Raw genomic sequence first — 70,040 nt, 5'->3', positions numbered from 1 at the left:
AATAGTCATGTTGTAAGTAAATAGGCATGTCAGGAAAAAGGCAGATTATTTCTGATACTATGCTAAAATGCTTTTCTTGATCGAGGCTGTGTTTAAAGCACCCTGCTGAAATAAATACATACTAGTGTGGATATAGCCTCGGGAAAGTTAACTGCATGTGTCCAGCAGTTAAACCTCTGCAATAAGATATATTTGTCTAGTCTGGATTCAGAATTTTAGAAGTTCTAAATGTGATCAGGGAATTCACTGTAATAAAATTCAGCTTTTATAAAAACAACAAAAAAACCTGACCTGACCTCATTTGCATTTCTTTTTTTTTTTTTAAACTGCCTACACAAACTAAACTGGAGAAGGTCTACAAGTGCACTTCCCTTCCCACATTTCTAAAAATCAGAAGGAAATATTATTAAAAGAACTTGAATTTGATCAAACTCATTTAGTGATTCGGCTCGGTAATCAACACTTGTGTAATGTAATTCTCAACATGCTAGAACAACATGTTTTATGCTTAAGCTGTCACGTTGCCTTGAATCCTCTACATCTGTGCACAATTGTGAATGTACTTGATAGAATTCATAATAACAAAAAAGGTGCTTTTCGATCCTTTTCTTCTTCACATCCTCTCTCTTCAAGCCCTTTGTGAGAATAACACTGAGGAGTTTGGACTCCAGAATGAATTAGTAGAAGACACAGATGAACAGATTCATCTAAATTCCACTTTGCTTTAGAGTTTCTAGGAGAACCCCCCGACACCCCCACCCTTAAACACACACATAGAGACACACACTTGCTCCATGCTCAAGTCCACTAACTGACCTCTTAGGGCAGACACTGTCTTCCCAACACATCAACCTCCCCACCTCTCCTCCCTAAAAAAAACCCCCCACCAATCCTGAACCCCTCCTTGAACCTCTCGCACCACCATCACCCCTCCGACCCTGAATGCTTTCCCTTCCCACACTTAAGTTCCTGTCGAGGCCCTGATAGACATACAGACACACCGGGTGACATCATGGTTGAGAGAGAAAGACAGACAGAAGAAGGGGACTGCCTGCCTGTCTGCCCCCAGCACCCACACAATACAGAAGGGCATCTGGCACTGGGTTGTGGTGGTGGGGTATGTTTTTTAAAGGGGGGGGGGGGGGGGGGGGGTCTGTCAGGACAAAGAATTTAGATCCCCTTCCCTGGAATACGATTATAGTTTGTAAATGGCGGCCGAGACGTAAACATGTGAGAAGAAAGGGGCTGCAGTGTGGTGGTCGGTATGAGAGTGAACACACTAAAAGAAAAATGCATTTTTAGCTATTCGAGGAGGACTTTGGGAATTTCATGAGCATGTAAGCCTGAACTGAGAGACAGAAAAAGAACAAAATCAACATGCAGGAATTTAAAAAAAAGTCACAAATCTTTGTAGTGTTGTAGTGTAGTGTTTTCTGTTAGAAAAAAACCCTATAAACCAGAGGATCACAAATGCGGTGGTGGCATCTGCACATGTGCGTTTGTGGACGCACTCGCACTTTGTTAATTTGCAAGATGAAACAATGGTTCCAGCGGGATAGAAAACAGTGTCATAATACTCTCTCCTGGCCCCCACCTCTGTCGCCGTCTGAGAGGCTGCCTACTTGCTGTGTGCATACAAGTGTGTGTCTGTCTGTGTGCATACATAAAATAAATGAGCTGTGCGTATGCATTGTGAGAGTCCGCAGGCCCAGTGTATATATTAAAAATGTGACTTGACCCTGGCAGGCTGAAGCAGGGTTTCTGCGTCGTACTGGGCGTGGGAAAAAGGGGAGACCTCTTTTCACAGCTGCTTCGGCCGTTGCATTGAACCAATGGAGGCCCCCCGCCACCCCCAGCCTGCCTCCGCCACTAATGCCCCCCCCTCCCCTTTCCTATTCACTCTGCCTTTCAGTGGACCCCTGTCCCTCCCTTCTGCGCTCTGTTCGTCACCCTGCTGCACCCCACCACCCTCGCCACCACCAATCTTTAATACAGCCACCATTCAGCCAGTGCACATTGAGATGCCAGAGGCCTCTCTGCTTTAAGGAGGTAAAGAATAACAAATACCAATGCAAAGTGAGTAACTTGTATGGTAATTTATATTTGCTGAATGTACTACACGCACCAAACTACACAGTAAATGTACATATATGTAAACTATATGAACTCTTTAACAGTTAATATCACACATAATTTTAACATGGACAGCTTTCTCCCAGAGGCTGATTCTACTTTTAAAGTTTTTTTGTTTTTAAACCCAATTCTGTTTTCCTGACACCCATATCCTCCTCTCTCTTTTCCTTTTTCAAGCCCCTCAGCACAGACTTTAATTTCAGTTAACATACTTTAACACAACTTTAAACCTTTGTGCCAACGCACACCCAGGCAAACACACATTTGGCCCCTTTCACCACCTCCCTCCATCCAGTGTATTCACTTGAAGAGATTTATTTCCTATCAAGCCGCATAATGCAGAGGGTATAATTTAAATCAACTTTTAAGAACAGCCAAGTAGCGCGGTTTCTGCATACAAATCTAGAAAGCCTGGGAAAAATATTCCCAGCAAACAGCCGGCTGTTAGGAGCAGATTGCCAACTTTAAGAAGCCACGGGTGGGAGGTAGGTGTTTGGTTTTGCCAATAAAGATAACCTATTACAGATAAACCTCACAATCAGTCTGTTTAAACACATAATGCAGGCTTCATTTGTTTCTAACACTCTCACTAATCTGACAGTATTAACCATGCAACGGCAGGCTCAGAGCAGAATCATAAAAAACACACACCCACATGCAATTTTGTAGAAACTTTAAAAGGTCACATAATGTGCAGAATAACTCCAACAGATTCTCAGGAGCAGTCCTATCATGCTGTCTAGCTACCCTGCTGTTACACCAGGCATGTTGAGGAAATGTTGAGAAGCAGCAAGGGGGCAGCGACAGGGGAGGAGGGAGGGAGGGAGGTTGTAGCCGAGAACCTGAAAGGACTCCATCTCCCTTGGCCAACATGCCATGACGGTGTGGAGCTACAGTCTGAATTGGTTTCTCTGGGGTGGCGGAGCTGGAGAGGTGATGGCAAGATGAGCCTGAATTGGGATGGAGGAGGGGGGTGGGAGGTTTGAGCAGGAGGAGATATGACATGCTGAGGTGTCTGTGTGTGCGTTTGTTTGTGTGCATGTGTGCGTGTGTGTGCGGGTGTGTGCGGGTGTGTGCGGGTGTGTGCGTGTGTGTGTGCATGTGTGTTTGCGTGTTCAAGAGAGAAACTAAGAGAAAGAGAAAGAAGGCACACCAGATCTGAGGTACTGTAAATGAGAGGATTACTGCTTCCCTCTCTTCAAGTCTTTCCATATACATGAGAGTGCTCAGCTGTGGAAGCAACACTGCAATGTGTGAAATCACACATGCTCCCACCGGCACTTGCTTATGGAACAATTGCAACTAATGCACAATGTGTATGGGAGTTTTGTGAGGGGAAAACACAGCATGAATGCACGCTGGTGCATGCTAGCTCTTAATTGCTGCTATGAATACAAAGAGGACGTGAAGAGTGTCACTTCTGGATTGATGCATTTCTGTGTCAAATTTAGCCTGTAGCTATGCCTCTACTTCTAAAGCTCATGTCCAGCCAAAGCTTGTTTGCATCGATTTATCTAGTTCGTGGATATGATATTGACTAAGTAGACCGGCAGCCCTCATCGAGTTGAAGCAAAGCAAAGGAGGTTTAAGAGGTGGTCTAACGCTATGGAGGAGGATAGCCACAGGCTGTGAAATCTCCTCTGATCTTCCCTTGTCTGATTCTCAAACGCAACCTCTTCTCTTGGGGGGCATGCTGATATAGAACTAAGCCAATGTCACAGAACGCTCATCTAACCCTGGAGGGAAATAAAAAAAAATCACTTCTTCTGTCTATCCCCAATGACGGCCCTCAATCTCTATGGAAGGGGCTTCATCTCCCTCTGCTTCCCTCTCCAGTACTGCCTCCATCACTCCGTCTACTTTGTTCTCTGCAGGAGGTTGAACATGCACGAGCTGAGCAGCGTTCTCACCCTTGATGGCCTGCTATAGCAACTGTTAGGATAGGGAAGGTAATCTTGTCATGTCACTCGACACTCAGGAGGAAGTGGGGAGGGAAGTGGGTGAGTCACCTACATCTGGTTTCAGCCTTCCATCATCTGCAACATTATAAAACACATAGCTTGCAAGGTTTTGCCAACTAGGTAGCAAAGTAACTGGCAACCGAAGCCAGAAATATCTGTCAATACAGTAGGATATATACTGTGATGAGCATCTAATAGAGGGGAAAAATACAAAACAGTGAACCACACATTTTCCTTTAAAATAACCAATAACTATGCAAGAAACTGGATGGGAACATTTTTAAAAATTCTACCAGTCGGGTGAAAAAGGGTTAGCTTTTATAATAATAATAATAATAATAATAATAATAATAATAATAATAATAATAATAATAATAATAATAATAATAATAATAATAATAATGAAGTAAAGAAAGAAGTATTTCTTTGTGGGAGCACAGGAAAATAAAGGGTGTTATAGAGACCAAAGAAGAGCCAACTAGAAAGAGGAGGACATAGAGGGAGAGAGATGAAAAGAGAGAATTAGTGAAGTGAGGGACTTAGCCACCCTGAAAGTCTTTCCACATGAGCACACCTTATGCACACAACAGGCTAAGGCCCCCCACCTATGTATGTTTAAAGGGATAAAGAGCGTGGACACATGAATTAAAATATAGATTATACAAGTGGCCACCCCTTCTTATCTGCCAAATCCGAAGAATCTAACAAATTGGATCAGGCACTATTAAGCAGAGGGCAAGAGATGAGTGAACAAAAAGGGTGTATGTGAAGAATGAGAAGAATGTAAAGCTCACCGCTTTTCTGTGAAGACATAAACTGTCATACTCTGAAGACTTAATTCAATGTACATTATAAATGTAAAGTTTTCAAGCAAACTAGTTCATCTGTTTATGTGGAATTAATTGAGGGTAGTTTAGAACTGTTTCAAGTTCAAGTGTGTTGACAAAAACAGATTATTAGCATAGCACTGTGTGTCTCACCTCTGCACTACAGTGATGAAGCCTCATCCTGACCCAGTCAGTGACCTTTGCTCCTCGGGGCAGGAGGCTGCTGTTTCCCTTCTGACCTTCTGCTGTCCTGTAGGTCCAGGCGCAGGCCTGCTGGTGAGGTCTGTGTATTTCTGTGTGACTGCCATCACTCTGCACTGCGCAGATTCCTGCAAAAACATAAAGCGTTAAGTTGAGAGAGGGCCCACTCCTGCAGCAGGTTATGGTCATAATCTACCTGAGCCCAGGTCACAATTTAATTTCACCACCATAAACCTTTTGCCCACGCTCTCACAGAAAATATTCGAGGATTGTTACACCAATAAAAAAGCCTTTAATTTGGACCTCCTAGTAGTATCACAGCATATTTTTTCCTAAGTTTTGATTCATAAATCGAATCAAGACTATCAAACTTCTATTTTAAATTGTCAGCTACAATTAGCGCTTTGGTTCTTAATACAGCAACACTTTATTTCAAAAAACAATATTTATACCTGAACTGGAGCAGGAATATAGCAAAGCTACAAGGAAAAAGCCACCTCATTTCTAATGAATTTCATTTATGTATTTAATATAAATTAATATAAAGAAAACCTCTATTTAATACTACAGTATTAAATGTTAAGAGTAATGCAGATTACTAATACAGCTTTACCTGTTTAGAATTACAAGAAAAATTTCTTATGTTTTTCTATTGCAGTTGCCTGTAACACCAATCTCTTCAACAAACACACACACACACACACACACACACACACACACACACACACACACACACACACACACACACACACACACACACACACACACAAACGATTACACAAAATACTCAAAGATTACATCCAGTAAAATCTGACATCCTTTGCGGGTTTAAAGCCTGCATGTCAGCCTTTCAATTTTTTTCCTCTTTCCCTTGCATGGGTCAGAGGCTGTTGCTAGGCTACCAAACCCAGAATTCACAAGTTCAGAGAAGAGGTTTATATAGGCCACTGCAATTCAAGGTAAAACGATAATAGAAAGCTGATAAAGCTGGAATATGGGTTCAGACAATGTTGAATCACATAGACCACAAACACTGATTTATTTCACACTCAAAGGCAAACGTATAATGTTAATCATAATATTAACTTTTTTTTTTCCAAATCTGAAGTTTAAAAATGTAAGCAATTTTTTAAGGGAAAACGTATTATAGTAACTTGAAATAATGCTCACAATTATTCAAGAAAAGGATGTTACCTTGGTAATAGGTCTGTACACTGAAAACAATGATGGACAATAAACAGCATGGCTGCTCTGTCCCAGAATTTTTGCCTGCCCTTATGAAACACACAGAGCTAAAACATAAAAATATTGTTGATAAATTGGAGGCTTACATTTCAGTGAGAAAGGCTATAGGCATGATAGATTTGGTTGGAAATGCATGCATTTGTGCATAAAAGAGAATTTTTTCCCCCTCTGTCTTACACAAAATACTCAGTCCTGTCTTTCTAGTCCTATTCTCTCTAGTCTCACCACAACTTTGTGCCATTTGTTAATGTTGCCATTATAATGCAGAATAAACCCAGGCATGTGAAACAATAAATGAGATTCAAATAGGCCTACAAATAGAGAAATCACAGAGACAATGGACAGTTTAATGCAGCCATGTGGCAGGTGCTTGTAGGCTAGACCTAGACTAGACTAGACTGGGCTCCATCTGGTGTTGAGGGCCTCCTCCTGATGGTGGAGAGGGCCCAGACAGACACATATTAATGTGGGAACACCGACGTCTAGCCTGCCTCTAAGTCACTCAGCAGACTGCATTTCAATCTCAAAGGCCTCTCCCCATATCCTCCATTTATTACCCCTCAGCAATGCATGAAATTCTACTACAGCTGGAAGGAAGCTGGGAGGCTGGTGCTGTTGTTATAGCACACAGATGACAGGGCGTGATGTATTATAAGTGCCTCAGCTTAATTATCGGTTAAATGAATAGAAGAGAGGAGAATTATAAAAAAAAGATTTCAGCACACATTGTCCACAAGTCGTAACTATTTTTCAAATACTGGGTTTATCAAATCACAATGCTGTGGCTTTGATTTCATTTGAAGGTCTTAATTCTTTATATAAAAATGTCTCACCTAGAAATAAGCTTGTACTGATTTCACATTGTGGATATCCTGACACCATGCAAACCTTGCATAATACCAGACTCTATTACACTAACTGAACAATAACTGCACAGCACACACTAATATTATCATAATTACAACTGCAGGGAGCTAATATTTCTAACCTTACGTGTGAATGGCACATATTTACTAATATGCACAGACAATACCGACTCGCACGTACAGCAGCATGACACCACAAAAGCACAGCTCACTGAGAAGGCACAGACATCTTCTAGCTAGGTCCACTGCTAGCACCTGCCCTGCTCTGTGACGCAGTATAAGCCAGGGCCTACCAACAGTAGCACCAGGCTCTGTTCTGCTACACACTCACACACTCTCCACGGTGCAGAGCCGCAAGCAGCCACAGATTTAGCAGCTATGGCACTGAATTGGCTTGTTTAAAATTCCATATGCTTCACACTACAGAGAACATCCTGTCACTCAGTGGCAGCTCCACTCTGACTCAGATTGAGTGGAGAATGAGCAGATAATGTGCACCCCAAAAAGCATTATGAAACAAGCCTGAAAACCAGTCTGGGTGACCCAGCTGACCCTGCCTTTCAGTGATGCTGCCTCCCAAAATCCCTCTGCTTGGCCTGCTACTCTACATCAGCAATCAAATCATGCTGTGATTTGTGAGAGGCCAGAGTGCTCAGTCATATCTACCTTTTAACAGAGAAAATACAACTTAGTGGCAATGTAGCATGCTTGTTTTTCTCACCATCAAAACCAGAATGTGCCTTTGTTTTAACTGCACAACGTTGTGCTTTCCTGGCCTCAGCACAAGCATGAGCTGTTGTTTTGAACTGTTTTCTGTGTCTGTGAAGTTTTAAAATGCTCCCGATAAGGACATCAATCATGCTAAATCCACGAATACAACATGATCCCTTTGACAAACATCTGTGTCTTCTTCCTCCACTTCATAACCTGTCACACATTACTTTGATGACCTGCTACACATCCTCCTCCTTACTCCTATAGGTATAATATATTAAGCACTCTTAATGTATCTGAAAGATGGATTATTGCCATCAGAATCAACAGAAGCACATAAAGGTGAGTGTACCTCTTAAACAGAGTACTTCTGCATGGTGTGACATGGCTCGATGACGCACCTGCATTTTGCGTTTTAAAGGTAAAATACAACAATGTGCATTAACAGATTGCTACCAATAAGAAGCTTTGATTCTTAATACAATTTTTCCAAATCCAATAGGCTACACAAACAGGCCAGCAGAGAGGGGACATGGGGGCTTCTGATAGAACACGTGACATTCAAGATCCCTCCAATCAGGTGCCTCTTCTAGCTACAGCTCGTGCTCATCTCACCTCATCTCCCCTGTTTATCGGCATCGAAATAACTACACGGTTAATGCAAAAAAACAAAAAACAAAACCTATCTAAAACACCAGTCTTAGCTACTGTAACAAGGCAAGCACGTTCCATTCAAAGAGAAAGCACCAAAGCATGAACACCACTGCCGAATCGCCCTCCTCCTCATCACTCTATGAATGGAGCCTGTCTCCGGTTGCTACTGTCACTCCACGCATCCTTCTCGAAAGAAATATAGCACCATGAATCCGTTTTTTGGAGGCCATGTTCCTCTCTGCACCGGTGCACGTCCAAGGAGATGGGATACGTTTCCCTGTGCGATGCACGGACGCTGCCGCGGGCTTCCAGTCCTCCGTGCAGGCTGCATCCATCCGCTCCGGCAGCACCCCCTTCTCGGTCCGGTTCCGGCTCGCTCTGCCGTGACGACTGCAGAATTAGTTTATACATTCGGTTCTCTAGCTTTATGATATTACATAAACTCATACAGCTAGATAACCAAAGAGAAAAACTAACCCACGTCTCTTAAAGGGGCCGCCGGAGGTGCTTGTGTTGTGGTCACATGGAGCCATTGCATTCCGCCTGCATGCATGCGCACGCCTCTCTCACTCTCTCCCCCTCTCTCTCTCGCTCCCTCTCTCTATATAATGTACACACCGAAATGCGCGCATGCACAAAGCAGGTTACAGTCAAGGTAATACCCTGTTTTATTAAGATCTTTACGGTATGGCTTGTTCAGAACAAGCCTAGCATCACCAGACAGCTCCAAACTGAAAAGGCATTAATACAGAAGCAGGACAAGTAATATTAAGAAAGGAACATGGAAGCCATAGTTTACATCCCCACAATCACCACATGTGCTTCAGAGGCAAAGCAGCAATGGCACCATACAACCTGTCTTATTTTCAACCGAGCCTATTCCTACCTCGTAGCAATCAAACTGCGGACTATTCATCATCTCCGTTCTTCAAAAACACTGCTGAACTTCCTCCTACTACAAGTCCTGAGGAGCATCTGCAGGGTGAAGTCACCCAGCTGCAGGAGGAGGATGATGATACATCCACCTGTCATCTATGGACAGGCGTAACAGGCGTAACAGGAAACCCGGCTCTATGCCCTAATATAGCATTAATGTCCAACTTTGGCTCCTACAGCGATAACACAACACATAAGAGACGATGCTACGTCCGCTTTTTTCCCAACAGAACTCACAAACAACCGGCTTATTGTTCTTTTAAATGCCAACTCACATCGACCCATTTCAGAGCATAGAGCACAGTTTCCTCGTTGAGTGAATTAATCCATGAATTGTTTGAAAGCAAGACAAACTTCCAAAGGCCTATATAACCTACAGCACAAGAGCTTCCAGCTAAATGTCAACAACATGATCTAGTGGAACAAGTCCCGCCTCACTTGATGTTACTGTGTGTTCTGGATTATAGCATGTTGTGACAGCAGGACGAACAAGCCTTTATAATCCTTTATAATCAGCCACACATGGCTATTATACTCGAACTTGCTACTTTTCCTCGTGATAAGCGCGTCGAGCTAGAATTTAGGGGGGGGGGGGGGGGGGGGGGGGAGGGGGAATGGATTCCAAATATAAAGGCAGGACGAAATAGTAAATCGACATCTTTAATAAGGCAATAAGCCAGTTTTGCGGTACAAATACTTATTATTTTAATAAATTAATGGTGCCCAAGTAAATCAAAGCAAATAAGGTAAATAATTTAAATTAATTGCATTATTTTTACTTTTATTTTAATTATCATAAAATTTTAGATTAGATAGGTCACGCTGAATTGAGAATAATACACAACATACTCACAGATTCTATTTGAAAGAGCAGGTTCCATAATCGGACGCTCACACCTTGCTCAGAGGCAGCAATATTAAAATCCACTAGGCAGAAATATTCTTCCAGTCTCAGATAGGGATTGAAGCCTCCTCCTTTGGCTATGTCCAGCTGTGATACCGCGTGTCGACCATGTGGGATACCGACACGCGCGAAGACAAAGCCCATTTTACACAGAACATCACGATGTGCACGTAAGAAATACACGAGAAATAATGTGGGATATCAAGCAAGCCGCAGCAAAGCCCGAGGAAGAGAAAGCGAGAGTGAGGAGAAGGCGCATAGCAGTGTCAGATATGGGGAGCAGGAGGCGGAGGGCCGCTCCGGGGCCTCGGGGTCAGACTGCCAAGGGATACGCGCGAAATTAGGTATGCTCACTGGCACGCACACATGGGTTAGCATCAGAGATATGGGGTGGATAAAACGGACACACGGAGTAATGAAAGTTCAAGACAGAGTAGACACAATGTTTTCCAGAACAGCTTCCATTAAGCTTATTCGCTATAATAAACAGATACCGCCTGTGGGAGTGGTTGTTGGACCTCAATATGAAGTCCGAAGACCCTGCCAAAATCTACTAGGAGGTGATTTCCCTCAACAATGTAAGGGCTAATTATTTTCCTTTTCTATTGTCAATCTACAGATCATGTACTGTGCTTTCCTCACATCGCTAATAACAACAGCATAGCAGAAGCCTATTCCAAAATAAAAAAAGATAACCAGAAATGGAGATAGCCATGCAACAGTGTGTAACACCACCACAGTCACATGAATGCATGAATCTGCATGGGCAGCATACACCTGTCCGTGTTTAGGGACATCCCTAAATATCCTGTGCGTAAAGACAGGAAGTCTGCTCGTATGAAGAAAGATATAACAGCCTGCAGTCTGTTTTTGGATAAAAGCCCGTTAAGTTAAGCAGTATAGCGTTATTTTTTAATTACAAATCATCTTATTTTTACAGCCCTGTTCCATTTTCTATGCGTTTATTTTGATTATAACTACTAGATTTCAGGAAATCAGCATTTAAGCTTTAGTTAATAATTTCAGTGAGGTGATTGTCTGGAGGTCAAATTAACAAAATGCAGAGAATGACTACAAAGCGTCAGTGTACGCAAAAACATAAATAGGAATACATTAGACGTAGGATTTCGTGCAATCTCAGTAAAAGCCTGTAATGTGTTAACTCGTCACTTTCAGCTAACGCTGCGTGTTTTAGATGGAGCTTCATAAAATTCACAACCGTTTATTCAAAAGTATATTCATAATAATCACCCCCTCCTCGCTCTCTCCTTATGTGTGTGTGTGTGTGTGTGTGTGTGTGTGTGTGTGTGTGTGTGTGTGTGTGTGTGTGTGTGTGCGCGCGCGCGCGCGCTTGGGTGGGTGTGTGGGTGGCTCCTACAGTAATTTTTTCTTTTGATGTACCTTTTTAGAAAGAGTTGCAGACAGTTATTGGACTTATATATATATATATATATATATATATATATATATATATATATATATATATATATATATATATATATATGTGTGTGTGTGTGTGTGTGTGTGTGTGTGTGTGTGTGTGTGTGTGTGTGTGTGTGTGTGCAAATAAAAATAAAAAAACTCCACAAATTCACATTTTTCTTTAACTACCAACGCACCGAATTTACGACACTAAAATATAAGGAAATAGTTTTTATCATGCTTTATTTTATTTTTTGTCTTTTTTTATTACTAAAAATGCTATAACTTTCAATTTTTCAATTAACTTAACAAGCCAATTATTCTTTATCTAAAAAAGTAATAACTGTTATTCTTTTGGAAATAAGTGAATTAAAAGCTTTCTGAGAATTGGATAAAATCGCATTATCTGCAGCGTAAGTCGTAACTATCATTGTGTGTGCGTCTGTGTCTCCTTTTTCTTTCTGTCTTTCTCTGTTAAAATAAAATGCTTGTACTGTGCGTTAATTCTGATTGACTCTCAGTTCTGCTTTCATCAGGCTCGAGTTGATGCATCTGAGCCCGCCCCCTGACTGCGTCACGTCCTGTCAGACATGAAGTACAGTAAAGGTGTTCAGGACAACCAATTGAACCTCTTACCTTCACTCAGAGTATTCTGTTCTATTTTCATGCCCCATCTTATCCTTATCACCTCTCCGTTTTAGCCTTTATACTATAAATAAAGTAAATAAAATAGACTAGAATAAAATACACTCTCAGGGGTGATTTGTTTATACCGTTTGCTAAAGTCACATATGACTTACGGTGTATGGATTCGGTGATATCAAGGGGTGAAATGATTGCTTCTTTCTGCTTTTTCCCTACTAAATAATAAAAAAAAAATAATAGCAAAAAGGTGAAAAACAAAAAAGTAAAAGTAAATTAAAAGAACAAAGCTGCAGAGTGTGTTTGAATTTTAATGTTTATCACGAAAAGTACAAAGACTGAACTTCACAAAGAAAAAGAGAAAAGGGGAGTCTCTGTCCATGGTGCTGAAACGAATGAAATTAATTGCCACTGTCGTTGTTATTTTTAAAGAAAAAGTAAAAATCTGAACTATTACGGGTTTGTAAGCAAATCTGAAAGCTCTGAGACTAAATAAAATTTAGGGAAGAATATTTTGAAATTAAAACTAAGTAAACATAGTTACAAACGTGGGGGGAAAACGACACTGAAATTCTAATCAAGAGGTTACACACCAACTTTTCAGTACTGAAATCTATTTTCTGAGAAGAATAAAATAATTTATGAATTGAATAATTATATGAATCTGCGAACAGACTTCAAGAACCAGAATCCCCTGCGTTTTAATGTGATTTAATTTAAATGTGTTGTTTTGACACGCAAACACAGCATAAATATGACCGCAATTTAACTCTAAAATTATACTTAAATGCCAGATTTACGCCCGAATTTTACGCATGAAGATGGCAGCTATAGTGTTGAGTTTAGTTTTTCTATGCAGCGAAACTGTGTGTACTGAATTTAAATGAAATGCCTTAATAAAACTTATCGCATAGAAATAAATAAAGCGGCAGTGTTGTAAGCCTGATTTTATATGATGCGGAAAAATTGTGTGTTTTAATGTTTTAAGTAGAGATGGCAGACAATTTACAGAAGTCCTGCACCTGTTGCATGGTGAGAGAAAGAAAATAGGAGAATAATCATATATATATATATATATATATATATATATATATATATATATATATATATATATATATATATATATATATATATATATATATATATATATATATATATATATATATATATATATATATATATATATATATATATATATGAAGAAATTAACTCTACTAATGAAACTATTTCATTTCTAAATAACGAAGCGAGCCATCATATATCAATATTTAGATTTCAATTGTTATATATGAAACTATTATTTTAAGTACATCTGTGAGAGATAACAAATCTCTTATAGTGTAAGTCCTGGAAATGATTGCAAATGACTGCCTTGTTGAATTTTGCCAAAATATATTTTGGCAAATAAATAAATAAGAAATAAAAAAATAACAATACTTAACTAAAGAAATATATATATATATATATATATATATATATATATATATATATATATATATATATATATATATATATATATATATATATATATATATATATATATATATATATATATATATATATATATATATATATATTTGATTGTTTCTGCGATTTTCTGTTTCTATATACTCATCTGCAATGGCCTGATTAATTAATTTCACGCTGTAGCCCCAGAGAAGATTTTCCCACAAACAAGTGACCAAGAAAAAAAAAAAGAAGACTACGAAAGAAAAAAAATCTCCCAAAGAAAGAAAGAAAGTCAACATCAAGTTCAACAACGTGCTGGTGCTCATTAGCATCACAATGCTGTCTGGGAGCACACAAGTCTTCTTAACAAGAGGCTCTGGCGTCAAGTCCCTCCACCTCCCAGCCAAGGGGACATTTTCCCAGGCTCTGCTAACAATCACACAACTGTTTGCTTTATAAACGCCAGCTCTGGGGCCACTAAGCCCGCCTCATCAGCGCTCAATGGATGGGCCCGCTAATATGGGATGGAAGGGCCGGCTGCCACTCATCAGTTAGAGCTCACCATAATTGACAGCGAAATTTTCAGTTTAACTTGAACCACTATGCAACCTTTACTGAAAAGTGCATTTATATTTCTGCATGATTGTTTTTAACTTACATAAATACTATTACATACAATTATTATTTTTATTATTATTATTATTATTATTATTATTATTAGTAGTAGTAGTAGTAGTAGTAGTATTAGTATTATTATTATTATTATTATTAGTAGTAGTAGTATTAGTATTGCTTTTAGCGATAGTGCTTTTGAAATATGTTACTCGAGCTACCTTTCCCCCCCAGAGTCTCAAGGTTAAGACTACATGACCTTAAATTAATCATATTAAAAACATACTTACAAGCTGTGTACTCAGTAAATTCCACATCTCCAGCTGAAGTCCATTCAGTGCGTTAATTCAAGTTTCTATCGGCCATCTCTCAAGTGCAACCAAACTCTAAGAGCCCAAAGTCCAGCCAATCGATGAACAAGCCTTCGCAGATTGAGAGTAAATCTACACAATGAGTTGATCCAAACCCAAAGAAGAGTGGTTTTTCTTTTTTTCCTTTTCATGACTTTCTTTTCTTTTTTTCATTTCTTTAAAAAAAAAATCACTGCCATTACTTCTGCATCGACACAAGCCAAGGCCGAGGTGATACTGCTGCCAGCATCCTCCTGCTTTCTCCTCACCAGCCCCCGATGACAGTATGCGGTGATGTTGCGTCGCCGGTCCCCTCCTCTCACTCTCTCTCTCTCTCTCTCTCTCTCTCTCTTGCTCTCGCTCTCGCTCTCTCTCTCTCTCTTGCAAACATAACGCCTGGTGTGCACGACGTGTACAGAAACTCAAACATTCTTCGGTGACCATTGTGAAATCCATTGTTATGCTTGAATGACGGGTCTCTCTTTCTTTAAGTTGCATCCAGCGTTTGATATACGTGGTGAGCCGAAAAGCACAATCTCTGTGGCTGCTGGTGAGAGAGCCCAGGAGACGGAGGAGAGAAAGGAGCCAGGGAGAATCAACTGGAGACAGACGCAGACCTCAAATTTTGGTCTACTGGGAAAAAAACGACAGGGTAAAAGGCGCCCTGCTTTTTATAGTGGCATACTCTATGGCAGAAGGTTTTGTATTGCACGAAGAATTGATATGCTCATAGCCTCCATTCCCTTCCAGCCTCATCTTTCCATCTCTTGCCTCCTCATGGTCGTCAATATACAGAAGTATAGGACAAAAAATAAAACAAACAAACAAATAAACAAACAAACAAACAAACAAACAAACAAACAAAACCAACAAAACAATCTGTTTTAGGCAGCGGTGGTAGTGACATCTGGAATGAGCAGTGATCTCCACACATTGCTTGACTGAGGCACCTGTGACAACATCTTGCGTACGGGAACACCGAGCCACACCGAGCAGCAAAGCACAATAAAAGCGACCGCAGATTTACACGTTTCCGTGGGTTTAAAGGCGCACTGCAGGATAAACGCTTGAACAGCAAACGATTTGTAAGAAAAGGAGAAGAGCACAGCAGCGATGTGTGATGTGCTGTTGCCGCAGCCTTAGCAGCGCAAGGAGAAGCTGATGCTTCCCCAGGGCTCCAGTGGGTCACGTTGCTTTACGTGGTGCTACGTCTTCTCCTTTGTGCGTAACAGAGCGCACGAGTGAACACTCGTGTGCCAGATGTCGGTATCAGAGCTGATAAAAACGCAGCATTCAGTCTGTAAGAAAACGAAATCATACTGCAGATACTAACATACGGAGAGGAGAGTCGAGGATAAAAGGTACAAAAACGAGCCGCGGAAACGAGCGTGATTCTTTGCGTGCTTACGTCAAGCGATGGGGTACATTCTTCCAAATGTGTCATCCAATAGACTGCGTGTGCGACGCAGGGTTAACATTCACGAGTTCAAAACACGGATGCCTGTTATAATACGGCTTTATTCCCTCTGCATTTATCTGAAAACATTTTTGGCGTGTGGACCCATTAATCCCAGAAGAAATTTTACATTTTTGACTTTCTAAACGGCAATCTGCCCCCCCCCCAAAAAAAACCAAGTGTGTGCGTAAATATAACTGTCCAAATGTCAGAATTTAGGAAGATTAAAAAGAATAGGCCAAAGGGAAAGCAGTTATGTATTATTTGGCTGGTTTAAATTATAAATTAAGACAACAGAAAAGTAGAAAAGATTAACCAAGTAGAAAATACAAAGCAAGATTTAAAGTCACAATTTAAACTCAAGCCAAGGAAACCTGATCATTATCATTATTAATTGTGGAGTTAGCAGAAGTATAGTGACAGCAGCGAGAGAATTGTTATGAATATAAATCAGACATACGGTTCGACATTAAACTGCATTTTCCCGTTTATAGAAGCAAGCAGACCATACACAAATTTAGAACAGAAACCAGAGTTTATTTATTTTTGTTCTTAATATTTAGTCCTGCAGTCAAATTAACTTGGGTCACAGCTGCCCGTGGATCATGAGGGCTCTTACAATTAAAGACTATAAATCATATGTCCCTTTATTGTTCTCTAAATATATTAACAGTGTCGCGAGGTTCCCCTTAAGCATCCACACATCTCCAAGTGTATAATGGCGGTCAATTAAATCAAAGTGAATCAGTAATCTCGTAACTGTGGCCCTTAATAAGGCCTGCACATCCGCACTTCTTTGCCGCGTAGTTCAGATCATTCGAGCCGAAACAGCGTCACCTAACGGCACAAACTCAGAGCTGCTGTTCGGGCCTGCATGCTTATTATCTCCGGCCTACGTCCACAGCACATTGCAAACCACAAAAAACGACATATTACTCCGTGACATCAATGTAACAGGAATAGAGCCATGAATAGAAACGATAGGATGCATCAAAACTATTGATTTCTGCAGATGTAGTGACTGTAAAATTGCAGGAGTAACTGATAGGCCTGATATTTTGTGTTTATTTGTTTTCACATTACAAAGCACGCACAAAGAATTTGAAGATCGTTAGTGTCACTCTAATGGAGATGCATAATATTAGTTACTTCATCATCAAAATCCTCGTTGCATAATTGGTGGTACTGAATAATATCCATGCACAGGCCTACATGATGCTACAGAATTGTCTGCAGGGCATTATTCTCTGCAGCATTGGAGAAAAACGTGATTGATCTTCGTGCGAATGCTTTGAAATTTAGAGGCTTCAAACCGAAATAGGAGCGCATGAAACTGCGTAATCTCTTAAGCAGAATGACCCGCAGTCACCATATTTTAGAGCAGCAGTGTCTTCGTTTTCAACGTAAGTAAGCTGTAAAATCATATCTAGAATGCGCAATCAGCTAATATCAAAGGAGTCTAATATTTTATAGAGACGGGAGAAGAACGGTTGTATCTTGTTACATATTTTTGTGTTGTTTTTTGTTGTTGTTGTCTGCAGTAGAAAAGCGTTTCCATTAATACGAAGTAATGACACACATATGCACGTGTAAATGCTAAATACATCCCTTAGAGGCAATTATACTGAAGGTTTGCAAATCTACACACAGTTTAAAGAAATTTGTTGAGATTATTTTTGATTTTTTTTAAAAAATTTACATCGACGAGCAGGACATGTAGGACAACTGGAGAAAAAATAATTAAACGTTTGTCCCTTTCTTAGCACAATGTGAGGTTTAGTTGTCCTTTTAATGAAGAGTTGATATCTTTGGGCAATAAAAAAATGAATGCTTTAGAAAGTAGAGGTTTAAAAATGGTTTTCAAATACGGTAAAATTACACAGGTCAGGAAAATCGAATAGTGGTGCAATCACCGGTAAAAGACAATCGAATTCACCAAGGGAGTAGCAACGTCTAGCTCAACATGCGTTTGTCATGTCAGCTCCTCCTATTCTAATTTTTGCATAAACCTACATTTGGAAAAAATTACCTGGACAACATACTAAATATATTTATTGACTAAAAGAAAAAAAAATCAATTTATTAATCGGCTCACAAAGTCATATTTATAAGGTACGTTCAATGGTGCTCACAAAACTGGAGATTGCTTTTCTTCTTTATATGAATCTCATCTGTTTAATTTACAGACTGAAAAGCTTAATGAAAAGTTAGTTTTCTTGCACTCATAATTCACGATTTCCTAAACTGCATCCAACTTCCCCTTAAAATCATTCATTCCTGTCAAATTTGTATGGCTGTCATCATGCATGACCACACTGAACTCTGTTGGGTTCAATCGTTAATAAGTGACCGATTCAAGTGGCCACTTCTGGGAATTGTAATGGCCGCTCTTCAAAGAGGCCTGACCTGACACTGAAACAGCGGTGTCAAAGGTCACACATGAAGACCAACAGGAAGCCAATATTTGTCCTTCAGTCTGTCATGCCCCTAAATTAGCGCCTAAGTACTGCAGTTAATTGTCATAAGTTGTTTTGGGGTTGGTGGAAAGCTCTGATTCTCCAAAAGGGTTTAAAACATTCATATCTAAATTGATAATGAATTTGGCAGTTTTAAAAGTAATGCCTTGTGAGTTTTCCCACAAATTTGAATTGTTCAGATTATAAGTATTAGCATCATTATGTCTGGGGAAAAAGAAATGATGGGCATGAAAAGCTCTGAAATTTCCATGTTGACTTTTGTCCAACTGAAAGAGACAGATAAATAAATAGATAAGGTTCAGCGCAGTGAGCTCCTCTAGTTTTGAACTGATCACATTATTTGCAACATTGAATAGTTTGTGATATTTTATAATATATTTTGTTTTCTCAGTTATGGACGTTTGCTGTGGTGATGGGAGAATTATTCACTGATAGTGAAATCCATGCTAGGAAGCTTGTTTGTTTGTTTGTATAGCAGCACGTGACAAAAGCAATTATTTTAACAGCATGTAATTCTTAATTAGCAATTTGGAGACTGACCCACTTACATCCTGGGTCAGTTGAGATCTGGTGGCCAACCTTTCAATATCTGTGAGAGGCATTTAGAGGTCCATGCATTGGGCTGACATACCTACACACAGCCCTGAAGCGATCAACTGACCTAAAGCAAAATCAGTTTCATCGCACTGATAAAATCAAACACTCAACTCATGAAACACACTTAAAACACAACAGCATAGGCGGCACGTGCACTTATCGCTGCAACATCAACAAACCCCACGTTCATGAATGCAACACAGAAGCGATCAGATCATTAAAAAAAAGAAAAAGAATAAAACAGAAAAAGAAAAAAAACATACTGTGCAAATGCTAAACTTACATGTCAAAGAAACTGATAACCAGAAAAGTCATTCAACTTACATTTCATCACCTGCTTCTGGTTCTTGATCCTCAGGCTGAGGAAGAGATGTTGATGCTTTCTCCACCATGTGAAAACAGAGGAACGGTCTTGCTGCTTTCCTGGTTTAATTGGGAACAGGCTGGAGTTTATGCTAATGAGCGCTGACATCAGTTCTAGCAGCCCCCCACTCCATAAAGGAGGAGAGCAAAAGGGCCAAAGTCGCGCCTCTTTTCCCAGGCAATTCCGTCGGTCAAGTTCAAGCACAGCGGTTGTCATTTAGAAAATGTGACTGCGCAGATAAAAATTAGGGGAGGGGGGTAGATTTATTTAATTTTTTTCCTAAATGAAAAAAACTATACATTTTTGCCTGTTTGACATTTTTCCTAGTGTACCAACAAATTTGAGTGAAAACGTTTCACAATGAGCATGTGAGTTTGGAAATTTCTTTCCAAGAGTAAGAAGACTCCCCCATGGGGCTGACAAAATATTACCCCAAGAAATGTTTTCTTGGAGTAAAAAAAGAGGTGCGTCCAGTTAACACTTGATATTCTTCGGATTCATGGAATTTATACCGAGTACATGATGTAGTGGTAGAGTACAGTAGTGGTTGAGAAAACTGAGCTGCTGAAGGTTCATCTTTGGTTAAGTGAGTGTAACTGTCGTTTCCTCTGGCAAAGAGAAGTTAAAAAAATACCTCAAGCACCAGCTTTCTCGTGGTTTTTTTTTTTTTTTTTTTGCGTGTACTTGTTCATCACTCATCTGTGCATGCGAGCGAGTGGATGATCCATGGGATCATCTATGCTGCCGGAAACACAAGCACTCGGTGAAACAGAATTAGCGTCGTACATTTGCGTAATTACAATCTAAAGTGTGCAATCATTCATGTCGCCCAAATCCAGAAACCGTGTGAGGAGACGCCAGCGCAACAGCTTAACGCATCGCAGCAGAATCAAGCTGAGCCAATTCTGCCGTGTTTGTCTCTGAATCTGAAAACAGACGGCCATGATAGGTCAGTGAATACGCAGATGTAAGGCCAATACGCATCTCAAAGGCTTCATTTGTGGGTGAGACACAACAGGTGTGTGACTACAGTTTGTTTTTATTATAGCATGTAAGCTTTTACAAAGAGCACTCATTAAATGGTTTTGGTCAGTAATCTCTCTTAGATTTTCTTTTTCTTCCTCCAATCAACCTCGTTCACAGACACGTTTTGCCAAATAACGGCAGGTAAAAGAGGCACAGGTGTGCATAATAATATTAATGATCTGAATTATATTTGGTCCTGAGCTGGTGCATGTTGGTAGTATGGCTGCTGCATTCAAGCACAGAGCCATTTTGAATGCAACATCTGTGCTTCTCCTGTTGCAGCGATACTAAGTTCCTTGAGGCTGGTTCAAAGAAATGCATTTTTTCTTATTAATGGAGAGTGATCAGAAATGTACATGATAAATAAAAGCTATTTGATCACTCTGAAAGGAAATAACCAACCAGACTGTTATATTTGACACCTATGACAGTGTTTGGCTTGTATACACTGTAGAAACAGATGTGGGATCAGGTTTTTTAAAAAGATAATGCCTCAGCAGTGAATCGCCTTAACAGATGCAGTGTAACCTTCCTTATAATATATGCCTGGTAATTAACAATCATGACTCTCACTACTCTTTTAAATAAATCCATGTGACAAAGCAGATCTGGCCCTCCGTAGCTGGTTCCCACACAGCAGAGGAGGCAGCAGTTAGGAAAAGAGACAAAAAGGAAAAGAGCGGGGAAAATGAAGGGAGACGAGAGAGGTGGTGGGGGGAGTGTTTCCTTTGACGGGGCACCATTGCAACATTTGCATATATTCAAATCAGGTGATGAATGTCATGCATGAGGGTGAACAAAGACAAGCCAATGGGAGGGCTGCGTCTCTGCTGCAGGCTCAGAAGCAGCCGTCGGTATCCCAGCAGCACCCTGGGAGAAACACGGGGAAGTGGTGTGGGAACCAAGAGGCCCCCCGATCTGAGCAGAGGGAGGGGAGCCACTTGTAGTCTGTGGTGAATTTGCATTTTATTTGTGTCCATTTTCCTCAGTAATTTCTGCCCCAGCACTTCAACCACAGATGGCTAACACAGGAAGAAGGATTTGCATTTGTGTCAAAGATGATAATGATGGACATGTTTTCCACCCAGACAGAGACATTCCTTCTCTGGGTCTGAATTACATTTTAATGTCTCGAAAAATATACAAAATATTTAAGAAATTACTATTTCCTTTTGTTTGTGATCAATGCCAGATGTAGGCATTGGAAAAGTCAGAGTTTGCACAATGTCAGGATGATCTATGAATGCTGTGCTATCCACAAAAGACAAAGCCAGAAATGACTCAGTGTGTATTTCATAACCCAGCAGCATCAAGAGATGGCTTAACAAATACCTCTATGTCTTAAAAACTGATATGCAAAAGTGAAATTCTAATTAAAACTCTCACTAATCTCACAAACGCATTGCCTGAAGGTGGAGGCTGGAGGTGGATCATAAACATCAGTCACGCACGCAAAGCTTGATATTGAGTTAAACCACTAATTTCACTTGATTTATGTTTGCAGATGCTTGCCTGATGGTTCATACATGCCCACGAGAGATGCTGTTGCTTCACTGCACAAAGCTCCATTTGATCAAATTCACAGCTCCTATTGAAGCGCCATGCTCTCGCACCCAAATTCACAGGGCGAAGGATCAGGCACATCTTCAGTAGAAGGGCTGCCACCAATTAGCAGAAAGTTGAAATTCAATCAGCTTCAGGAGACCAGCCAAATAACATGAACACACATGCTAAACACAGATTTAAATGCTGTGAATGGGTCTTGGAAAAAGATCTTTAGAGGGCATGCTGCTGGAAATACTTGGCACTGTTGGGGGCTTTAGATGGGATGAGCTGACATTATAATGCATGTTCAGGCCAAGCGTGGATATGTTTCTGGGTGTACGATCATTTGGAACTTCAGAGACAAACTATACCACCCATGAAGGATGCACCGAGCTGTTTCCTGCACTGTCTCAGGTGCCGAACAACTCATGGTTTACTGTATTCCGATGCCTGCAGATTGTGTTAAAACACTGTCAAATTGCAAAGACATACACTTTGTCTTCAGGTTTGAAGATAACTGTGTTGGTATAGTAAAGTTTCTTTTACCCATCAAAATGGGAAAATAATACTTTAATAACATGATAGCATCAGAAAGTGTGCTCTCTTCTTTACTCATTCCCTGGTGTTTAGTGTTTTAATACCAAATCAGAGAGTAACAGGAGCATATCAGAGACTTTAAGCTTCACAATCTGCATAATGTTTGTTTTTATCCAATGAAATGCTAAGATGCATGATGGTGGAAGCATGAAACCTGGAGATTATCATTAGAAGGATCACACAGAGGCATTAAGGGGCACTGAAGAATAACAAGGAAAGATGAAGGGTACAATTTTACATTTAATTAGAGATGAGAAGTAAAAGCAAAACCTCTTTACAAGTTTCCTTATTGTTTGTCATTTTTATACTGCAGAATATGTATTAATTAACAGACATTTTCACACTATTATTTTTTGTATGTTCAAATCGTAAAACCGGGGGAAATGATGCAATAATTTTCAATCATATTTTCAATCATATTTTTACTATCACAGTGGCATTTTTTTTGTCTCTATCAGGGGACTAAGAGCAAAACATTGTTATTCTGATGCCTTCATAAAAATCGGAAAATGTTCACGTGAACGAGTGAACATTTTCCGATTATGGCTGTTGTAATCGGAAAATGTTCACTCAACAGTATGGCTGTTGTGTTATTTTGATTTCAGTAAAGTTGCGAAAGTGAAATACTATGCCTAATTGCTACATTATAATTGCTACATTATAAACAAAATCCCCAAAATCCACATTTTAATATTAGTAATTGAAAATGTTAAAGAGGTAAAAAGGAAGGGGCAGGAGTAGTAGAAATTGTATTTTTGTCTACCTATACTGTTTTTCTTTCTCAAGGGTTCTCACCTTTCAGTTCTTATACTGATTGCCCGCAGTAGGCTTAGGCTGCTCTAATTTTGCTTGGCCGCAACTTTTCTTTTCTTTTCTTTTCTTTTCTTTTCTTTTCTTTTCTTTCCTTTCCTTTTTTTTTTTTTTTTTTACCTGGGTGTTCAAATCAAATCACTTTTATTGTCACATCACATGTGCAGGTACGCTGGTACAGTACATGTGAGTGAAATTCTTGTGTGCAAGCTTCACGAGCAACAAAGTTGTGCAAAAATACAATAACATAAAACAAGCAAAATATAGGAATGGTTCAGGCTAACTTTATCTATGGTTCACTTTATCTAAAGTGACTCTTTAGATAAAAAGAAAATCTTTCAACATTAGCAATTTGAATGTGTGATTATGAAAACAATGGTTCGTTTTCTCTGAAGGTTAACCAATAAATAAAAATTAGTAGAAAATACACTTTTACCTCCAGATTGACTTTCACCTCAGAGGCATATGGGGATTCACATTTCAGATTTACGATTCTTTCCCGGAGCACCTGAAGGCATCTCCCGTCTCCACGACTACATCCGGGACATTTAACAGCTCCACATGTCGGCAGGTTCAGATGCCAAAGACTTTCTTGCATGAGAAGAAGCTGTTTTAGTTACTCTCGTTTCAACGACGCCGTTTGGAAGAAGAGATGGTAACTTCATTTATAGTCTTATATATAAAAACAGCTTCTTACAGAGTGCTGGGAAGCCCACTGACGAGCGCTTTTTAGGTGTTCCGGAGGCAGTTAGAGCTAGTTTGCTAATGCTAACCAGCTGTACTGACAGGTGGTGGACCTCCAGTTAAATTTAGCACGATAGCCATTTGCTCAGTTTCATTCATTTTGCAGCGGCTACCAGCGTATCGTGTTCTTAGTGCTGTTGAACGTAACCTCTTCCTGCTATTATCTCTTTAATGTCCTACGTGAGTTAGCTTCTGCCACAGACTGTTATATGTAAACAAACCGTGATGTAGCCAGCTCTACGGCTCTTCAAACTTTGCTGCGGAGTCCTTACTGTTGTAGACAAGGCGCTCGTGCTCTCTACATCCTCATTATACAAAATGACGCTATGCACTCAAGTGCACGGTGGAAACTCAGTGCGTGTGTTTAATTTGACAGGCGCTGATGGGAGTTCAGCTTGTGGTCAGCTTACTGGCCGCCAGCATAATGCAGAGGATGGCTCCACATTGCTCATTTGCACGCTGGCTCCTCTGCAACGGCAGGTACTGTCAGTAATATAATCAGGTTTTACGTAATTCACACAGTGCACTAAACTGCTTTAACACATGTGCTTGTTGTTTGTTCCAGTTTGTTGCGATTCAAACACCCTTCAGAGGGAGAGCTGTGTGCCCTGGCAGGAAAGCAGATGCCCAAACAAAACAGGAGAGACAGGTGGGAAATGGAGGGCTGTGCTTCATGCTGCAGGACCACTGCGTGCTATAGCATGAAGTTATAAAGTTGTATCATGTGATTCTAGTGTTACTCCATGACAGCGTTATAGTGTGTTTCTCATCCATCCGTTTCTTCATGCTTCAGGCTTGCATTGTTATTTTTTTTTCCATCCTTTATTTGCTCATAGGCGGCAGAATGGGGAGAATAAGCCGCTCACTGTGCCCAAAGACATTGACCTTCACCTGGAGAAAGCACCAGTCAACGTCATTGACGCTCTCGGTAAAACAAATACTTCTTCGTCCACATCACAGTAATGTTGTGCAAGAGTAAATATTACTCGAAGCCCAGCTTTCACTGTTAAGTCCCGCCGGTGGTTTGCAGCATATTACACTGCATGGAAACTTTATTGAAATTCTCATTTTGATTGTGTTTTTGTTTTTTTGTTCTTGTTTCTATTTTCAGTGCTGCGCTTTTTCCTGGAGTACCAGTGGCTTGTAGATTTTGCAGTCTATGCAACCGGAGTTTTCCTCTTCACTGAGTGTTACTATAGTGTGGTAGATGCCAGCAAAGAGGTTAATATTGGAGCCATCTGGTGTGTCCTGACTGTTCTCTTCTGTCTGTATCCTTCAAATGTAAAACACTCACTCTCTAGGTTAGAAAGAATATATCTAGAGCCAGATTAGTTTGTGATGTTTTCCTGACTGAAGATCCTGATATGTCCACCACATTCTTGGCAGCTGTTATATCAATGAAGATGAGTTGGTAACTATCTATAGTACTGAATGAACCTAAAATCCTAATAATCTCTTTCTACAGCTAACGTTTAATCTCTTATTAGGAATACAAGCACTACTAGTGTTAAACTAATATAAAAACATTAAAAATGTCTTACAAATTGTAAGTCTTATACATGTTTAACTAAAGGTAAATTATCACTGAAATATATGTAGCTCCTTTTTTTTTTTTTTTTTTTTTTTTTTTTTTAACACCTCTTATTTGGTTTCCTTTACCATCTGACCCACAGAAAGACCCTTCACACCCTAATGAGCCACTACTTCTGCTCTGAGGAGGGTGGTGAGCGCTCAGTGTGCCTTGCCTTTGGTTTTCTGTGTCTGCTTGTGGCCATGCTAGTGTTGGTTGTCAGAGAGGACTACCTGGAGTTCGGCCTAGAGCCGGGTTTTTCCAGCCTCTTTGACAGCTTGGAAATCTTTGTCAAACAGCAGGGCTACGCTGACTGGTCGTACGTATCTCCATGAAAAGATTACTTCTGATTGAAATATTGACCTGTTGTCTTTAAAGAAATGCTTGTTGCAGTAAAATTGATTTATATTAAATCTTATATGAGTTGAGTCATCTTTCAATTGGCACAGGAATGAGCCTGACTGTGTTTGATATCTGTGCTGGAAGTAGCCCTTCTTAAATATTGGTGTCACTTACTGTTAGTGGTTGCTTTAAACTCAGAATCCCAGTGACTAAGCTGACAGTGAAGCTTGGTTTGGCTGCTGTCTGTGCCTACATCGGAGCTCTCTTGGCCTTCCCTGGACTGCGGCTGGCTCAAACTCACTTGGATGCGGTGCAGATGAACTCAGACCGTCCACTCATCCAGTAAGAATTGTTATATGAAAAATAGCATGTGCTTCATGTCTTTTATTACTACACATTAGCTCTACTCTGCTCTTTCAGTTGTGTCCCTAATGTTTCCTGACAGGATTCTGCTGCATATGGGTTTTCTGTCTCCAGTCATTGTGTTGGTTTTGTGGGTGAAACCCATTGCAAGAGACTTCCTGGCCAATGCACCTATGGGAAAGACTTCTGTTACTCTGTGAGTGCTCATTTCTGATTGATTGGCTTCGAGAAGCTAGAACTAACAATCAGGAAATAGAAGAATTCTTCTAGGCAGCGCTTAGTGAACACCTGGCTAATCTCTGATAACTTCACTCTTTGCAGAGTATCCAGCGAAACATTTGACAGCATGCGTCTTTGGATCATCGTGGTGTCGTGTGTGCTGCGGCTGGGTCTCACCCGTTATCACCTCCAGGCCTACCTCAACCTAGCTCAAAAATGGGTAGAGCAGATGAAAAAGGAGGCAGGACGTATTGCTGCAATTGACATCCAACGAAAGGTCAAATGCAGTTTTAAACTTTCTCAGTATTGCATGCTTTTATCTTATAAACAGACAAATTGAGAGTTTTTAATAAAAAAACAACTTAAAAAAAACTGTTTAAATATTTAAGGATAATTCTTAATAAAAACTTGAGTGCCTGTGTCGAGTAAAGTTTCTGTGCCCGCTTCCAGGTTACACGTGTGTTTTGCTACCTGACAGTAGTTAGTCTTCAGTATCTGATTCCAATTCTGCTCATCCTATTCTCAACACTGTCACTTAAGGCACTGGGTAAGTAAAATGCTCACTGAAACTCACATCTTGATATTTGAACTTTTTCTCAACCATGTAGACTTTCACAGGCCTGAAGTTCTCTGGAAATTAGTCAGACATTAATCCATTTTTAAATTGACTGCTCCTTATGTCAGATTGTGCCAATTTGCTAAGAGCACTAGTGAGCGAGGGCCGTGTGTGCTGCATCCTGAAGCTCCATCCAGGCAGTTTGTTGCATAAACCAAAGTGAATATTTCTGATAGTTTCAACATGTCTGAAGTGGATAGTTTGTATCCATAAATACTGCCAACCTAATATTTTTGATGAACAAAAGGTTCACGGATTTCTCTTAAAGTTAACTTCAAAAATACCAGCAGTCCTGGAGTCATGCTATAGAGTGGAGCATTTTTGCATTCATAGATAATCATTGGCATTGGACAAGAAGGCACTAATGGAATTGGAATTAATTAGCTATTAGCTTTTATGTCACTTGTTATTTTATGTGGTAGAAGTGACGGTGCTTGATATAAATGGGAAGTTGCACATTTTGCCTCGGTTGTCACATTTGATCTTGTTCCTTATAACGGTAAAAATGAGGTTTAATTGGAAATTGGTTCGCATCAGAGTGCAATCAATGAAAAATTAGCCAGCCAAAAACCAGATCCAAAAATAGACTTTTGTAGGTGGCAATTTAGCTCCACCATACACCACAAGGCTGAATGCAGTGGCTCGGGCTAGACGTCGACCTGCAGCCTTTTCCTGTGTGTCTTCCCCCACTCTCTTTCCCTCCTGTCTATTCTTAATTTTTACCCTAATAAAGTAGAAAGGCCCCCCTGAAATAAATTAGACTTTTACTATATTCTGCCCTGGAAATGTACAATTTAATTTGTGTGGCAAGGCAAGGCAAATTTATTTGTATAGCACAATTCAACAACAAGGTGATTCAAAGTGCTTTACAGAGACATTAGAAACAAAAACAAATAAAAAGCATGATTTAAAATCGATTAAAACAAGCAAACAAACAAACTAACTAAACACACACATTTCACACCTGTGTGCTACGAGTAAGTGGACTAATTTTAGCTGGTTCTAGTCAGGAAACTGCAAACCTACTGCTGCCAGTCGCAAGGGATAAGAATTTTGGTATTGGAAGTTTTCTGGTTTCCATCAATCAGGTTTTGACTGCATGCAGATAACTGTGCCATGTGGAGAGCAAAAAAGAAAATAATTTGTTGATGAGTTAGGTCATTATTGGCAATCATCTGACAAAGATTAACTTTTCATTACCGTAGGTTAGGTTTATTAATCAGGAATTGTAAGCAAGCGGCAGATAAAAATGAAAGATCTTTGTTTTGTTTTTTTTGGCCTGGATATTCCCAAAAACTTTCTGTTGTCCCCAGAAGCAAAATTAGCAAAATAGCTTGATTCCAAGGCTGTCTGACCAGCAAGCTGGGCATTTATTGGACAGGTCAAGCAGTCTGAATGTTAGTGAAACATAACCAGTTATTTGTTGCAGGGGACTTCTCCTGGAGTACAGGTGCCCAGGATACCCCTGGTGTGACACCAGCAATCATCATGCCCACAGCTGCACCTGTCTTGTCTGGAGCTCTAGATGAAGATGAAGAAGGGATGGAGGACATGGAGGAAGACATCCAAGCTACAGTAGCTCGACTGTCAGAGACTTTCACAGCGCTGCGATCTGTCCTCACACCGCTTTTCTACAGAGGGTTTTTTGCCTTTCTCACCTGGTGGGTGGCTGCCTGCCAGGTCATAAGCTCTCTGTTTGGCATCTACTTCCATCAGTACCTTATGCAAAACTAACTAAGGAAAATGGAGTGCCATACTTCTATACATCCAGCAATCAGCTCATATTATGCTGTCGCACAGGATGCCTGCAGACAGCAGAGGGGACATTTCATTAAAATAGAACTGCAGCTGGATTGCACCATCTTTCTGGTTGTAACTGATCAAGGTTGGATGCTGTCTGTTGCAATATTTACTACTTTTTGACCTTGTAACTTTTTGAGACCAGCAGGACTCTGGCATTAGTAACACACAAATATACAGAAAGAAACTGAGTGGGGTCTGCATCACAAATCAACGGTAGTTTAGTCCGCCTTAACATGTATCACAATGCTAATTCTAAATTGGCTCAGTAAAATCTGGGTTTAATTGGCCCAGAAGGTGGCACCATATACCGATACTGATGATAGCGGTGATAATTCAAATGAAGAAAATTATGTTGCATTAAAAAATATGTCAGCGCAGGTGTTATTACAGCCTTATAGTGCAGTGTTTCTACACACTGGTTAACGCAAAAGTAGTTGTCAGACATTGGGGCAGTCCCTGCAGGTGGGGCGCATACAACAAAGTGAAAAATATGAAGTGAAACTTAAAGCCCTTTTCTTTTTCTTTTTTTGTGTACTATTTGCGTTAGAAGGGTCAACTGTGCAGTCTTTTTAGGTGTGTAGCGTCTATTACGCACACTACTGGTGTTGTGAAATTCTGGTAGCGTTTAGTCTAACTTGATATGCAGTAGTAACCACCTTTCATCCACCTTGTTCACGCTGCTGCCAAACCAAACTTTGTTATCCACAAAAATGAAGGATACGTTTGACTGAGTTTATAGTCAGTTGATATCACATTATTCTTACAGTGAATTTAATGCAGGCCGTGATAGTCTTGTGATGAAATATGACAGAGTTCACATTCAGGTTCAAAACATTCACCAGCAAGTTAATTTGGATATTGCATTGATAAAACCTGGAATTCTGCAGGAATTGCCTCTGGATTTAGATTAACAAACAAAAACAAATCTGATTTGTTTATCTGACCAAAATAGTGCATTTGCTTTAACTGTTAATGATTGGTGCCTGTAACCGTATGCTTACTTGACATGCAGCTATAATTGCCTCACCCTAGATGAGAGTAAGACAAACTGGTATACGAATTGTTTATTAAAACTCTTGTTTTAAATGCAAAGTGCTCAGTAATTGTCAGGATACTGAAGAGTCCAGTTTTTGTTTTGTTTTCTCTTTTCCCAGAAAGACTTGTTAAAGTCTGTTTTCCTGAAAGGTAACCCTGCCTGAAGCAGGTTAATCATACAGTGTTGGTTACCATTGTTATTTACTGAGGCTAAAATTGAACCAGCTTTGTGATGATGTTAAACCAGAGTTAATCCCAAATGCTGCTGGATTACCTACGGAGCTCTCTTTGTGATACAGACCCCAGTGTTATCTAATAACTTCTTTAATAGAACATTTTTCTGCAACTTCTCACATGTATCTATGCCAGTGTTACTGAGTTTTGTTTTTTTGTTGTTTTTTTTTTTTAATTTTCAAAGAAACACTGTTAAATGCTGCATTTATGATATTTGGAGGTACCAGGACAAGTATGAATATTTTAATGCCTGAGTAATAAGACATATTTTTGTGAGGGACTCTTTGCAGTCCTTAAAGAACCGATTCACGAGTGCTACTTTTTGAGTTTTATTTTTTGGGGGGGATTTTTTATTTTTTTGGTTTTGTGTTGTTTTGATTTTGTGTGTATGTGTGCGTGCGTGTCTTTTTCTGCTTCTTTTTCCTGTTTTTCTGTGTGGGCGTAATTTTCAGATCGAGCCTACTGAGTGTAATGCAGTGTGGCTGTGTATTAGTGTTTGAAAGCCAAACACCGTGGAGCTGTTGCTCTTTATCTTGAAGTGCCTGGGAGCTCAGGGATTTTGAATGTTTTGAAATCTCCTTCCTCCCTGTTCATGTGTATTTAGAACAAGCTGATATTCTGCAGTGAACACTGCAGGTACATTTCTGTTTTACCCATTAATTTTCAAACACTACCCATGAACAACATGCTAGTTGCAGTGTCTTAATCGCGTCTTTTACTTCATAGGGTTTGTTGTTGCTGCCAATCAGCCATGTATATGTCAGACTAATCAAAACCTTCTCTGAATCAGTCTTCATCAGTGTGTTTTATTTACTTTATTTATGATACATTGATTAACTCTGTGGATGGTTTTGATCATTAGTATGTTTTCTTTAGATGGCGTATTTGAATGCTCTGATATCATTATACTGTGAAGTTGATATGAAATGTTCCCTTAGGAGATTTTCTGAATGCATGTTGTGCAACACTTTGGCTGTAACCTGATTTTTTTTTTTTTTTTTTTTTTTTTTCCCCCATGTGTGGTCCTAATAAAAAGATTTGCTGTTTTCACTTCATTTTGACTTTCTCCGTTATTTCCTCCTTCCACCACGGAGCGTGGGAGATGTTACAGATAGAACATTTCCTTTTAAAGAACTGGTACTCCATTGACAAAAGACATGGATGACAATGGAGCGTCTAGTCACTGTGCAGGGTGCTGATCTCTGACCCCAACCTCCTGAGAAGATCGTTCTTTAATCACTGGTAATTATTATGAACCTAATGCCCCCTGGACTCTGAGAAGAAATGTTTGCGGTGGATGAGCTTGGCTGTAGCAGCAAAATAATCCAGTTAATGGACAGGTTTTATGCAGTGAACTGCATAATCTCTGTTTGACAGTGCAGTTTAAATCATTCATATGTATTTTGTGACATCAAAACCTTCAAAATCACATGCCAGTCAATTGTCACGTCAGCTTTTTGCAATAATGAGAAGAGAGTGGCTCCTTGTTTAAAAGCTGACATGATTTAAATTCTTCCTCCAGTCAAACGTTGTGAGCATCCTTCAGTAAAAGAAGGGACATGCTCCTCACCTCACTGTCTTTTTATATGGACAACTGAAAGACATTAACAATCGCAAAGCCACTGAGAAGCAAACAGATTTGAGAGCACACCAGTTAGCAAATCCTACATCTCAGTAAGTGCAGAAAAATTTCTAGGACAATGTTTTTGTTGCTGTGGAACATCGGTTTAATTTGAGTCAAGCTCATCCTTCTCTCTGGTGGGCCTGTAAGAATGCCTGGCCTCATGAACTGAATGGTGATATTACTTTTACGCATCTGTGCTGGAGGCCTCGGGCCCCTTCAGTCTGCTCTATGGACTGCAACAAGGCAAGTCAGACAGCCATGGCCGGCTGTGGTTGCTATAGAGGCTAGAATGTATGTCTGCGTGTGTGTGTGTGTGTGTGTGTGTGTGTGTGTGTGTGTGTAGACATAGGACCCAGATATGCCTTACAGACTGGGCCTGGTCTAGTCTCATCAGACCAGACATGACCCCAGTGAAAGTCTCGTCATTTAAGGTGGAGAGACGACAGCTCAATACTGTGTGTGTGTCTCTGTGTGTGCCCACCGTGAAAAGGCAGGTCAATTCTCCATAGAGGCAGCATAGGAAAACATTTTGGCATGGTTACTATGAAACAACCAGCTATGGAAATGACCCTATTTGTGCCCCCTTTTTTGTCTTGTTTGGAAGAAATAAAGGTTTCCAGGCTTTTGCGTGGTCTATTTTTGTTCCTCTCGTTTGGTGGGTGCATGGTGAGCTGCCTGACAGGGCCCTGACTGATAATGAGGGAGTGTGTGTGTATTCAAAAGATAGAATGCAGGTGAATAAAATGAAATAAATGGACACATGAAAGCTACACAGTGAAGGGCACTTTACCTGCTTTCAGAATTAATGTACATAAAAACAGAGGGAAATGATTCCCTTTTATGCCATTAATTTATTAATTATTAATTAATTAATTATGACATTTTTTTCATCTGAGAAAAATGATAAACTGAATGTCCTAAAATTAAAAAAAAAAAAACACAAAAAACTCAGACTGGGGCAAACACACAAAGTAAACAGTCTTTATTTTAAAATGATTCACAAAAAATGTCAAAAAATGCCTCTGTTTTGTTAGTGAAGCATCCAGCAAATATGTATGTATATACGTGTTTAAAAAAATCAACCAGAAACATCAGAATACTGACAACTTGGCTTTTCATGTTTCATGCTAATATTAATCCACAAAAATCCACATATCATGAAAAGAGAGATAAATCGACAGTGGAACTTGTATTTGAAAACCTCCACAAGCTGGATTTTAGCAGGAGTTTAATTTAATGAGCCGATTAACCGATTTATTAGATAAAGAATTACCTTTTAAGGCTGGTCTTCACTGCTCTGCACTTTAACCAGTCTCAGTCAGATTAAAAGTGTGAAATAAGACGACCCCTTGTGGACAGTGAATGAAAATTATCTCCTTTTTAAAAAAATTTTTTTAATTTTTTTGTCATTTGAAGATCAGAAACTGAAAACGCAAAACTAAAAGACATAGAGGTATCCAGTGCACAAGATTAAAAAGTAAATGTATACATAAATGAAGCCCGGATAATAAATGAACAAATGAATGGATATTTGGACTCATCTACTACAGCTTGTCTCGTGTTTTAACACATCATAAACGCAGGAATATCTACTCTAAACACTTACTACACAAAGCCCTTCAGGAAGAGCACATGATTGCTGCTGTTTAGAAAAAATCGACCAAATAAAGACAAATAGATCCTTTTTGGGCTGTTGCAGTATTTGTGTGCAATGCAGAGGGACAATAATTAAACACTTTGGTCTTAGCAGACTGCTGTGAGTGTTTCTGACAACATAAAATGATCATATTACAACAATACTAAAGATTAAAAAACAAACAAACAAAACAACACTTGAAAAAGAAAACCATTTTTACATCCCAAAGAGCTCATTGACCTAATCTCTGACACAGATTGATGCCCAGAATCTTAAAAGGGTGGGTTCACATTTTTTCAACTCTTTTTTTTTTTTTTAGATGATACTGCTGCAAAATGTCCCTCCAGTTCTGCAAATATCTTCTTTTGTTGTGAATCATTTGTAAGAGATGTGGGGCCAAGACACAGGAAGACAATCTGAGGCTACGGCAGTCTCATTTAAGTTGGGATGTTTTCAGAGCGAAACTTCCTTTTTCTTTGTTTCTCTACAAAGGATGCCTTTGCTTTAACATGAGAATGTGCTTTGTAAAGCAACAGCAATAAAACACTGTCTGGACAAAACAAATAATTCAGACAGAAGAAACCTCCTGTTAGCTGAATTTTATGTGTTGTTAAGGAAAAAATAGACAGTGGCTTTCATACCTAGATTTCTCTCATTAAAATTCCATTACGAAGGTATTTTCACATCTGAAAGGAGAAAAAGGAAAAACTGTGATAACTAAAAAAAACCTTTTATTTTAAGAACGTATCCAATTAAATGCCCTGTTGTGTAACCTTATCACATAAAACCCCAGTCAAGCTACTTTTTTAGTACCTCCTATTTTTTTTTTTTTATATTTTATTTTATTTTGGCTTTGAAAGCTGAATATGTATGGACGTTTTTTTTTTTTTCATATGTGCACTTCAGAGAAATTCAGTTGGTCCCACACTGCTGCTGTGCCCAACTTCAACAAAGTCACAAGAAAACAATCACATTTCCAACTTGTACTTTTGATTCACATTAGCTCCACACAGAAAACTAACTCTAACCAAACAAAAAGCAAAAGTCTGTATGCATCTATCTCCTCATGGGATCAAGCAAGTGATGCAGAGAAGAATTCTCCACTGCCCAGGAGAGACCAGCTCTGTTTGAGGAGACAAAGAGAGGCATATGTCGACCCTTTATGGTTTTGTCTGAAGACAGATGTTGACTGAGAGTGGGTTGTAGAGCGGAGCAGCTGGCTATCTCTGCCAGCCGTCGCTCATCTCTAACTGCCGGAGCGACTGCCCTCCTTCCTCTTGGTCTTGTGGGTAGCCGGTTTTGGCAAACTCTTTTGTGCCATTGGCTGGGTGGCTATCTGGAGGGGTATGACGAGCTGAATCGGGGTTGCTCATTGGAGAATGCTGCCTGAGGTGGTGCAGAGGAGGGGAGGCAGGTGAGGCCATGTGCTCAGGAGAGCTACGCTCCGATTTGATGTTGAGGTTGAGGGACGGCAGATGCGGAGAGGTTGGAGTGCAGGACTGAGAGGGGAAAGAGCATCCCCCGCTGGACCCTCTGAAAACAACAAGAGGGTGGAGGAAATGAATTTGGATTGAAACACGTCATCAGTCCTGGAGTTACAGCTAAGGGGCACTAGAAGTAGCTTGAAGATAATTTAAAGACAGTCAAAACTGCTTGTGAACATGGCATTTAAGAGTCAACTATCACTAATGGTTCAAAATTATATATACAGTGGATTTACTGTATTATGTCTAGAATAATATATGATATGCTCACACAGGATTTATATGAGGCCCATGAGGCTCCTGAGGTGGCTGCGCCGCTTGCCAGGGGTTTACTGTTCCTCGTTGTAAACTGACTGAGTGATAAAAACCAGGCTGGCTGTACTCTGCAAAGGAAGAATAGATATACATCGATTTGGAGAGGACAGGGGGGGAAACAGGAGAAAAGATACAGTTTAATAAAATGGTTTCATTTTAAGACAAGATAAACTTCACAGCAAGGCTGGTTTGACGTTTTGGGAAATACCCTTTGTAGTTTTTATCGATGAGCACAAGATAAGAAGACTGTAACCTCCCATCACTCATGTCTGTACACTAGAGATGAAGTTAGAGTCAGAAGATGTTCTGCTTAATTTGGAACAGTGTAAAAAAAACCCTAACAAAATTTCCCTTTCTTTTTCTTTTTCTTCTTCTTCTTTATTTATTTATTTATTTATTTATTTATTTATTTATTTATTTTTACCTTCTGTGGAACTAATTCCTGCCTGGGTTTAGCAAGAAAGGCAATGTTTTCTCATGATAAATTCACCAGAAAACCACCTGAAACTCTCCAAGCTCCTGGTCCTGCACAAACTCCAAACCTTTTTACACAAGGTTTGTGCACTAATAATGAGGTTCTGGAGTGAACTGCACCACAGTCAGTCAGTATCCTTGCGTTGCAGTTGTTATCCTAAGCTATGCTAAGAGAGTATATGTGTGGTAGGTTTAGTTTTGCCATACAGACATGAGAGTGGCATTAACACTCTGATATAACCTGTTAACATGTCAAGTTATTGCTGTATGACTACTTTGTTAGTTGCCATATATTTTTCATATATTTCTTTTTTCTTTCTTTCTATAGTAACAGAACACAGATGACATACCAGAGGCTCCAGGGGAGGGGAGACCATATCCTCCCAAACTGTGACTCAGCAGCCCTGCCTTCCCCATAGCCACCATGGAGCTGCTGCTGTGCAGGCCCTGGTATAAAAGACCCCTCTGATGATCAGAGAAAGGGAAACAGTCATACTGGAAATCTTGAGTTTGTACTGATATAGTGAAGTCAGTGTATGAACACTATGAAACTTGTGAACATTATAATTGTGAGAGGTGTGAATGAGTCAAAAAACCTGTGAAGTTTCTTGTCCAAGTTTGCAGAACTATTTATGTGTTTTGGTATTTAATTAAGAACCTTAGTTTTTAGAAGCAGTACGACATCTATTAGAGGCACTGACACCTATTTGTTTTGATCACACTGGATAGCACAGCTACTTACAGCGGAGTTGTGGTTAGCACGTGTGGCCCCCATGGCCTGATTAGCACCATCTGCCCGCAGGTTTTCAGTGCCCACGTTCAGAGGAGGAGGGCTTTTCATGTCCAGAGCTCGATTGAGGTTGCCATGGGAAAACACAGAGTAGCCGATACCTAAAGAGTAAAAAAAAGGAGCAGGAAGTGAAAAGCGATCTAAGCCCGTTCCACTACTGTCATTTATTCTTTGTGATACAATCATCACCTCCCTCTGTTGCGGTATACAAGTGTGATTTTGAAAAAAAGAACTTCTTCTTTTCCTTTAACCTTTGAATGAGTATCAAGCCTTCGTGAGACACCAGGCAGGTCTGAATACTTATAATATGTGCAACTGTACTGAATATACTGTAACTCATGTGACAGAGTCCATTGCGAACGCAATGTAAACCAACAATCACTGTCAAATCTTAGATAAAACAGAGCAGTGCATTTAGAATCACTAAAAATGTCAGTGATCAGTATTTAATGACATCCCAGTGCATCCAAATAGTTAGCGACTGTATGATGGCTGACATGATAGGCAGGTGTGATGCATTCTGAATAGAAACCACAGAGCTGGTTGTAGCTGCAGTTACACTGTTGGAGGGCCAGTTTCACATAACAGACCGACTACGCACAAGCACACATACACACACAAACACACACACTTCCTGTGAGTTCACAGCCAGCTGCACAGATGGTTGACAGTACACACGAATTTTACAGAAAGCATTTAACAAGAAGTTAGAAGAGTGGCTCGTGGATTTTCATGTGAAAAGCTATGACTCTGTTTAAAGGTAGAATAATACTGGTAGATTATTTGTAGTGGTAGATGAAATTTTAAAAAATCATTTAGACTTTGGTTTCATCATGAAAGCGTTAAAAAAACACAAATAACTCACAAATGAGCCTGAATGAACCTGACAAAGGCCCAAAGTTTGTGGAACTTGTCAAAAGCGATACATAGATGCAATAGAAACTGACGTGTTTTTTTCAAACACAAGACATACACAAATAGATACTACCCTTAGTAGTTATGATGATTCTGGTATAGGACTTAATGAGACTAACCCGAGTGTGGAGACATGAATGCAGTGTGTGCATGGGGTGCAGCAGGACTGGCCGAGCTGGATCTGGAGTTTAGAGATTTAAAGCTCGGGGGTCTGTGGGAGGTCATGCCGGATCCGGATGAATTGGGAAAACCATTCTCGCAACCTGCAGACACGAGGAACTGTGCCTCTGGCGAGAGCAGAGAGGGACCCTGAAGAGTAAAACACATAACGTGTAATTTTGACAACAGTATGGATTAAAGATCAGTTAATTAAACATGCTTTCGTAACACAGAATTCTAATTAGAAGTCAGTTTGTCTGTGTTTGGTCTGTGAGTGTTGAGTGTAAGTACGGAGTAAGGAGTAAGTATGTGGTCACTAACATAGAAGCGCTGGCGAGCCACAGAGAGATCCATGCCCTCACTTAGAGGATACTTGTCTGACGCCACCTGCATGCTCTCCTCACTGTCAAGCTCTGAGCCATCAAGTCCGAGTCCTTTCCTACGCAGGGTCTGATGCAGAAGAGAAAGTGCACATGGAAAATTACTGGCAACAATAGCACAATGGTTTCGAACCACAACAATGTCACGGGAAAGGGTTTTCACTCAAAATACAACACCTGTTTTTCCAATAATTTTTTTACAATATCCTTCCAGAGGCTTTATATCGAATAATTGCATGTTCTGTTAAAAATTGGTTTATGTTTCAGATCAGCTGCGTATGAGAAGCTTTCACATACTTCTTTTTAAAAAGCTCCTAAAATAGTACCTCCAGTATGTCCGTGTTGGTGCGACTCTCGTGTGGCTCGCTGTACTCGGTGTATTTTAGCAGAACTTTATCCATGTCTGTGCTGGCGTACTGGAACAGACGGTTCGTGCTGTTGAAGATGATGAGAGCGATCTCGCAGTCACAGAGCACGCTCAGCTCGTAAGCTTTCTTCATCAGGCCAAATTTACGTTTGGTGAAGGTCACCTGTGACAGAAGAAAAACAGGTTTGCACTTTTAACTCCCTCCAGTTAACTCTGCAAAGTTGTGAGCATGACGAATTAAGGAAGTTGGATAATTAAAAATAAAATAAAATAAAATTAAATTAAATTAAATTAAATTAAATTAAATTAAATTAAATTAAATTAAATTAAATTAAATATCCCAGAGAGACTTTACAGTGCAGAACACGTTCAATCACCAAACACTTCATTCAGATACACAAACCTTATCACCACAACACTTTCAGTCAAAAAGATCAGATATGAGAAATAAATTGTGTTTATCAGCATTCTGAAAACAGTTAAATAAGAGCTCTGGATGTGTACACAAACTCACTATGCATATCATGTGTTTTTCCTAACACAGCTAAAACTTTAAATAATATTTAGGGTGTTTCATGGAATTGTAGTATTTGAACAAATATTAATGCACGAATAGGCTATAAATATGATGCAAGCAATTTTGTTCATGCCACAGTATTGTACAAATGATAATATCTGTCTGTGGTATTGCAGAGCGGTGTAACTCCTGTGCCATAAGTTGATGTAAGTACTATGTTGTATATGTAATCGGTGCTGTCATGATTCATTTAGCATCAAACTGATAAGCAGTTCCTCTTCTGTTTAATGGTGTGTTTTCTTGTTAGTTCTTAAATTTTAATAATATTTCCTTAATCTAGTGTCGACTGTCGGCACGCTCACATCCTTTTTTTTGTTCAGTGTGAAAGATTGTCTTTTTGTCAAATAAAATAATCTCACTTTAACTGGTGTTAAGGCTTTTGATAAATTCACAGCTTTAGGTTATTGTATCACTTACGTTCAAAATATTTGCTATTACCACCGTTGGGTAGAAAATAATGAATGCTAGTGATGTTGTAAACTGCACGATTTTAATAATGTTTCACACTAGTATAAATATCGTAATTTGATATTTCATTAATAGTCATCCTTGCATGCCTTTGCATTTGCATTTCAATCAGTGAACCTATGTTTTAAATATTTGCAGTGCAATGTTGGACAACAAACAACCACAGCGTCGGCTACATAACATGCACATTTGCATGAAACATGTACCGCTATTTTTGCAACTCAGTGCTTGCAGCTTAAGTGACACTTAATTACGGAGTCTAAAACATATCTGGAAGAGGAAAACGTTAAAAATTTGCCTGATACATTTCCTGAGATATCAGCGCGATGTCTTTAAATGTCTTGGATTGATATACAATTTTTACACTAGAGAAAAGGCCCACACGTTCACACTGTAATAATATTTGACACTTAAAAAACAAGAAAATGTATCTGATTGTTCAAATAATCTGGATGAAGTTTTTATTCTTCCTGCAGTTAACTATAATTTTAGTAGGACTGGATAATATTTACTGAGAAATATTTTTTTTTAAAACAACATATGTGTCTGTGTGTGCGTAACATGAAACGATGTGTGCTCACCTGTCTATTTCTCTGGTCAAGAATACGAGAAATTTGTATTTTCTTTCTTCCCATTTTCTCTTCTCTTCTTAGTCTGACACCTGTCAAACAAAGTGAAAATCAGTGTTATACTAGAATAAAACAGCATACTTAAACATTTGCAGTAATGTGTGAAAATCAGCATCAATGAAATGACCTAAAACATTAAATGAACCTTTACTCTCGAAGATCACAAAAAGATTTACCTCGATACTTAAGCTTGCATTTGTAAGCAGTTGAACTAATTATTAATTACTGTAACAAATTTGAGGTGATATGATCACATATTATAATAAGAATAGAATAAATGTTCAGTCTTTAATACAATTCTGATGGGAAAATGTCATCCCTTTGCTTTAAGTGACTCAAGTCCTTTCCCCTCAGTGGGGCGAGGGTGTTTATTTTTACCACCATGAAGCGATGCGGTCTAAAGTTAGCGTGGCTCTTGTGGGGCTAGCAGTCCACACAGAATGACACCCTGACAGTCTGGGTTACCCCCGGGCCAACAGCACAGTGCTTGACTGCACCAAGCGGCCCCAAGAGACAGGGTTAAAAATACAGTCCATAGCTCTTTTTAAAGGTTCAGCAGGCAATAGCTGAAACCAAACAGTAGAAGGAAAACGGTGTGTTCTTGAAAGATGGCTAATGCTAAAAGCCACCCACTCTTCTCTCATGCACGGCCAGGTCAGAAAAAAACAAAACAAAACAGGATTTTCAGGGGCAAATAGCAAAGACGTGGCTGGCTTGAGAATGTCCATTTTTGAAACTCACACCCGTGGTTTTTCTGTTTTTGTTGGGCTAGAAAACAATGCCCCCCATCCCTGCTGTATAGAAACAAAAACAAAGCAGAAAAACGTGGAACTGAATGTTTAATTACATTGACGCTTTAAGAGATGGCTTTGCTGAAAATACAACATTAAATCAAATGTATCCATAAATTTGCTCCCTGTATGAGCTGTCTCCGTTTGATGCTCACTATCAGTAAAACAACTGTGTTAAGTGGTGGTCTGCCTCTTCTGACTGGGCCATACAGTATTTCTCTAAAGCCCAGAGGAGTTTTCACTGGTTTTCCCCCCTAATTCTAGACGTCGTGATTTCTCTATATTTAGTTGCTTGCCCCTCCTGATGGTGCCTGAGCGGATATGAATCCCATGTTCCCACGACCCCTAAAGTACCCGCTGTCCTTCAACATAAGCTTGGCACACAGAAATTTGGGGCATGTCTGGAAGAGTCCACCTCGTTGCCCTTACGATTACCTTATAAAGTCTTGCATTATTTGCTTCGTTGAATATGTTGCAGAGCCAAGACAAACCTCAAAAGTAACAGCTGCAGACAAACTCATCCTTGCCAATGTCTGTACGGTAAAACAAAGTGCACAACAGAAAAATAGAACCACAAAACCAGCACTGGTCTGTCTAACTAACAACTCAACTACCACAAAGAATTCACACCAGGCCAAGCTGTTCTGGGTTTTTTTTTTGGACCAGAAGTGAGACAATTTCACCTCATATCAAGGCATGTTAATGTAGAGAAGAGAGGGAAGTGGGACATATGTTCTAAAAAAGGCTGAAAGATGTTTATCACAGGGTTTTACCGAAGGTTCCGCTCCTCTCAAATACAACCAAATGTCAACTATTAGAGCTGCTGACAGCTCTGTTAAAACCTATGGCTAGCTGGGTATATATAGCTGCCCCTCCAGCAAACCGGCGTGGAGTTAGCTATAGAAAATCTATGTGGTTTGGTAGGTTTGTCAAAGGCCTAAAGGCCGAGGTGGGCAGGAAAAGCCTGGCTGTGCCTCACAGCTAAATCTGGATACTTTCCCATTTGACAACTGCCATTTGAGGTCTGCACATTCACAGAAACAAAAAACAGCATGCACCTACTGCCTGTGACATTTCATCTCCATGGTCAACTACTGAACATCTCGGGGAAAAGGTGGACATGAAACGGAACAAGCAAATCTTCCTTTTTGTCTCATTTGCCATCAAATGGACATGAATGAAAAACAGAATCACCATCTAACCTGTCATTGTCCAATAGTTCAGCACATGCACACCTTCCCCAGAGCCTCAGGCTTCTAGGGAAGGACAGTGCCTTTGACAGATACCTTCCCAAAGGTGAGACAGTGGAAAACACTGAGCACAGACACATACAAGGACAGCAGGAGCTTTGCTTTACCCCGGGATCGTCTGACTAATCACCAGGGAACTACCTGGGACAACAGTGCACATGTACAGAAAACCCTGCGCATCAAGGTAATTTTAATTGGTCTTATTAGCACTGCTGATGTTGCTCATTAACAATATGTATCACGCGACATGTTTTCTTGCTGCAGTGAACTGTATGCATGAATGAGAAGGGGGAAAAAGTAGGGCATTTGTAGAGTATTGGGGGTTCTGCTTCAATGGTTTCCTTTCCATGAGTCATTCAGAGCATGGTGGCTTCAAATGTTTCAAAAACATGATAAACACTTGTAGGCATATTAGCCAGGGAGGTTAATGGTTTCTTCTATGGTGAAAAAGCAGATTGCCCTGCTCTCTACGCAGTACTGAATGTTAAATATGACAAGATATATAATGGTAGTGTTAAAATACTGATAATTAAAGATGGTTTGAGAAAAGGGTTTTGCTTTTGCTAAACTATTTTTTTCATGTTTTGCTCTGTGAATGCATTAGTTACACAACTATGGTGATAACAAGAGAAGCAACACCTAAAATGTCTACTGTACTATATGGGTATAATGTGCTTTAACTGTTGCAAGCAGTGTGTGAATCAAATCTAACAGGGTTGTTGTTTTCACTGCTTTAGTCATTTTATCAGCTTGTGAATGTCATATCAAAGGCCAGTGTTATGTGGGCCGATGTCTGTCTTCACCCATTCCCTCTCTGTATGTATTAGAGCATATACATACATCCTTCTGAACTAAAGTTAAAAAAGGTGAAGGCCAAATCTTGAAAAATTTGAAGTCTTAGTGACAGCCTCACTTATTCAAATCAAAACAGAAGCATACTCATAAAATAAAGGCCCCAGGGGAACACTTTGCTTCTTAGTCTTTATAGTTCTCGACAAAGCTTTGCATAGCTAGCATGGTAACCAAAAGAGGTCTTTTTATTATTTTTATCTTGCAGTATACCTAGCTGTATATGTCTCTGTTTGCCACCTTTGGGGTCAAATGGTTCATGTGCTCATCGGGCCTTTGCAGTGCAATAGCGAGGGAATATTTGTCTAATTTTAACTGGGTATAATTGAATTGCCTTGATATTTTTTCATAGAGCCAGAGTAGCAATGTTGCATGCAGGCATGTGCTGAACATTTGATCTTTCCATAAATAGAGAAAAAAGGGGTTTTTTTTAGTCTTCCAAAAGGTTAGAAAGTCTGACATCCTCTCAAACTATCTGTGAAGATGAGCCACACCTCGCACTAAAAGAGGAAAACCTCTTTGAGGGCATTAAAAATGGAAAAAGATACATGTCCAGCACAAAGGAATGTCAGAAGATTAAAGACATCAGAATCAGTAATGCTTGCTTTAAATTAGACTAAGGACAACAGGTAAAGGGATGAAAGAGCTATCTACCTGTCTGTCTAGATATCTATCTATATCTGTTTCTAATAAGAGCAAAGTTAGTCGAGATTCTTCTTAAAAGTTGAAGCAGTCTACTTAGAATGGACTCATGGGATGTGTTTGCTTTCAAAGGACTCTGATTCATTTTTCACAGTGAGCAAGCCAAGCAAGAATTAAGTAATAATAATAACTATTTATTATTATTATTATTATTATTATAATGATAATAATAATCATAAAAGTTAAAAAGAAGTAGAAATGCATTGCTTAAACCCGTTTATGGGCAATTATTCCCAATAACTTGCTGACGTCATTTCAAATAGACAGTTTAAGAATAGCCCGTCTGTCCCCGAGTTGCCAAGCACTCCTGTCTATTATAGCCTCATCTCAATAACACAGCAACAGGTACTTTACTCACAGCTGTGTCATGCAATGCTCTACACAGGAAACCCCAGGAAGCTTCGCTCATTTGCCTTAAAAACCGAAATAAGAAGATAAAACAGAAACTCAACACGTGCTTAAAAATAAAAATAGAGCATCTGATCTCACCTGTTCCTCGATCTTCTTTTTCTCTGTTTACTTCTTAGTTTCACCCACTCGATCAGGACCAGTCAAACAGGAATAGTTGCTGATAGGAAACATAAATGACTAAATGAGCGTCTTGTTGTGCGTTCTGGTCTTGTGCAGATGCAGAAATATTCACCTGATGCAGAAGCTGCGGATGATTCAGGAGCGCTGCTTTCCAACAGCTGGCTGCTACAGCCCGCCTCTCACTCTGTTTGTGTGTGTCACCACACACCGCCTCCTCGGCCATGCTATTGGACACACTCTTCCACCTCCCCTCCGCGTATAAACGCATTCGTCACTATAAGGTGTCAGCAAAAGTTGCGTAAAGTCCTTTATGCCTTCAAGATTTGCATTATGAAGCAATTTAGTTCTAATGTTATCTTTTAAAATGTATGTATATATCTATGGTTAAAGGGCATTTTTGCTTGTGATTCATTCATGTACCACAAAATATTACAAGGTTTTTGCAGGACATTACAACATGTCCTGCAAAATGTCAAAAACAAAAATATATTCATTTTTTTTTTAATTTTTAAATAAAATTTTATGAGCTAAATTTAAGGGATGACTTGAATTAATCTCTTTAATGGGATTCTGCAAAACTTAAATTGAGGGGTGAGTCACATGAATTTGATATACTGTGCAAATGTGAGTGCTATGGCTGACTTTAAAGTACATCAACTCTGAAAATGTGACAATGATAAGATTTATTTACTTTTAAACAAAGCTACAAGCATTTGAACACAAAGCAGAAGGAAGCAGAAGAGCATGGAGCATAGCTGAGGTGTATGGCGGTTCTTCCCCAATTACAATGCAAGGCACAACATTAGGTGTGAGATTCTGTTACTAAATGTACTGCACACAATAGGAATAGGCATATGTTATGTTTCTACAGTAGATATGGTCGATATTTGTTATGATATTTGCTATTATTTTGTTTTAAAAAATCCCCTTAAATGTAAATCCTGCTTTGCCTTAAAAAGTAGAAGATACAATGTGCTTTTTAAAATCAGCCCCTAGCAGAGTCAGTGAACCTAAAGAATTACAGGCTGATCCAAAAGTCATTCAGCAATGAGAATAGAGCAAAACTATTCTGAGGAACACTCTTCTAGAGTTCACGGTCATTTTGATAAAAATATTTAAACATTTTGGCCTCTTTGGTTGGAAGGAATTTTTCATTTTTTTAGTATTGACATAAAAATTTTATTGTGACTGATGAATTAAAGACTTCGTTATTGGAGGTTGACTATGGTGTTTCGCTGCTGTTATGGGAAAAGGATACATCAGTAAATGTTAACTGTTTATCGGGATACACATATCTCTTTGCATTAAAGTCAATTTGCACAGTACCAACCGAAACACTGCGTTATGCTCAGCAAACCTGAACACTGGCCACAGGCCATTGCTCAATACCAGAGTCTGTGGTGGCCTGTCACTAATTCAAACTTTACACATTTCTCTGCCATAGAAACAGTGACAACCTAATCACACATTTACACCAATAAAAGCTTAAACACAACATAATTGCAATAGCCAATTCTAAAACTACAAAATGAGTTATTTAAGATTAAGAGTCTTTTTAGTGTTTGTGCCTGTTTGTCCGTACATCAAGTAATTTAAAAATCAAACATTCAGGCAGTAACTATGTATAAATAGGTGTGGAAATAAAAAGCAAATACAAAATACTGGATGAAAAGTCAAAATTTGGAACGACGAGGGCATAGTTAACATTATCAGCGCTCAAAGCAATGTTTGCTTTCAAGTTGAGAGCAGCTCAGAGTGATTTCCTCATTTTAGTCTAGCCTGAATATTTGAGGCACAAGGAGCTATGCAAAAATAAACAAATCGCTTAAAAAAGGCAAAGAAAGCGGAAAAGGACAGAAAATAAATGTAACTTATGTTGTTTTATTTCCTGTTTCCTACCTAGATAAAACTCGACACCCTTCTTTATGATGCTGTACATCAAGAGCTTGGAAACTACTGGCCTAAAAACATACAACTGATGTTAAAAATACTTCTTTAATTATAGCAGCATGTCTTGATTTAATAGCAATGCTATAAGATTTTTCTTGAGGCTTCATTTGAATTTTGATGCCCTTAACCACAAGATCTAATTACTTAACTCAGCAATATTCTGGAAGCAAATGTCTGTGAATACTGGCTCAAAAACATCAGAAGAGGCCTCATATTGACAGGCATTAACTACACTGACATACCCTTTGGCACATCTCTGAATATTAGTCAATAGTCTCAAATGTTCCCACTTTCTCCATATCATCAGTAAATGATAGATCCCGGTGACACCTAACTGTGACATCTAATACTTATTTATAACTAGCAAACACTGAAACTAACTTCATCCGTGCTGTTATTTTGTAAATGCTTTACTCATAAGTTGTTCATTCCCCTTTGCCAAATCAACCATGGCACATAAAATCGTTCAGTCAGAATTCCATAAGTGCCATGTGCACTGTAGCCCATGCAGAGCTGATGTCATTGGATATATGTTCATCAGCTAACCTGGGTAGTATTGATAGAAAGTAAATGGGGTGTAAAAAGGAGAGGAAACTGACAGAGAATGATCAAAGCAAAGAAAAAAACTAACAGAAAGCAGACATGCTGTCAGCTTAATAGGTATATTTAGAGTTAATAACTGAATCACTGCATGAGCTGCATTATTAACTATTTTGGGGTTGTTACACAATGTACTAAATATAATATGGTGGCAATTTATTAGCACAGATCATCTTTGCAAGTGTGGATAACAACTCTATTTTCTCTCACGCAAAGACAAACACATCAACACAGACATGGAGATGCAGTGACACAAGCACACATGCACAGTCTGAGATCCCAAGAGATAGCTTAAACTGTGCATCTGATGCAATACTTAGTAACATCCCTGCAGGCTACCACAGTCTTCACCTCCAGGATTCATTTGTGTGGGGCCCAAGCGTGCTGACGGCAAATACAGCAAATCCCCATCTGTAAATAAAGCAAGCTAATCACCTGCAGCAAAGGGGAAATTATGTCTTTGCTATGCGTTGTGTTTGCGCATAGCAAAGAGTGCATTCTTCTTTTAAACACAGCGAGAGCTTTGCCGTCGGTGTAGGCACTGAAGGTGGAAGCTGAACTGCGTTCACATTCACACAGTCAGAATTACTGATAAATGTCTAAGACAAGAGAAGTTGAGAGAAGCTGCAGAAAGATAAAGGTGCCTTTGCCCTTTGAGAACTTTCCGTATCAAGTCCATTTTTTTTCATTTTCCTGAAACTTCTCACTTCTGCTTTCGACAAGATCAGCCGCGACCCTTTTAGAGCATGTGGTGAGGCTGTCGAATTCAGAAATAGCCTTCATGGTCAGTCTACATGTGTGAGAGCAATTGTTCACATTGAGTACCTTTATAGCTACAGTCTTATCTGCATCTCAACAGAATAAGGGTTACACCTTTACCTCCCCACCACTCCCCACCAACCCCAACCTCTAACAGAACAATAAGGCCTCTGTAACTCAAGTCACGGACTTAAAAGTATGTCAGGGTGCTTGTGGTCCAGCAGCGTGTGAATGAAGTGTGTGAATATTTAATATTAATTTGATCAAATTCTGGAGATGTAATTAATTTTTATACAAGGCAATAAAAGTGGGCGTAAAAGTGGAAGGGCAGATGAGAGTTTAGGCGCATCTCTGTCAAGCTGTGCATACTTCCAAAGCTACTTGTGAAAAGTTAATTAGATTCATCCTCTGCAGAGCTGAACTAAGAGTGGCAAGAATATTCGCATTAAACAGAGGTTATCTTGGGTGGTTATCCTTTTTCAAATTCCCCTAAACTTGCCATGGTCCTATTTAGCATGCCCAAGAATAACTTTAGACAAGGTTTTTTCCTCCTTCATTTGTTTTAATATTATTCTTATTATTTGTATAATTTATTTTAACTTACTGCATATCTTTTTATTTTATTTCTGTGTCTTGTTTATGACAATCAATTGCCTGTTTAAAAGACATACAGTAATCCTTTAATCGCTTTATGAGGACAGGAGGCTTCAGCAGAAGTAGGTAAGTAGGTTAATCTAAAAAGAGACACAGCCCTGTTATCATCATATCTACACTGCCTACATTTAAATATCAAGAAATAAACTTGATTAGAATATATATATATATATATATATATATATATATATATATATATATATATATATATATATATATATATATATATTTTTTTTTTTTTTTTTTTTTTTTTTTTTTTAAAGCATACATTTTTGTGCACACCTTAAGTTTAAAACCTGTTTTAATGGTTAATAATGGGATAACAGTAAATATGTCTTTACTCTCTCGGGGTGTTTTGTCTTTATTTAGTGAGCTCAGCGTCTCCCTTGAACACGTCGAGGCATTGTTTCTGTTGATCCAAGACAGAAAAAAAAGTCCATTGTTGTTGCGAACTTTTTAATCTGGGGATTTAAAGCCCATCACATGCTCAGACCGGACTGCGGAGCACTCCACGAAACACAGGCAAACTATTGCCGAAGTGCAAAGAAAGGCGTTCTTTATCCTCACACCGCAATGCAAGCGCACTTTTCTGGACTCTAGGATCGCTGGAGGATTGTGTTTAAGAGCTAAGAAACGAGAAACCCTTTTCCCCCTTTTCCAGGAGAAATCTGACCACCAACGTTTAAAGATAATCATGACGCAAAAGTACAGCCAGCGGTCTTTAATTGTTCTGTCTTTACTGGGGATTTTATCGGCCATCATGTCGGTTTTATCGGTGATTTTGATTTTCCAGCTGCAGTCACAGCAGACGGCGGTGAAGGAATCACCCCCGTCCACCTCCTCGGTCATACCCGCTCATGTCTGGGCCGTCCTGCTGCCAGTGGCCACAGTGCTCTCCGCTCTGTCCCTCACTCTCAACTTGAGCTCTGTGGTTGTGTGTCTCCTCCACAGCTATTTTTCAACCGAGGTCTGCAGAGGAGAACAGGATACAGAAAGGTATTTGTTCTTGCGCGTTAAGGCATTTCTTTTCGACCACCTGTTAGACAGCACCTGCAGCTGTGGTAGCACTCAAAGCCACTGTGCTCATTTCCATTTTTTTTCTTCCTAATCTCGATCCGGTTTTTTCAAACAGGCAGTTCCGGTCAGTTGTGACACACCTTTGACAGTTAAGAAAACCACTATTTACCCAGAAAGGCGACCTCTGAAGCAGCACTGCGCGTTTTTTGCCCCCTCACCCCTAGGCCTTGTTAAAGTAGTCGAGTACTGCTCGCAAAGCAAGGTTCAAAGTTCAAGGTTCTTTATTTGTCACATGCATAGTTATACAAGTATAAGAACATTATATATAATATATACATTAGGTGAAAGTGCAGTAGTAGCATGTTTGCAGCAAGCAGGTGAATTCTGTACATTAAGTGAATTAAATAAGACTAGACAATCTCACTATTTTACAAAATACACATTATGAACATATTTAAAATTAAAGGAATTTGAAATGTACATTGTGCCGGTGGGTTTAGAGTGTCTAGAAGAGAGTCCTGTCTCAGTCACTTATGGGTGATGTGATGTGTTACTAAATAAAAACTAAATAAATGGCAATAAGAGTAAAAAACAAAAAAACCCTTAAATGCGTGCCAAATAAATCCAATACGATACAACACACCATGACTAAACTTCATTTCCCTCTTTGTGTTTTGCAGGGTGTAAGAGATCTCAGTTTAACTTTGTCCAAGGTTTTACGGCTGCGGATTATTTCAACTTTTACTTTCATTCTCCTTTACACATGCAAAGTGTAAAACTAACATGACGACATATATTTTAATAAGACGCAAAGCACTACACTTAATCTAAGTATGGAATTAAGATCAGCTGCTTCAAAAAGCTTAACATTTCAGGTGCGGTAACTTATTATGAGACTGCTGCTTTGCACAACATCCTATATGGGTTCCTATTTTGAGGATAGTGCACTGTCGAGGTGCTCATGTCACACTTCTCCTTGTGCCCACATGTTTTTCAATTGTTAACCCTGCAAACCACAGTCCTATCTTGAATAGTAAATGTACCAATTAGGTTTCGTGCAAAGAAAACATAGTTTCAAAAGGATAAAATGGGTGTCCTGTGCAAGAGTGCAGAGGCCCGCATTGCACACACACACCTCTCTAACCCTTTATGAATCCCAGCTAAACAATGGATTTCCTCTCATTATGTACCCAACACACAGCCTCTAGCTGGCCCTTTCCCACGTCGGTTTACAAATCTAACGGCATACCACAGCACCTCCCTGACAATGGAGACATTCCTAGAAATTTTAAATCCATGGCACAAATGACCAAGCATTTATAAAAATAAACAACAAACAAATAGCCCTAATTTTGCAGGACAAAAAGTTATAACTTTATTATGTAGCAAAGAAAATGAACATATCAAAAACAAAACAAAATATATTGTTGTTATTTTAAGTAATGCAATGTCCTTGTGCACTAAACAGATCAGATTTGTTTTAACAGAGCAGATTGGTTCCTTCTGGACAGCAGAGCTGTACGACATGTGGCTATTGGACTCTTCTGTCTGGGGGTTTCTGTCTATTTAATAGGTAAGCCTGAGCAATAAAAAAAGGATCTGTATTTTTGTATAAGCATATGTTGTACCATCTGGCAAAATGTTAAACAGAACAAACACATAAAAAAAAGAACTAACTTTAAAAACATTGGCTGTGCAGTGGACTTTCAACAGCAGTGGCAAAACGGCAGTGCTGCTGTCTCCCTGAACCGACCAGTGAGTCCAACAGAACAATGCATTCTTTGAGCAGCCATGACTTAAGTGTTTTTAATGCTGGACCTAGCAGCACTGGTATGCTCTGTTCCACTGAGAGGCTTGTACGGGGGGTGGGGGGTCAGCGTAGGCAGCCACTCTATTGTGATGAGGAGGTGTTACCCTTCTGAACCCACTTCAGCCACAGTCAATAGGTAGCAGGGCAAGACTTTAAAGGCAACGCCACCAACTTAGGAAGTCGCATCACATCCCAGAGCTGTGCTTTTCTCCCACCTCCTTCAGCATGCCTGAGTCCATTGTCCTTTTCCTGCAGAAAAACATAGGAAACTGTAATATAAACTGTAACACTCATTGTGTTCTGCTTTAAGTTATTTGGCCCAGTAGAGGTGCAACTTGTTAGCTGATTACAGAGAAAAGCACTTGGTGTTTCTGCACACATACAAATTCTAATTTTTTCCCTGCTACTCTCTTTCTTGGCAGCCATGTCCATTTTTATGCTCCTAATATTCGAGATGGAGACTGGAATTGCAAGTGCTTGTGTACTTTCCTCTGGGATCCTGATCCTGCTGGTGGCTGTAATACACGCTCTGGTTAAAGCTTCCTATACTGGAAAGCACTATCACAGCGACCATCTTGACACCCTGTATCGTAACGACCACGGAAGTAGCAGCGCACCAGTTTCTCGGCCCTGCGAGTTAAAAATTGGAGTGGACAAACCGCGGATCCTTCGCAGCCAGTCTCACCTCCAGCATCATATTGCCTTCACTCAATGTGGCGACCCGAGACAGCGAGAACAATATCAGCAGCAGCAGTACTCCCCTACAGGAGGTTCACAGGGCCCCTCTAGTGATAAAGATGCTTACAGCAGTGGTGGCAGCTATCCCCGAATGCACAGGACACTGTCTACTGAATCTGGTTTGCTACAGGCCCAGGTTAAACCCTGGAATGGGGTCAACAATGAGATGAGGAGCGTGCTTGCACGAAAATCAGGGATTTGTGCAAAAGACTCTACTCTCGTGTGACATAAAATAAGATTAGCAGTTTGCATCAGTGGCTAGAAAAGACTAATGACCTACAAATACTATATGGTGACAACAACAAGTGCAGTGCAGATGTAATACTGTCAACATTCGACAAGTTTATCCAGAATGACTGCAGACAAAAGAAGAAGGAAGAAAAAAAAAAGTATCTTTAGCAACTTTTTTCTCCTTTTCTCCAACACAGGTTACAAAAGTATTATTAACCTGGTGGGGGAAAAAAATGTAGTGCTTCACGTTAATGAATTTGATCTAAATTTCCAAATTATGCACACCAATGCCATCCATATATCAAGCTGATGAATTTATCGATCATATTATAATCATGTAAATATTTTATTCTGCTGTATATATCTGCTTTTTGCCAAATATGTGCACAATGTGCAGAAGTGTTTTATGTGCTTTGTAAAATTATTTCACATAAATATTAAATAAATTGATTCTAGAAGTATATATAATTCAAAGAAGAACTTTTTGAACACACAAGCCTGTTATCTGAAAAGCTAATTTTACTAATTTCAGATACTAATAATGTAACGTCTGAAGGAACTACTAACCTTGGACACCTCTGTCTGTCATGAGGAAGTGGATGGGGCATGTGGAGCAGTGACAGTGGGGCTGGGACAGGGACTCACATCATTTAAGCTGCATGCAGTTGTCAGTGTGGGAGGGAAAAAGGTGGAAAATAAAATAAAAACAAAAGACAAATCAAACAGAAAGTATGACGCTTCTAGTAACTACAAAGTATTCAGAAATGTCTGGATTACGAATTTGAAGTTGCAGGAGAAACAAACTTTAATGAAAAGCAATATATTAAATGATATATTACATTAGATGAAGGATACAATAAAATAAATAAAAATAAAATAATAAATAAAATGAATAAAAACAAAAACAAATGATGAACGATATGATGTAGTGCAAAAAACAGTTACGTAAATTGTAAATGGACTGGCACTTTCAATTTGAACACTGAAAGTGCTTTCTACTCCAAGTCTCATCACCCAACCACACACATATTCATACAGTGCTTTTATTTTTACTTAAGTGCTTTTAACTAACACACTGTAGGAGCCGTGGATGGATCCACCACCTTTCCATTTGGTAGCTAATCGTCTGACACCAGCTCTACCACCAGAGCCATGGTCACCCCAAATACGTAAAAAGAATGATCCTTTAGATACTGAGGGAGTAAAAATGTGAACATATAAAGACCCACAAGTATATTTTTTATAGCCTTAAGGACGTTGGAGATCTTATCAAAAAAGTAATATTCTATAATTTTTGTGGCTTTACGTATTTACATTAAGTACTGATAACAATAATTGCTCAGTGACTATCTCTCATTTTAAAAAAAAATGTGAGAAGTACATACTGACATAAGCATAAGACAAAGCAAAAAACTTTGTTATATTACCTAGATATTTGAGTGATAAAGATGATAAAAAGCATATTGTAGAGATCTGCATTTTAGCAAAGGTGTGTATGATAATGGCTGTCATAACTAGTCAAGCTTTCCTGTCCCTTATAGGCTCTGCATTTGAATTAAAGTTTCTGAATTTGAAACAAAAAAAAAAGATGGAGTCAGGTTATGTCCACGTAACATGTTTCTAGAGGTAAAGCACAACTAAAAAATGAGAGGGAAAACTGCTACTAACGAGAAGATTAAAGCCACTTTGTAGCATTCAGTGTGATCAAAACAACGTTGTGCTTTTTCACCACCATGTCTCAGTGAACACATTCACTGCCGCCTCCTACCTGCGCCCTTGAGAATTATTAATCTGTTCCTTCATGCTGATGGCTTGACGGAGAAGACTGTCAATGTTTTTGAAATATAAGCTGCTGTTGTTCATGCTCTTCACGGCACTGCAAAAGCCAGCAGATCAATACAAGTATTAACAGTCAGGGCAGGTGGATGGTGAGCTACTTTTATGAAAGCTTTCAAATATGTGTGATCTCACCTGCATGCGTACTCTACAGTGTAGATGGCTCCTTGACTTTGTTCCTCCCAGCTCTGCATATCTGTCTGTGCAAGAAATGAAACCCATTAAAACTCAGTAGAGGGAGAGCGAGAGAGAGAGAGAGCGAGCGAGTAATGACATTATGATACTTGTGAGGTTTGTGTTTCATTACAGTAAACTCCCAGAAAGTTGGTTCTGTCAGCTCTCTGGGATTTTCTTACCTGGGTTATTGAGCATACATCAAAACATTATGGGAAACTGTTCATATCATCAACATGTTTTTCCAGGAAAAAGAGCAGAACAAAGGATATGTTTTACCAACAACACAAAATAAATATTACTCAGTTTTAACTGAAGCAATGCCAGTTACATTTTTTCCACGAATCTAAGTATGTATCCAAGTCATGAATAAAACAAGACTGAGACACAGTGCTTGCTTTTAAATGCATTTAAAATTAAAAGAAAAAGATGTTCTACTGTTATTTCTGATCGCACACAACACAGCAACACCTAGGCCAAGAATTTATATAGGGGATTTTAAAGGTTCACCTAGCTTTAAAATAGTTTATTTGGATTATTATGTTATTATATGAGAATTATATCAATGAAATAACACAGTCTTTTGATGTATAATTTTCTTTTTTCCCCAGCTTCTCCCTTTAAGGGTTGGCATAGCTGATCACCAGCCTCCATTGCACCATATCGCTACCATAATTCTGTCACGCCAACCCCCTGCATGTCCTGCTTCACGACATCCACGAACCACCTCTGAGGTCTTCCTCTTTTACTTCTTTCCATATTCAATACCCGTTGTTCAGTATATTCACTCTCTATCCGCTACACACATCCATCCATTTCATCCTTGCTTCCTGAATTGCTCAACCTGAGTTGTTTCTCGGATCTACTCATTTCTAATCCTCTCAGTAAAAATCTTAATATCCAAACCATACAACATAGTAGGACTTAGTACCCTTTCACTTTTGCTGCTATTCTTCTGCCACAAATCATCCATGACACTCATCTCAACCCTCTTCTACAACTCTCTTGTGCACTGTCCATTGCTTTGGATAGTTGGCCCGAGGTATTTACACTCAGCCACCTTCACTACCTTTACTCTTTGCAGCTTTACTTTTTACATATATGAAAACATTCTTTAATTTGTTATTTACGGGACAATATATTTTGCAATGCAAGTCATTGTGACAGGCTTTCTTCATTATCAAAGTGGGTGACAGTTTCACAGAAAGGCCTCTAAGGCTTCAGTAAAAAGGGTAGATAGTAAATTTGGAAATGAATATTTAATTGTGCAGGTGCAAATAAAAGAGGGGTCAAACCTGTAATAACCTGGTATACCTAATAAAGTGTCTGGTGAGGGTATATACCTAAAGAATTTCACTTATCCCAAAGAAGACGTTTCAAAATCGGGTGTTATTCAACCTTTAATGACTAAATACAAATGCCATTTTTTCTTCTTCCTGAGAAAAGAACGTAAACACCCCAACCTCTGATCTGCTGAAGTCATCAGTTAGGTTTTTCAGTAAAGACTGCCGCTTGTTTCCAAACATAAAGTTTCCTGGCAGAGGTCGTTTTCCCTTCATTCACTTAGATGGGTTACAAGCAGAGTTAATGCGATGTCATCGAGAGGATAAACGATACCTTGTGCTGGACTAGTTCTGGCAGCGACCTCCTGACGTGCTCCTGCAGCCTGTAGAGAGCCACCGACGGCTCGTTAGCCAGGACGTACATGCTCTCCGTGAACTTGTCAGTCACTGTAGTGTAAACGAAGGGAAGACAATTGCATAAAACAAATGGCCCGTGTTTGAAAGCTAAAACAAAATGATGAAAACAGCCAAAATCATAGCCCTGCGACTCTATACTGGAAATGCATTAGCTTAGTGGCTAGATGAAGCTAACAGCTCCGAGGGGGCAGCAGTGGATCAAGGCAACAATGAGCTATGCTGCACGCGAGTTTAGTTTTTGCTAATTTATTTATTTTTACCCCTTCTGACTTTCAGTTGCATCTCCTGGTCCTCCATAATGCAGTCTGGTTTTTACTGTCAGAACTACAATTCAGCTGTACGCCAGTGGTGTCACCTGATTCCCACCTCTTCCGTATTATTGTTGTAGTGTGTCACAGGACAACATTCCGGATAGAAATATGGGCTGTAAAAAAATAAAGAAAACATTTCTCCCTTGAAATTGTGCCAGATGCGGTGATACGGTACACAGGCTGAATCAAACGTGTTTTCAGTGCCTGTTTTGAAAATAACGGGATTATTAAATAGCTAATCATCTGAACGACGGCTAATGTACTATCGGAACACATCGAAGACTAGCAGGATCCATTATGTGATATGAACTTATTTACTTTCAGTTTTCCTTAAAGGAAGTTAGCGCAATTGGACTGGAAGGCTAAATGTGGTGAGTGGCTTTACGAACTGGCTAATTTTTAAAAAACTTTTTCTGCATGGCTAAACCAGATTATTTGTTTTTATTGCAGCGATCATGGAGGGCAGAGGTGATGATGAGGCTGCAGATGGCCAACGTGTTCAGCCATCTAACGCTAATGCATGTCCATCCCTATCAGGAGATGAAAAAGCCAATGGTACTTTATCCTGCTCTGTGTAACAGCTGAATTTGCCTGATTTCTAGGTTCTTGCTATAATCAGTTGAACAGTAAATGTCTTGCTTCCACTCACATGGCTGTGGTTCATCTGATTATATCTCTAGAGAGCATGGAGGTGGATGATGATTTGTTCAAACACTCCACCACTCTCACCAACAAACAGCGTGGGAATGAGGTTACAGTACGCCCGGCAACATTAGACTGTAAGATCTGATAAAGATACTCAGGTGTTAGGGAAACATTTGTACTTATTTTATCTTATTTTTACCATGTTCATTTATTGAGATTTTTCTACCCCCATCAGCTCTGTCCATACATCAGCTTGCAGCTCAAGGTGAGGTTTCACAAGTAGCTGCACACCTGAGCAAAGGTGAGAAATCTCTAACAAGCTTTTTTTTTTATTACCAGTATACAACTAAACAAATATCCTACTTAAGGACTCCAATCCTTTTTTCTTTCTTTTTTTTTGTCTCACAGACAGCTCATTGCTTAGCAGTCAGGATGAGCGAGGCTTTACACCTCTCATGTGGGCAGCAGCGTTTGGAGAGAAAGCAGTGGTGGACTTTCTCTTGGAAAAGGTTAGAAATAAGGCATGCACATAGGTACTTAAGAACACAAAAGTTATAAGTTACTGAAGGGCAGCTGGGTGGCCCAATGGTGTGGTGTTAGTGCTGTTGCTTCACAACAAGAGGGTCCTGGAGTATTTTTGCAAGGCGTTTGTATATTCTCCATATGTCTGCGTGGGTTTTTTCTGGGTACTCCAGCTTCCCTCCCAGGCCAAAGACATGCATGTTTGGTTAATTAATGACTCTAGATTGGCCATATATAGGATGTATTTCTCACTGCAACAGACTGATGACATGTGATTAAGAAGATGAATGAGAGGCAGTGGTTTAAAAAAAACCTTTTATTAATTAGAAAGAAAATGAACTTATTCTAAAATGTGTCCGTTAGAAGCCAAATCATCATACTGATGATAAAAAGTGTTAACAAAAATGGTCACTGTTTTCAAATCTCAAAATGAATCATATTGTCTTTCAGCCCTACCTCTCTAACTTTGTTAAAGACAAAATTAGAGGGTGAAGACTTATATAGTTTAGACATGTGCAGAGGAGGGATTGTGGATATACTGGACGATGTTGAATATGGAGCTGCCAGGCAGGAGGAAAAGACGACCACCTCAGAGGAGGTTCATGGATGTAGTGAGGGACGACATGCAGAGGGATGGCCGTTAGGGACAGGTTAAGATTCCCTTAAAGGGAACAGCCAAAAGAAGAAATGGTATCGTGCTTTATTGTTAATGCATGTTTTTTCTTCCAGGGTGCAGACCCCAAAACAATTGCGAGGGAGCGAGAAAGCGCCCTGACATTGGCCAGCTCTGGAGGATATGTGGACATCGTTGAAGCCCTCCTCAGACATGGAGTGGACATTAACACTTATGACTGGGTATAGTTATGAATTTATGACTTTCCATCATAAAATCTATCATTTTTAAGGAGCAAGAAATCTAAATACTATATTTTTAACATTTTTATTTTACTGCACACTGTATATTATTCTCAGAATGGTGGAACTCCTCTTCTTTATGCTGTACGAGGGAATCATATCAAATGTGTAGAGGCATTGCTAGGTACAGTGCATGACTTTAAGTCATTATATATTCTAGAAATTTTTTTTAAAATTGCGTCACTAATTTCCTATCGCTCTCTAATTTAGCCAGAGGAGCAGATATGACCATAGAGTCTGACTCTGGATACAGTCCATTGGCGCTGGCAGTTGCTCTTGGGCATAAGAAAAGTAGGTATACAATGCACATTTTCTTTTTTGAAAAACTAGGATAAAAATGTATTGCTAAGGTAAGATTTTTACTTCCTTTCTCCTATAGTCCAGAAAGTGTTGGAGGACCACATCTTGAAACTCTACAAGCCATCAACATGACACTTATTAAAATACATTAATGGAGTTGCCAGTGTGACACTCAGCTGATCTTAAACCTTCGTTGGTTTTCACAAAAATGTCTGTCACAAGCTAAGGTCATAACGGATCATTGCATACACAAACATTTACCAGATAAACAGCGATTTTTAACCTGTTTATTCCATTTATATGCATTGCAATGTTCAAAATGTTTTACAAACAAGGACTGAAATGTGACAGTTGTGCAGCTGTATTATTTTGCTTGGCTGAAGAATGACCAAAAAAAAAAATTCTAATAAATTATTTTCATACTGGAATGGCGCTTTAATTTTGAAGGCACAGAAAAGGTATAAAAAGCAGATTACAAGTGCACAATCAAAATGTGCAAAGGGTCACTGTATGACAGGTCATCGAAGCTTTCATACCAAAAAAGGCCACATTCACAAGAGTTCATGAGGTGGCAACACAGATGACATGTTTCCCAAGTGCCACCACACCATCCTACATCCTGTACTTTCACTCAGGGGTCACTTCCTCTCTCTCATGAGAGGACTGAAAAATGGTCAGGAGGCTTTTCCCCCCAGGACATCCAAGGAATAAACAATAATTCTCCCAAAAAAGTCAGCACTATTCTCAAACATTATTTTTACTTTGTCCACTACAGAGGCCTCCTGTATGGGAAAGCTGTGGGTGTGGAGTTAAGAACAAGATAAGCGTGGTAATGATGAAAAGCATGTCCAGGAAAATATTGTCCAATGCTTTTTATGAAGCAGGAAACGCACCATGCTCCTGTAGTGACAGGTACAGCTTTGAGCTGTTGTTGGCGTACACCAAGACTGATGTTTTATAACAGAATTATGTTTATTAAAGGAACACCATCAACTACTTGATAGAATAAGCTGAGCTTAAATATTTTTAATGGCATACAGCATCATCAGTGGCTGTGAACAATATTTTTTGCACAAATTAAGTAGTTAAATATAACATTTATAGCTACTTCAGCAGTGACTGCTAATTTGGAGTATAGAAAAGAACAATGGCTCCCCACTTGACTGATAATTTAAGGAAAAGATTGGTCGAAGCCCTATATGCAATCAAATCTCCTTGTGAAAATTCAGTATAGTGAGAAAAAGGATATCTGAAGAGAGTTGTTATCCTCTGGGTAAAAATGGCTGAGCACTGTAAAGTCTTTATCTTTTAGGCAACCTGCAGAAAGCACAAGTGGAAAAGTAATTTACATTATCTCATTATTACTGCTTGAATTTGAAGTGAAACATTTTAATCAGGAAGTCATTTTTTAATATTATCTTCAGGATTTACCTTCCAGTCTGCACGTTTTTGCTGAGAATCCTCCCTGGAATTGGACCTTTAACTCTGACACTCTGACAGAGTTGGGGAACTCCAGGGACACCCACTGACATTCACCCTGTCAGAAAAATAATACTCATAATGACACAGAGATGTGTACAGCAAAACATCCATTTGCCTGTGAAAAACAGGATGCCGAGAATAACTGTCTCTGTCGCCAAGAATATGGGAACTTTTAGTCGTTCTTTTATCAGATCCCCACTAACTGTGGCCACAGCAACAACTATTCTTCCTGGGGTCCACAATGCTGTACATGTAAGCAGATTATAATTATTTATGGTAAATGGCCTGTATTTGTATAGCGCTTTTCTAGCCCCTAAGGACCCCAAAGCGCTTTACACAACCAGTCATCCACCCATTCACACACTGGTGATGGCAAGCTACATTGTAGCCACAGCCACCCTGGGGCGCACTGACTGCCGGACACTGGCGCCACCGGGCCCTCTGACCACCACCAGTAGGCAACGGGTGAAGTGTCTTGCCCAAGGACACAACGGCCGAGACTGTCCAAGCCGGGTCTCGAACCGGCAACCTTCCGATTACAAGGCGACCTCCCAACTCTTGAGCCACGATCGCCCCAATTATTAATAACCTTTATTTAACCAGAAAAAAAATAATTTGAGATCTGAATCTTTTTTACAAGAGTGTCTTGGTCAAGAAGGACAGAAGTACTATCATAAGTTGCATAAATTAATAGCACATAGAAATCCTTTAATTAATTTATAAAAATATATATTAGATTATCAAGAATTGTGTCAATCTTTTTTTTTCTTTATTATAAATTCAACATGTTTCAGGCTTTTTCCTACACAAATCACAACATGTATTGACAAAGTGGGCATTTAATCATTTTATAGACAAAAGCATTTAAATAAGAAATATAAGAACATAGAAAGTTGGGAAATTCATCAAAAGTCAAGATAAAAATTATCATTTTGTGATGATGCACATGAATAACAGTGGGTCAACGACCACCTCCTAAGGGACAACTACTACTAGGATTTAAATACCAGGGACTCTCCACCCTTTCATTTTAAAACTAAAGAAAGCTCTTGATGAGAGGTGAAATGTCTTCAATAAACTTAAAGTCCGATTGCTTTCTTTTTTAACAAAACAAACATGATCTGGATGACTGAGAATCTACACACATATTATTAGTTAAAAAAATTAGCATATCTCAGCATGGTGTGCAGTGTATCAAAATGTTGGGGAAACTGAACAAGTGGAGGACAAAATAAGAAGCCACAGACCTAAAGAGCCATTTATGGCAGGCCAAAAGTATCTGAAAGTCAAATCTTCAATAGGAAAAAAATCCAGCAAAGACGTGGCCCAGGACCTGAGAGATCCATTTGCTTTCACCTAAGCCTTATCAGAAAGAGAAAAAAATCCTTGGCAACGGGTCTTCTAAGCAATGAATTTAAAAAGTATGACGAAAGTCAGGAGAGTTACTACAGTGAGTGTCTACACGATCCATGCTGTGTGCAATCCTGCCAGTGGTTTTGGGGTCTTCTTAAACTTGATGGAATTATAAACACAGAAATGTATCGTGAGATCAGATTTTGAGCCACCCCGCATTTCTCTGCATGACAATGATCCCCAAAAAACACTACTACACAACTTTGAATATCCTTGAAACCTGGAGAATTCTTGGAAGACTATTCCTGCATTTGTATATATGTTTGCACATATTTTAATAAATCCCTGCCCCTTGTCCCCCATTTTCTAAGCAAAATATAAACAACTGGGGATAGCTTAACAATTTTAACCAGTATCATACCACTGTGCAGATCATGTAGTACAGTTAGTTAGTTGTAGTACAGTTACTAACTGTACTACATGATGAGTACTAGATGAGCCATGCATTGATGGAAATGAATTAAAGCTGTTAGGGAGCTTAAGATCTGGTAAAATGTTTTGCCCTCTTTGTTAAATTGGTCTGATCGTCTTCTTCTTCTTCTTAATAATAATAATAATAATGATACTAATAATAACAATAATAATAACAATGTTATTATAATTATAAAACTATAAGGGTAGACAAACATTGAAATAACAAATACACTCAGAAACACAAAGGCATAAAACATGAATAAAATTAATGAAAGACCAGAGATAAAACGCATAATAGAATCATTTAAAAGCAAGCCTATAAACATAATTTTCTCAGGCAGGTCATTCTAAAGTCGAGATGGCCCTGATGGCAAAAAACAGTCACCTTTTCGATTTAAATCTTGATTTTCAAAGCAGCCTGCAGGGCCCCACCTGAGGATCACAAGCTGCGAGTAGGCTTATATGGGGTCAGTAGCTCTACTATGTAGCTTGAGGACAGACCCAGGAAAGCTGGGGAAGTAATCAGTAAAATCTTAAAATTCTGAGCATGTTGAAGATGAGAGTGTAACTTTTCATTAATGCCAGTGGAGAGAATTGCAGAAGTCCAGTCTTGAGAAAATAAACATGTGATATAAACCCATATTTTGAGCTCTGGCTCAGAGATGATGGCAGTTATGTGGATAGTGTTCACATATGGCTGCTTCTTTGCATGATCAAGCTTTAACCTGTATTTGTGGATTACAAGACGAACTTGTTCGCACAGTGATTTCTGAGCCCATACAGTGATTTCCATGACAGAATCATGTCTGCATTTAATGCAACGCCACCTGAGAGCCCAAAGATCAAGGGCATCCAATAATGATTTTTGGCCTTATGCTCCTTGAAATTTTTCCTGATTCTCTGAATCTATCGATGACATTATGCACTGTGTAGATGATGACCATATATTCACACTAGTCTCTGAAATTAATTGTTCCACAACATATAGATGATGATTTGTCCATCTTTACTTCTGAGAAACGTCCTCTCTAAGATGCTGTTTTAATAGCTAGCCATGTTAGTGACCTGTTGCTAATTAACTAGTTTCATGTTAATTGGCACTTCTTTTTTTTGAAGTACCACTTACATTTGTCCCAGCTTTTTTAGAGAAATGTTGCTGTCACCAAGTTTAAAATGAGCTATTATTCTTAATGAAACAGTAAAATAGGGTTTCGGTTTAAAATTCTGTGAACTTTGCAAAGCATTGCAATTTGTTTGTATCTACATCTCAGACAGTCTTCCAGCAACTCAAAACTAAAGGGCAGACTAAACTAACCTTTCTTTAGGTTTCTGGTAACAGTTTTAGCAATAGGTTGTGAGGAACGGGTCCATTGCTATATTTGTATTTACCTGGTCTGAGTTCCAGCATGTCTCCTCATTGCAGTCAAACATGTACTTCTTTCCATACTGCTTAACATCTCTGTTTAGCACTGAACTCACTCTGAAATGAGAATAGAAACACAAGATTCACGACTCAAGGACCAGTAACAGGCTGCCGTCCAAACACGTACAACAGCCAAGTACATTATCTATGCACTGGTGAGTACATTTCTCTCATTTTCATTCTCTCGTTTTGCTTTTTCTCTACCTGCTTTGTGTTTCGCTGCAAAGCAACGAGGAAGCCATGTCAAAACTTCAAATCACAACGTGCCGTAAAGCGCTGGAACCTCGCTGTGTTGTTTTTACGACTGTGACGTTCTGGCATGACCGCTTTTCTTTCCTGCCACCAGGTGGAAGTCTCGCTCCGTCAAAAATATTTAGATGACAGTCTTTCGCTATACGTGGCTGGAGGTTAAGTCTCTTAATCTTCATCTGAGGTCCCGGGCGCTCATGATTAATAATTAAACGCAGAAAAAAAATAAAGTTGATCCCGCTCTTCGTGGCCTGTGAGAGGCTGCACTGCACTGCTCTTCATCTTCTTGTTTGTCCCCCCAGGTCTCGTTGCTGTCCTCCCAGGCGAGACGCAAAAGGTCAGAGAAATGAGAATCGATTGGGACGAGGGGCATTGATCAGAAACCTACAGATGAGGCATAGATGCTAAAAATGGCCTACACTTAAATATAGAGCTGCCGCCAGTATTAACCCGGGTTTGAGATTTTCTCCCAAGGACGTGAGGAAACGGGCAAAGATGTTACATGTGTGTTAAGATGAAGGTGTGTTTGGGTGATGGGATAATCCTATAAAAGAACCAATATCGGCCTCTCAGTGCTTTTATTAGCGAGCATATCCCCATATCTCAGTTTCATAACCTGGGAACCAATAACACAGGAGAGCAAATCTCCCTCTCCCCCCTCTTGTGTGTGTGTGTGTGTGTGTGTGTGTGTGTGTGTGTGTGTGTGTGTGTGTGTGTGTGTGTGTGTGTGTGAGTGAGTGAGTGTGAGTGAAGGAGGGAGCCTGTTTTTGGCACATGGTCCACTGCAGATGGAGAACTCCTGCTGAGGTTTTGTCACAGTGCCCCCCCCCTTCACAGCACATAATCAATAGGTCTAAAATACAAAAGCTGATGAAACCCAGCCTCCGTGAAAATTGTGCAGGGGGCTGGGGAGAGGGACTGTATTATAAGGTTTGGACCCCCTCCTCCACCACTACCACCACCCTTACCCTCTGCACAACCAGCAGCATGCTCGCTCACACTTTGACTTTGTGAGCCTTACGTTACAGCCCCGGTTTGTGCAGCAGCTCCTGCAGCACCCTGTCGAGTATTTGAGATTGAGAATAAATTGTGATTTCAAGCTGCAGTAATATATTACCCATCCATATATGAATGTGCAATATATCTTTGGAGTTTTAGTAAAGCTGTTAATCAGAAACACTGCCTGAATTAATTTGGCAGGTGCTCATATTTTTCCACATCAAAACTAATTTTCTGGCCCGTAGCCATTCTGGAAGCCCACCTGGCCGGCAATCGCTCGCTGGGTGAGTGATGAGATGGCATTGACCCATAAACTTGTGCCCACGTTGGCTGCTAATAATGCCAAGGTGGACTGCAAGTGGCCAGTCGTCCTCAGAACCCGCAGGAGCTCTTTTTGTATCCATTAAAAAGCATAGTTAGAGACTGTGACATTGCCAGGAAGTCAGTGTGCCCAGACAGAATTCTCAAACACCCACAACCTGTCATTTCTACACTTAAGGTATTATACAAATAAGAAAAGTATACCTGTAGGCTTATTTGTTTCTTTAACATTCTCCCCCCTTTTTCTTTTTACTATAAGCTAAACTGAGTGGCTCCTGGTTACAGTCACATTTAACGGATGGACATATGTTAGATCTCTTCATCTAACTATCAACATAAAAGCTTAATGAATATAATGAAAAAGTGCATTTGTTCCCACCTGACAGTGACTGTGGCCTAGAGGTGGGGTGACAAAGGGGAGACCTGTTATTGTTGTCGCAGCTGTTCTGACTGCTTATCTCTAAAAATATTCAGAAAAGAATATCGCCCATATGGTTTTCACTGCCCTATGCATAGCCAAGAAAACAGTCCTCATGAACTGGAAAAATAAAAATAATCTTAATTCTAACCAATATAGAAATTATCTATTAGATTACATTAGTCTTGATACAGCCTCTGCCACCACATCAGATCAATTGCTCTGGGCTCCTTTGATCAGCTCCATCACCTAGTGGGGGTGGGGGGTCATAGTTTGGTCCCGCCTTCACTGTTGTGATTGGTGTGGGGGTAGGGACAGGCTTAGGGCGTCGGGGGGTTCCCCGGAGGCATCTTCCTTGGGGGGCTCAACCCGGGGTAGCGGTCATGTCCGGTTAGGGGCTCTGTTGGCTCTCCGGTGACTGTTTCCTCGCGGCTGCGTGCAGCGGGGCTAGGGGAGGGTCTGTGCTGACGGACGTGGGTTACTGACCTGGTAGCCTGGCTGCCCCTGGGTGGGTCCGGGATGGACGTGAGGTTCTGGGGGCGCTCCGTCTCTGGGCTGGGACCCGGACCGGGCCTCGGGGGCTTGGGTCCTGGTTGGTGTGTTGCCGGGGTTGTGGGCGGGTGGGTGCATGGGGGCCCAGCCCTGGAGCAGGGTGCCGCCGGTGCGTCGAGCCACCTGGGGGGCTCTTCAACTGGTGGGGGAGATTGTCACATCTTGCAGGAGCTTTCCTCTCCTCAGGAGCTGCCTCTGCAGGAGGGGGAGATACAGGAGAGGTGGAGGAAGATCTCAGCCTGGGTGTTTATTGTCTTATGTAGTCTGGAAGATGAGTGGATGGTGGGGTGGGTGCAGTTTTCTCTGTGGTGGGGTTGGGTGGACTGTCCCGGGCTCTGTGGGGCCGGGCGGCGCTGCTGCACTGGGCCCGGTCTGGATGGGCCTGGGCCCCCTTTCCCTGGCGGGTCGCGGAGTATGGGGGTGCCTACTGGGGTCAGCGGGGGAGCTGGGCCCAGGGAGGGGTCACTTGCCCCTCCCTTCCTTCCCTCCCCATCTCCAGCTGCCTCCCTCTTCCCGCTCCACCACAACCACCCACACATGCAGGGCCTTGGAGTAGGGGTATGTCACCAGGGTGCAGAGGAGGCTACCCCCCCCCCCCCCCCCCCCCCCCCCCCCCCTCTGTCCCCTTCTGGCTGCCTCTGCCTCAATTTTATCCCACAACTTAGACATTCACATTACTCACACTCTCATTACACATACATATAGGATCTTGGGGGTGGGCACGATACACGGAGTCCAAAGTACCATCAGGGTGTACACCCCACCCCTGGCATCGTTGCCCACCTCTCAATTTTAAATACACGTAGACATTGAGGGCTAGCAGGAGGGACCATGCGCTTACCTGCTGCTCTCTGGCAGGTAGCTCCAAGCCCTCCTGGGTTTTAAATGCACCTTAGAACACACATGCATCAACATTACAATGAGCGGGTGGAGGGAGGTTCGGAGTCTTCTCTCACCCCCGTTCTCTGCGACCTGCTGGAGCAGGGGGGCTAGGACTAGGAGGAGGAGTTGGCCGTCCGACTGCGGTCTGGAGTGTGGAGCCTTCCTGCTGCTGCGGAGTCGGGGCGGTCTGCCTCCCCCCACCGCAGGGAAAAGGGAAACACCACCTGGGTCTGGGTGCAGTTCCCCCCTCCAGGGGCGGGGGCACCTAGACCCGGTTTGTAGAGTACGCTTGGGGAGTGTGATCGTGTGTACAACGTCTCTTTATGTCTGTCTCCACGTTGGTTGAGTGTGGAGTAAGTGCATATGAGAGCATGAGGGTGGGAATGGATGTTTGTATCTGTGTGTGCCTGTATGTCTGTGTCTATATGTCAGGTTGGGTGTCAGGCGCCACCTCTCTGGGGACATCTCAGGCCCTCCAAGGTTTGGAGGCCTATCTCCCCCTACCACCACTTCCCCTGCCAGTGGCGGGCCCCCTCAGACATCGGTGCGTTGGTGGTTCTTTGTGTCCGGGGATGGGCGTCCAGGTACACACCGGCTCACTCCTTGGCGGCCGCTTATCGGGGCCTGGAGCCTGGGGCTCGCTCGGGCCACTTCGGAGGTGGGGTGCCCCCGGCCTCTCGGCCTGGGGCTCGGTCACTCAGGCGCAGCTGGCTGCCGGCGGAGCTCACGGGCGCGTCACTGCAACTCCCCCTGGCTTCTGCTCCGCGGCTGCTGAGTGAGCCCTCATCTGGGACTCTCCTCAGCTCTTTCCGGGACAGTGGCGCAGCTGCCCCTCTGTTGGTCTTCCTTGGTCTCTTGTGTTCTGGGGGCCTCTGGATGTCTGGAGTTTTGATCTCCTCCACACCTGCTTCACGCCCTGGAGGACGGGGCTGTGGCCCCCCCACACCCTCTAGCAGATTATTACATGAAGGAACCTTTTAAAAAAACAAAAAACAAGCGCGTCCATGCTCACAGGTGTACACACGGGTGATCACACCCACAAACTACACCCTTTTTGGTTCCTACCTCAAAGCACACTGTGTTCTGTTGATCTTATGTGCTGCACAATAATGTTTAACATTTAGTATTTACTGTCATATTCCCATATATCATTGTGATGTTGTTTATTCTATTACTCTTGTTCTCTTCTGCTTGTTTTCTTTTTTCTTTCTCAGCAGGTGATCCAGGTGATTGATATATGCATTTTTTTTCTCTGCCCGTTCTGTTGGTTTTTGTCTTTTGCCCTTCTCCCCCGTCCCTCTTCTCAGCTGTTTCTCTTTCCCTCTTTCTTTCTCCCCTTCTTTCCCCCAGTCAAGTCTGTCCCGTATTCAGTAAGTGAAAATAAAATAAACAATAAAAGGTGAATCAAATGGACCATTACGGCAAGGCTGGGATGGTCAGTTTGGTAAAGTAAATCCGTTGGGCATCTTTCTTTGCCTTTAGACAACAATTCTGATGACAAAAGAGCCAAACGGGACAGGCCAAAAAAAATAAAAAAATAAAAAATAAAATAAAATAAAATAAAAATAAAAATATTCATTGATTCCCCCCCCCCCCCCCGCGCTTGTGGATAATCAGCTTTTGTTCGTGTCTCCGTTCTAACATCTCAGTATTCTTTTTTCCACAGTGAAACATTTCTGGCCCCTGAACTTATAGGATTATCTTCACCTCATGTCACTGATACGACTTAAATCCTTGTATTCCCTCCCTCAGCCATCCTTGCTTTCTCTTTCACCTCAGCGGCTGATGTTGCTCTCTGACTTTTTGTCGCCTCTGTTTCTGGGTTATGTCCCACGAGGCAGGATTAGTGGCTAGCAAACTAACTTTGGGCTTAACCCTGGCTGGCTTTGTGGTCTCACTGCAGTGACTCACTTTTCACTCTGTGTGTATCACCATGGTAACTTAGGCAGCTCCCATAACCTGCAGGCTATCAGATCCAACTATGTAAAAGTCTGACTCCTCACCCATCAGTGATACTAGAGAATAGCACTGATATTTTTCGAGGTTCCTGGTGACAGAGAAACACAGAATTTAAAAGGGTTCCTTTTGCATTAAAATACCAAAGTATACATCTATTAACAAAACTTTATGCTGTTATTATCCCCCCCCCCCCCCCCCCCCCCCCCCCCATGCAGAGACATGTTTTTTTCATTGGAAATGATGAACATTTAGGCTACACTATCTGCAGTTCGCCTCCAGCACTCTTGTCTAGGTTTCACAATAGAATCGGCTTAAACCTCGATACATATATTGCTCATTTTTTATTCATTATAATAGTTTGATCTTGTTGAGAAAAGAGCATCGGCATTTGGGGGGAAAAAAATCCATTGCTTTGCCATATTTCCCATGTTTGCCATTTCAGTACAATTTCTTAACTCAACAATGTTAGTGAAAAATAAGATTTTCTTGTAGTGTTCACCTGCCAAAAAACAGTGTGTCACCTGGGTGATTTAACACTAAAGACAAACTAATAAACTTTAGGGTTCATTAACCCTTTAAGACCTACCATTGAACCAAGTCCGCCAGAGCTTATATTATATTTTTACATGCTGTAGTGCCATTTCTGGGAGCATTTCAAGTTGCTGCACACCAATACAACCATTATAGACCAAATTTTAATAATATGTATGCATTAAGTGCATAGTAATTACATAAATTGCAAAAAAGTGCAATAAACTACCAAAAAATTTAAAATCGTTTTGGTTTTTTTAGTTAGAGAAATTTAAGAGGCTTATCCCTCAAAACTGTAAATACAAAAACGTTGCACAAAATAGTTTCCCACCACAGGAAATTTATTTTGAGTGTCTTCATAGTTTTATTTTTGAAATTCACCAATTTTTATATACTGCAGGAAAAACGAAAATAAGTATTATAATGCAAATTTGCAAAAAAAAAAAAATAGCATGTGCATCAAAATAAACTATTTCCAGCAGTGCAATTTGACTTCTAAGCATCCCAGAAACGACACAGAAAGTCATAAAATCAAACATAACTTTTAAAAACACCAGTATGGCCTTACAAGGCCCTGATG

General features: G+C 40.2%; 6 protein-coding genes and 1 long non-coding RNA gene across 10 annotated transcripts in view; 3 read left to right on the top strand and 4 right to left on the bottom strand.

The window, feature by feature from the left end:
* Positions 1–19,843, bottom strand: part of LOC308394251 — a 42,160-nt gene extending 22,317 nt beyond the window's left edge. The window contains exons 1-2 of one of the 3 annotated variants that reach the window (XR_013971142.1): positions 19,771–19,843; positions 5,075–5,250 (exon numbers count right to left, since the gene is read on the bottom strand). This is a non-coding gene — a long non-coding RNA (uncharacterized lncRNA). Of the gene's footprint in view, positions 1–5,074; positions 5,251–10,390; positions 10,576–14,856; positions 15,175–19,770 lie in introns of those variants that run through there. The other 2 variants (XR_013971143.1, XR_013971144.1) reach the window with 2 other exon arrangements.
* Positions 19,844–24,308: 4,465 nt separating this feature from the next.
* Positions 24,309–31,769, top strand: tmem161a (transmembrane protein 161A). The gene is made up of 11 exons (XM_080877099.1): positions 24,309–24,443; positions 24,909–25,012; positions 25,098–25,181; positions 25,369–25,460; positions 25,644–25,800; positions 26,206–26,421; positions 26,643–26,786; positions 26,890–27,003; positions 27,129–27,303; positions 27,477–27,573; positions 29,072–31,769. Exons 1-11 carry the CDS (start codon positions 24,441–24,443, stop codon positions 29,374–29,376), a joined length of 1,491 nt encoding a protein of 496 aa, XP_080733225.1. The 5' UTR covers positions 24,309–24,440; the 3' UTR covers positions 29,377–31,769.
* A 1,614-nt stretch (positions 31,770–33,383) lies between these two features.
* Positions 33,384–44,809, bottom strand: mef2b (myocyte enhancer factor 2b). The gene is made up of 10 exons (XM_080878641.1): positions 44,768–44,809; positions 44,614–44,692; positions 40,485–40,564; positions 38,818–39,021; positions 38,433–38,561; positions 38,072–38,261; positions 36,990–37,138; positions 36,598–36,712; positions 35,730–35,841; positions 33,384–35,507 (listed from the first exon to the last, which is right to left on the bottom strand). The coding sequence occupies exons 3-10, from the start codon at positions 40,536–40,538 to the stop codon at positions 35,195–35,197; spliced, it is 1,266 nt and encodes a 421-aa protein (XP_080734767.1). The 5' UTR covers positions 40,539–40,564; positions 44,614–44,692; positions 44,768–44,809; the 3' UTR covers positions 33,384–35,194.
* A 4,175-nt stretch (positions 44,810–48,984) lies between these two features.
* On the top strand, positions 48,985–52,975 carry tmem221 (transmembrane protein 221). The gene is made up of 3 exons (XM_080878642.1): positions 48,985–49,614; positions 51,123–51,208; positions 51,868–52,975. The coding sequence occupies exons 1-3, from the start codon at positions 49,313–49,315 to the stop codon at positions 52,407–52,409; spliced, it is 930 nt and encodes a 309-aa protein (XP_080734768.1). The 5' UTR covers positions 48,985–49,312; the 3' UTR covers positions 52,410–52,975.
* Positions 49,874–56,523, bottom strand: borcs8 (BLOC-1 related complex subunit 8). Of its 2 annotated transcripts, XM_080878645.1 has the most exons (6): positions 56,385–56,523; positions 56,042–56,154; positions 54,386–54,450; positions 54,183–54,290; positions 52,982–53,069; positions 49,878–51,694 (listed from the first exon to the last, which is right to left on the bottom strand). In XM_080878645.1, exons 1-5 carry the CDS (start codon positions 56,419–56,421, stop codon positions 53,000–53,002), a joined length of 393 nt encoding a protein of 130 aa, XP_080734771.1. In that variant the 5' UTR covers positions 56,422–56,523; the 3' UTR covers positions 49,878–51,694; positions 52,982–52,999. The 2 variants fall into 2 exon arrangements, with proteins under 2 accessions (XP_080734772.1, XP_080734771.1); XM_080878646.1 differs by lacking the exon at positions 52,982–53,069 and having other exon boundaries at positions 49,874–51,694.
* A 141-nt stretch (positions 56,524–56,664) lies between these two features.
* On the top strand, positions 56,665–59,036 carry rfxank (regulatory factor X-associated ankyrin-containing protein). Its single transcript, XM_080878643.1, has 9 exons — positions 56,665–56,806; positions 56,886–56,990; positions 57,116–57,214; positions 57,316–57,381; positions 57,489–57,589; positions 58,332–58,457; positions 58,575–58,641; positions 58,728–58,808; positions 58,897–59,036. Exons 2-9 carry the CDS (start codon positions 56,891–56,893, stop codon positions 58,947–58,949), a joined length of 693 nt encoding a protein of 230 aa, XP_080734769.1. The 5' UTR covers positions 56,665–56,806; positions 56,886–56,890; the 3' UTR covers positions 58,950–59,036.
* Positions 59,037–59,090: 54 nt separating this feature from the next.
* Positions 59,091–64,283, bottom strand: nr2c2ap (nuclear receptor 2C2-associated protein). Its single transcript, XM_080878644.1, has 5 exons — positions 63,754–64,283; positions 63,516–63,606; positions 60,249–60,354; positions 60,067–60,134; positions 59,091–59,614 (listed from the first exon to the last, which is right to left on the bottom strand). The coding sequence occupies exons 1-5, from the start codon at positions 63,789–63,791 to the stop codon at positions 59,492–59,494; spliced, it is 426 nt and encodes a 141-aa protein (XP_080734770.1). The 5' UTR covers positions 63,792–64,283; the 3' UTR covers positions 59,091–59,491.
* Positions 64,284–70,040: the final 5,757 nt, after the last annotated feature.

This window comes from Rhamphochromis sp. 'chilingali' (genome assembly GCF_963969265.1).
Source record: "Rhamphochromis sp. 'chilingali' genome assembly, chromosome: 3".
In the NCBI taxonomy this organism is placed as follows: Eukaryota; Metazoa; Chordata; class Actinopteri; order Cichliformes; family Cichlidae; genus Rhamphochromis; species Rhamphochromis sp. 'chilingali'.
Note: the sequence above shows the minus strand (reverse complement) of the source record. Positions and strands in the feature narration are given on the sequence as shown.

Excerpts from the sequence above, each read along its gene's own strand:
- tmem161a (XM_080877099.1), top strand. Across the intron at positions 25,461-25,643 it reads CAACGTCATTGACGCTCTCG|TGCTGCGCTTTTTCCTGGAG; the intron begins GTAAAACAAATA and ends TTCTATTTTCAG. Across the intron at positions 26,422-26,642 it reads CAGGGCTACGCTGACTGGTC|AATCCCAGTGACTAAGCTGA; the intron begins GTACGTATCTCC and ends CTTTAAACTCAG.
- mef2b (XM_080878641.1), bottom strand. The coding sequence starts at position 40,538 with ATGGGAAGAAAGAAAATACAAATTTCTCGTATTCTTGACCAGAGAAAT. Across the intron at positions 38,262-38,432 it reads TGGCTCGCCAGCGCTTCTAT|GGTCCCTCTCTGCTCTCGCC; the intron begins GTTAGTGACCAC and ends TTTACTCTTCAG. Across the intron at positions 36,713-36,989 it reads GTGCTAACCACAACTCCGCT|AGGGGTCTTTTATACCAGGG; the intron begins GTAAGTAGCTGT and ends TCTGATCATCAG.
- tmem221 (XM_080878642.1), top strand. The coding sequence starts at position 49,313 with ATGACGCAAAAGTACAGCCAGCGGTCTTTAATTGTTCTGTCTTTACTG. Across the intron at positions 49,615-51,122 it reads GGAGAACAGGATACAGAAAG|AGCAGATTGGTTCCTTCTGG; the intron begins GTATTTGTTCTT and ends TTGTTTTAACAG. Across the intron at positions 51,209-51,867 it reads GGTTTCTGTCTATTTAATAG|CCATGTCCATTTTTATGCTC; the intron begins GTAAGCCTGAGC and ends CTTTCTTGGCAG.
- borcs8 (XM_080878645.1), bottom strand. The coding sequence starts at position 56,421 with ATGGAGGACCAGGAGATGCAACTGAAAGTCAGAAGGG. Across the intron at positions 54,451-56,041 it reads CAGAACTAGTCCAGCACAAG|ACAGATATGCAGAGCTGGGA; the intron begins GTATCGTTTATC and ends TTTCTTGCACAG. Across the intron at positions 53,070-54,182 it reads AATAATTCTCAAGGGCGCAG|CTTAAATGATGTGAGTCCCT; the intron begins GTAGGAGGCGGC and ends AACTGCATGCAG.
- rfxank (XM_080878643.1), top strand. The coding sequence starts at position 56,891 with ATGGAGGGCAGAGGTGATGATGAGGCTGCAGATGGCCAACGTGTTCAG. Across the intron at positions 57,215-57,315 it reads ACGCCCGGCAACATTAGACT|CTCTGTCCATACATCAGCTT; the intron begins GTAAGATCTGAT and ends TACCCCCATCAG. Across the intron at positions 58,642-58,727 it reads ATGTGTAGAGGCATTGCTAG|CCAGAGGAGCAGATATGACC; the intron begins GTACAGTGCATG and ends TCTCTAATTTAG.
- nr2c2ap (XM_080878644.1), bottom strand. The coding sequence starts at position 63,791 with ATGGCTTCCTCGTTGCTTTGCAGCGAAACACAAAGCAG. Across the intron at positions 63,607-63,753 it reads TGCAGCGAAACACAAAGCAG|AGTGAGTTCAGTGCTAAACA; the intron begins GTAGAGAAAAAG and ends TTCTCATTTCAG. Across the intron at positions 59,615-60,066 it reads AGGATAACAACTCTCTTCAG|AGCTTTCCCATACAGGAGGC; the intron begins ATATCCTTTTTC and ends CTCCACACCCAC.